The sequence below is a fragment of the Sminthopsis crassicaudata genome, chromosome 2 (assembly GCF_048593235.1).
Source record: "Sminthopsis crassicaudata isolate SCR6 chromosome 2, ASM4859323v1, whole genome shotgun sequence".
NCBI lineage: Eukaryota > Metazoa > Chordata > Mammalia > Dasyuromorphia > Dasyuridae > Sminthopsis > Sminthopsis crassicaudata.
Window position 1 is genome coordinate 356,782,763 of NC_133618.1, and position 72,089 is coordinate 356,854,851.

General features: G+C 34.7%; 1 protein-coding gene across 1 annotated transcript; it reads left to right on the forward strand.

Moving 5' to 3' along the window:
• Positions 1 to 21,403: 21,403 nt before the first annotated feature.
• LECT2 (leukocyte cell derived chemotaxin 2) lies at positions 21,404 to 49,716 on the forward strand. Its single transcript, XM_074290871.1, is given in 6 exon segments — positions 21,404 to 21,577; positions 43,499 to 43,709; positions 45,003 to 45,099; positions 46,848 to 46,903; positions 46,906 to 46,992; positions 49,406 to 49,716. Coding segments are annotated over 5 exon segments (453 nt in total). The 5' UTR covers positions 21,404 to 21,577; positions 43,499 to 43,663; the 3' UTR covers positions 49,573 to 49,716.
• Positions 49,717 to 72,089: the final 22,373 nt, after the last annotated feature.

The window sequence follows — 72,089 nt, forward strand, 5'->3', positions numbered from 1 at the left end:
TTAGATAATTTTACTATTATATTAAATTTCTGTAAGAAACGACCAGCAGGATGATTTCAGAGAGTCTTGGGAGAGACTTACATGAATTGATGCTAAGTAAAATGAGCAGAACTAGGAGATCATTATATACTTCAACAACAATATTGTATGAGGATGTATTCTGATGGAAGTGGATATCTTCAACAAAGAGAAGATCTAATTCAGTTATAACTGATCAATGATGGACAGAATCAGCTACACCCAGAGAAGGAACACTGGGAAATGAGTATAAACTGTTTGCATTTTTGTTTTTCTTCCCAGGTTATTTTTACCTTCTAAATCCAGTTCTTTCTTGTGCAACAAAAAATTCAGTTCTGCACACATATATTGTATCTAGGATATACTATAACACATTTAATATGTATGGGAATGCCTGCCATCTAGGGGAGGGGGTGGAGGGAAGGAGGGGAAAATTCAGAACAGAAGGGAGTGCAAAGGATAATGTAAAAACCCATGCATATGTACTATCAAAAAAATGTTATAATTACAAAATTAATTTTAAAAAATTAAGAATAACCAAAAAAAAGATATAGGGTTTTGAGACATGGCAATCACATTGTAAGTTGGAGCTCCCTCTTCTGGTCATTTTTAAGAATTTCAGGGTCTGGGTGATCAATCTGTTCATTCCAGCAGGCTCTTGGATTTTTGTGTTTTGTGTCTTATAAAATATAATCCTGACAGCAGCTCTGAGGGTTTAACCAGGTCAATCTGATTCTCTCTCTTTTGTGGATTTGGAAACAGACTCATGATTAGTTGTTAGAAACAGTAATGGACCAACTAATGAAAATAATTAATAGTAATAATAGAATTGTACGAAAGCATTTTACAATTATTATCTCATTTGATTTTCACAATTAACCTGGGAGGTAGGTGCTGTTATTATCACTATTTTACAGATGAGAAAACTGAGGCAAATAGAGGTTAATTAGTAGAGGTTACTTAGGTCAAAAATCATCTGAGGATGGATTTAATTCAATTCTTCTTAATGTCTAGATTCCAGTTATTTGTTATTGCTTTTTTTCAATATATATTTTGTCAATCTATTGCTATCACAGAAATCTGAAGACATTATTGCAAAGAATATTTCATGGGATTGCTTAACCTTTTTCTGCCTCAGTTTACTCATTTGAAAATGAAGGATGGACTGGATTATTATGGATTAGATTATGAGGTCCCACCTACTTTTAAATCTGGAATTATTTTACAATATGATAGGGCAGGATTTTCACGGAATTATTAAAGTAGGATGTCTAACTTTTCCCAGATACTTGCTTTCTTTTTTCTTTGCTTTTCTTTTTTTTTTCCATTTTTTTCTTTTTTTTGTTTAAATCTTATTTAATATTTCATTATTCCTAATTACATGTTAAAACAATTTTAACTTTTTTCCCCAAATGTTGAATTCCAAATTTTCCCCTTCTCCCTTACCCCCTCATGGAAAAGGCAAGTATATAACATAGGTTTTATGTTTTGTATATAACATACTATATAACATAGGTTTCTCGTCTTGTATTCCACCTCTGCATGGAAAGGTTAATTTCACTGATTGGGAATAAGAGACAGTTAAACCCTTGTGATGCCATTCACACTAGTCCCTATTTAAAAGACATATATATATATATATATATATATATATGTAGTCATATAAAACACATTTCCATGTATGTTATTCTGTGAAAGAAAACACAGAAAAAAAAAACAACACAAGAAAAATAAACAGAGTAAAGAAAAAATATCCTTAATCTGCATTGAAGCTCTATCATTTCTTTCTCTGAAGATGGACAGAACGTTCTTGGATTATTGTATTACTGAATTACTAAATTATTCATAGTAGATCATCCTAAAATATCACTGTTACCATTTACAATGTTCTTTTACTCTAGCTCATTTCACTTTGTCTCAGTTCATGTAAGTCTTCCCAGGATTTTCTGAGAGCATCCTGCTCATAATTTCTTAAAGCGCAATAATATTCTATCACAAACATATACAATTTATTCAGTTGTTCCCCAATGAATGGACATACCCTCACTTTCCAATTCTTTGCCACCACTAAAAGAGCTGTTTTAAGTATTTTTGCATGCAGAGATTCTTTTCTTTTCTTTTTTAATCTCTTTGAGATTAGTAGTAGTAGTAGATCTTTTGATCTAGTAGTAGTACTGGCTGGTCAAAGGGTATAAATAGTTTTATAGCTCTTTGGACATAGTTCCAAATGCTCTCCAAAATAGTTATACAATTTCACCAATAGAGCATTACTATTTCAGTTTTTCCATAATCCCTCAAACATTTGCCATTTTCCTTTTCTGTCACATTAGTAAATGTGACAGATATGAGGTAGTAACTTAAAGTTGTTTTACTTTGCATTTCCCTCATCAATAGTGATTTAGGGAATTTTTTTTTTTTCATGTAACTATTCTTGATTCCTTTTTCTGTAAACTGCCTATTCATATTCTTTGACCATTTATCAATTGAGAACTAGTTCTCATTTCTAGAAATATGTCTCCTATATTTTTGGCTTCTATATATTTAAGAAATGAAGTCAATCAGAGAAACTCACTGTAGATTTTTTTTTTTTACAATAATGATTACCACTACATATTTTTCTCCATCCTATTTTCCCTTGTTTATTCTACTCTGTCTCTTTTTTTACCCTGTTCACTCTCAAAAGTGTTTTGTTTTGGACTTTTGCTTCTTCCTCTCTTATCTCCTTCCCTTCCTACTTTTTTTTTTTTCCCCCTGAGGCTGGGGTTAAGTGACTTGTCCAGGCTCCCACAGCTAGGAAGTGTTAAGTGTCTGAGATCACATTTGAAATCAGGATCTCCTGACTTCAGGGCTGGGGCTCTATCCACTGCTCCACCTAGCTGCCCCTCCTTCCTACTTTCTTATATGGTAACATAGATTGCTACATACAACTGAGTATATGTATTATTCTCTCTTTGATGAAAGTCAAATTTTCATTTCAATTCTGAGCTTTTCATCAGAAATGGTTGAAAGTTCGCTATTAGATTAAATATCTATCTTTTTCCCTGAAAGATTATACTCAGCTTTGCTGAGTAGATGATTCTTGGTTCTAATGCTAGCTATTTTGTCCTTCAGAATATCATATTCAAAACTCTCTGAACCTTTAATGTAGAAACTAATAAATCTTGTGTTTTTCTAACTGTGGCTCCACAATATTGGAATTTTTTTCTTTTTTACTGCTTGCAGTATTTCTCCTTAATCTGGGAGGTCTGAAATTTAGCTAAATATTTCCAGGAGTTTTCATTTGGGAATTTCTTTTAAGAGGTTGGTAGATTATTTCAATTTCTATTTTATCCTCTGATTCTAGAATACCAGAGCAGTTTTTCTTGAAAGATGATGTGTAGGCTCTTTTTTTTTTTTTTTTTTTTTTTTTTCTCCTTTTCATTTTGTTATTTCAAGAGAATCTTCTTTTCAGTGAATTTTTTTCAGTGAATTTTTGTATATAATATACAGATCCCTACACAGTACCACCAAAACTATTGATACTATTTTATAAAGGAAACTTCCTCTTTAAGGAATATTGAATGAACAGTTTCTATCCTATGAGATTTGCACTGTCTGAGTAATCAGCAGGCTTTGCTCACCAAGTAGGACAGTGTGAAGGACTAGGCTTCAACTTTTTCAACTGTACAATGAGTTTAGACTGATTAGACTAAATGACCTCTAAAGTATCTCATGGTTCTAAATCTATGATTCTGTCATCCTATGTAGATTATTCCATTCTTTCTCAAAGGAGCATGCAATATCTAGAAGTCTCCTTCCCTTTCTCTACAGTTAAATTCCTAAGCTGTACCATCACCAATCATTTTGATTTGTTTTACCACTGGACTCAGATGAGTCTGGGGGACAAGTAATGGCAGATGACTTACTACAGCTCCTCCCCCCAACTTAAGTCTAGTCCACTCACAAATCAAGACAATACTCTCATGATGTCATTGGTCCTCTTCAAGAAGGAAGGACAAACAACAACCACAAATCCCTGAGTTTGGAATTACAAATGAGGCAACCTCCAACCAGAAAATCTTCTTTCTTTGACTGAAATGTTATATTATAGATTATGCTGCCTTAAAGAATTCAAAACTTACCTCCTTATCTATAGAAGAGAACATTGTATGTGATCTGCTCTCTCACCTGGGTGTAAGCACCTACTGGATTCTGTTAAAAATCAATTTTTATGGGGAGGAAGAAAATTTACATGGACAAATTTTAATGCCAGAAAGCAATGCTTCTCTGAGGCATGCTTCCTTCTATTTTTACAAAGAAAAAGGAATAAGAAACCTAGTGGTTTCTAATATGTTAGATAACTTGCTTTTATAATAGTAGTAATGGGGGCAGCTAGGAGGTGCAGTGGATAGAGCACCAGCCTTGAATTCAGGAGGATCCCAGTTCAAATGTGATCTCAGACACTTAACACTTCCTAGCTGTGTGACCCTGGGCAAGTCACTTAACCCCAGCCTCGGGGGTGGGGGGGAATATATATATAATAGAAGTAATGGTTACCATATTTTTAGTGTTTTAAGATTTCCAAGATGCTTTTATAAAGAATATTTGATTTGATTTTCCTTACAACACTGGAAGTTGGTACTGTTATTATCCCCTTTTAAACAGATAAGGAAACTGAAGCAGAATGAGGTTACAGAGTTACACAGATAGGAAGTGTCTGAAGTAAGATTTGAACTAGTCTTCCTCCTTCCAGATCAGTACTTTATCCACTAGACTATCCAACTGTCTACCTTTTATAGATCACTTAAAGGAACCACTCTTTTGGTAAGATCCCTTTCCCTGAATCTAAGTCAATGATCAAGAGTTTTTTATGTCCAGTACACCAATGGGTATGTCTATGTTCCATGAATTCGATATCATAGAACTTGGGTTCAAATACTGGCTCTGCCACTTAACTAACTTTGTTTTGGTCATTGGTCCTTCATTCTGGAAGAGAAATAACAATATCATGAGGGTAATGTCTTAATTTGTGGATGAATTGGATTTAAATGAGGCAGGGTTGTGGTCCCTTTGAGACTAAGGTCATTTATCTGATTTTGAATATCATTGGGATCAGTCTCCCAACTTACTTGCACTGGCATGTTGGGCTCTCAGAGTACTAATTGTTACTTTGGGTTTTAGGATAATAATATGGGTAACTACTTTTAATATTGTATCTTATGAGCTCCTGGTATGCTTCTCATTGACAAGCAGTTATCTCTTAGAAAAGATGTTTATTTGAATTGAATGGCAAGAACATTTGAAAAATATTTCATCTAAAAACCTCATTCACAAAGACATACACAATCTGTTAGTGGGTCCAAATGTAAAGTACAATGGTAGCAAGGGAATATATATGGCTAAGGGAACTCACAAATCCAGTATTGCAGGGCCTGGATTTCTTTTGCCTCTAGAGAGTCTTCATCCACTGAGGGGAGGTAGATGGAGATTACTACTACTAGCTGAGTTGGCTCCCTATGGAATACATTATCTTAGCTAAATCAATGCTTTAACTAGGCTTCTTTCTCAAAATGCATGACATTTCTGATTGATGTTTTGATCCAATTCTTGGCTAGATCATTCAGGTCACTCAGCTCTTTACTTGCTGGATAAACTGAACAGATTGCTTGGCCACTATCTTAAGTTTCCATAGGATGCAATGTCCAGGAATGGATGGGACATTTCATTAAAAAAATAGCCTGGGTTTGCTCTTTTTAGACAACTGTAGAGTTTATGACTTCTAGCCTTAGGATCAGTTAGGTAACATTGTACTTCCTTAGCAGGGATTACAGTGATCCTTTCATCTCTTTCAGAAAAGGCAGAGACATGATTGACAGAAACCTCTACAATTCTGTTTCCCCAAGGTCTGTCACCAGTTTAGGGTTAAGTTCCCTTATTAAAGAACCCCACTTTAACTAATCTCCTGGTTACATGTCCCATATTTCCATTAGGTTTTGAATGCAAAACAAATGGCAAGAACTGAAGTTATCTAGGCCTTTTATGTTCTGGGGCTAGTGCATTACTTCTGATGATCTTTTCATATGTAAGAACTTCATCTTTATATTTCATTAGCTCTGACATTTTCCTAATAATATTCAATATTACATAGTTCTAAATAGACATTAAATTTTTGGTCCTAAATAAATGGCTAAAATAAGCTTCTCCCTATATTTCCCTATTCCTAATTCTGGGTTATTTCCTAAATAAATCCATCTTTACCAAATAAAGTTTTCTACTTTGGTAGCCTATTCAGCCAGCATTTTCCCTTCATTGGACTGGGGCTGGGAGAAGGTGGGGCAGGGTAGAGTGAGAAGGAGCACATGGGAAATGTGAATGTCAGGAAAATCAGTAGTTTTATTTGGGTCATCAATTTTTCTTCTCAACATTTCACTGCTCACAAAACTAGAATCAGAATTTTACAGATGGAAGGGATTTGTCAAATCAGTCCATTTCAAAACTGACAGGATTCCCCACTATAATAGAACTGCCTAAATAACCTATGATCTTTTGAGGCAGCATGTTCCAGTTGTAGACAACTCTAGCTGTTAGGAAATTTTTTTTTTTTCCCTGAAATCAGCCCAAAGTTGTTTCTCAGCAAACAGGGCCAAAAAACAAAAATAATTCCTCTTCCATTTGATAGTCCTTCAGATAATAGCAGACATCTACTGTGATCTCCCTGAGTCTTCCCTTCTCCAGGCTAAATAAATCCTATTACTTCAATTGATCTTCATGTAATATATCTCAAAGTCTTTCACTATTTTAGTTGCTATTCTCTGAATTTTTTTTTTTCAGTTTTTTGATATCTTTCCTCAACTATGATGCCTACAAATGAACACAATACTCCAGGTAGAGTGTGAAAAAGGCAATGGGAAGCTCTACACACATACACACACACACACATACACAGTATATTTTTCTTAATGTAACCCAAAATTTAATTGACCTTTTTGTCAACAAACAGGCCAGGCAGAGTGGGCTAGGTGGTGGGAATAAAAATACAAAAATTAAATATTTCTTGTTTTCAAAGAGGGGTAGAGAAGCATTTACAATTTAAAAGTACAATAGATGCAAGGTAATTTTTTTTTAAATTTTTAATAGTTTTTATTTACCAGATATTTGCATGGATAATTTTACAACATTGACTATTGCCAAACCATTTGTTCCAATTTTTCCCCTCCTCCCCCCCCTCCCTAGATGGCAGGTAAACCAATACATGTTAAATATGTTAGAGTATAAATTAAATACAATATATGTATTCATGACCAAACAGTTGTTTTGCTGAACAAAAAGAATCAGATTTTGAAATAGTGTACATTTAACCTGTGAAGGAAATCCAAAATTAGAGGGATTGGAAATTCTATGTAGTGGTTCATAGTTATCTCCCAGAGTTCTTTCGCTGGGTGTAGTTGGTTCAGTTCATTACTGCTCTATTGGAACTGATTTGGTTCATCTCATTGTCCATCAGAATTGATCATCATACATTATTGTTGTTGAAGTATATAATGATCTCCTGGTCCTGCTCATTTCACTCAGCATCAGTTCATGTAAGTCTCTCCAGGCCTTTCTGAAATCATCCTGTTGGTCATTTCTTACAGAACAATAATATCCCATAATATTCATATACCACAATTTATTCAGCCAATTTCCAATTGATGGGCATCCATGTAGTTTCCAGTTTCTGGCCACCACAAAGAGGGCTGCCACAAACATTCTTGCACATAGAGGTCCCTTTACCTTCTTTAAGATCTCTTTGGGATACAAACCCAGTAGCAATGTAGCAATCAAAGGCTATGCACAGTTTGATAACTTTTTGAGCATAGTTCCAAATTGCTATCCAGAATGGCTGGATGTATTCGCAGTACAACCAACAATGTATCAGTGTCCCTGTTTTCCCACATCCTCTCCAACATTCTGCATTACCTTTCCCTGTCATTCTAGCCAATCTGACAGGTGTGTAGTGGTATCTCAGAGTTGTCTTAATTGATGCAAGGTAATTTTGGAAGAGAAGACACTATCACCAGGTGGATCAGGAAAAATTTCATAAATAAAAAAGCATGTCAGCAGAATTTTGTTTTTGCTTTTGTTTGTTTTCTTTAATTAATTAATTAAATTATACAAAAATTTTATGCATAGGTAATTTTCCAGCATTGACAATTGCAAAACTTTTTGTTTCAATTTTTCCCCTCCTTCCCCCACTCCTTCCCCCAGATGGCAGGTTGACCAAAACATGTTAAATATGTTACAGTATAAGTTAAATATAATGTATGTATACATGTCCAAACAGTTATTTGTCAGCAGAATTTTGAAGGAAAGACAGGAATCTAAGAGGTCAAGATGAGGAGGAAGGAATGCTGAACAGCCATACATACAAAAACATGGGAATGAGATATGGCATGTTATATATGAAGACCAATTTGTCTGGAATCTTGAATAATACCTCATAATGCTTCAAAGGTAGATTGGACTAGTTGATGAGAGCTTCTATAAGCCAAACATAGGAGTTTGTATTTGATCCTGAGGACAATAGAGAGCCAATATGAATAAATAGGGGGAGGATAGAAGGCAATAAGATAGTGAATGGTAATGAATGGCCTTGATTTCATTGGCAAAGTATATAAAGTGAGGTACTAAAGTGAGAGAAGAGAAGAGAAAGATGAGAAGATAAGGCTTGGAACAGCTACTGAAAAAAATAAGTAATAAATCTTCTAGAAAAGAGTTGCCTTCATGTACTAAGGACTCACCTAATATTAGCTATCAAGTGTGAGAATTAAATGTTGATCCTATATCTTATATTTCATTTTGTCATTGATTTTATTGTAACCACATTCTTTTTTCTGTATAACAAACCTAAACCTCTCTTCTATTTCTGAATGAAGAAGCTCAGGATTTCAAAAGTTCAGTCTCCCTCTCTCAAGTCAGATTTAAGCTTTCCCCAAATCACTTCTAGTTAAAGAAAAACTCAGAGCCAAATTTAGAAGTCTCATGAAACATTCACATTCTAAAGGAATCATTATTAGAGCTCCATCTGCAAATCACTTTGTGCCAAGGAAACTTGCTCCTTATAACTTCAGCTCCTGAGAAACTCCATGGCATCTGTGTGCTATGTATGTGCTAATCTTGTCCTATTTTAGCCTTATCCTTACAAATTAAAAAAAAAAAAAAAAGTAATCTTATCTCATTCCTAGGCAAACGTAAGTCTGCTGCTCCTGTAATGTAGAGATCTAATGGGGTCTCATACATTCAAAAAAAAATTAGCATTCCTCTAAAGTAGTTAGAATTAATAATCTAAGTTCTCTCCATCCCTCTCTCCCTTTCTCCTTCCCTTCACACTCTCTCTGTTTTTGTGTGTGTGTGTGTAAACCCCTACAAATTCTGATACTTCACTTCCATGATACTGCCAATCCCATAATCAATGAGATGATTTCTGTTCTGTTCTTTGTTCCTTGCTTATAAAAGTGATCTAGATCTTCAATTCTGAGTCTTTTAACATAAATAGAGACAATTCGCTGACTATTCTATTGACAGATAACATCCCTGTTAATAAAATATCTTCTTGTGAAAAAATATGCCTGTTACTTTTGTTGAATTTTATTAGCAACAATAATATAAAATTTAGTTTTGAGTACAGTTGCATGACTTCTTCCAACTCCATTCAGCAGCATATGAATAAAAGAAGATTGTATAATGGCAGGGGCTTAGCAAGTCTTAAAGAATGATAGGCCAAGGAAGTAAAAGAATAGGTAAAGCAAATGTAAAGTTGAACTGTTTAATTAAAGGATTTCAATTGAGAATTGAGGAGGATTAAGTAGCTGGAGTAGGGTTGATGGTTTGGGAATATAATAAAAGATGGAGAGATTGAAGACCACAGTGAAGATTTAAAAAAAAAAAGAATTAACCCAAGTGTATTATGGAGCAAAATGAAATTATTAGGGATTATGGTTAGATAAAGGAATTTCAGAAGTGGGTGATGTCAAGGTCAAAGATGAGTCTTCTTCCTCTTTGAAGCTGAGGTGGAGTGCAGGAGTAAATGATGGGAGTAGATTATATTGAGAAACTTGGAGGATAAAAGTCTTTTATGTAAATTGAAGTTATAAGAGAAAAGGTTGAGACTAGAAGAAAAGGCTATTAGCCTTTTCTGGAATCATTGAAAAAAGAAAAAATGAATTCCATTCTGAAGATTCATGGTCTCTACGGTATCTGCAGTATTATTCCCTTCATCAAATAATTTTGGCTTATTCCTTCATAGTCTAACATTAAAGTACTTTAATTTTTTTCTTGAGGTTTTATTGCTTTGTATTTTTATGATGTTGACTTAATCACTAAGTTTTATTCAAAATTTTTCTCTTGAACTTTTGGTCTCTTGCATTTATGTGTATTCAACTCAGTTCCTTCCTCACTCTTTGATTCCTTAACTTTTTTAGTCTATAAAGACTCTACCCAAGTTGAGTTACTGAGCATCTGTAGTTATTATACTGTGCAAAAAAAAACAGATAAAAGGGGGGGGAAGTGAAAGAAAAAAAGCAAATAAACAACAACAAAAAGGTAAAAATACTATGCTTTGAATTATATTCAGTGTCCATGGTTCTCTCTCTGGATGTGGATGTGGCTCTTTCCCTCATAAATCTATTGAAATTTTTAATGTTGTGCCACTGTTCTCTTTTAATGTCCTGACCCAGTTTCCCTAATTGTCCTATTCAGTTACTCTGCCTCAGGTTATTCCCTTTTAATGCTAGGATAAAGGTTTTACATTTTAGATCTTAGGCTATACTTATTACCTCTTAATGTTAGATGGGATAAAGTTCTTTATCCATTTGAGACATCATTAGAATATCAGGAGCCTCTCCAGTACTTCCCTCTATCTAGTTATCCTAGGTGCCTCTCCCATTAAGTCATTCCCCCTCCAGGTACCTCCCCCATTATGCCATTGTTCTTGTTAGCCTATAAAAAATCCTGTATTTGATATTTAGTGCTGTATTCTCATTCAATGACAGTCTCATTCAGCCCTGGGACCAACCATTGGTCCCAGTAAATCTCTCCAGTTAATAAATTCTGTATTGAATATTCTCTAATCTCTATCTTGCTCAGTTTCTCCAGCATTACACTTTGAGTCACCTCATAGTTGAAAAGAGCCAAATCCATCACAGTTAATCATCACATAATTTTTCTTTTGCTATGTACAATATTCTTTTGGTTCTATTCCACTTAGTATCACTTTATGTAAGTCTTTCCAGGCTTTTCTGAAATCAGCCAACTTGTCATTTCTTACAGAACAATGTTCCATTACTTTCATATATCATAATTTATTCAGCCATTTCCCATATGATGGGCATTCAATTAATTCTAATCCCTTGCCACTATAAAAAAAGCTATTACAAACATTTGCACATGTAGGTCCTTTTTCCTCTTTTATCATCTAGAGCTCATCATCCTTTCAAAAAGGACTCCTAAGACAAGAACCATGCTCAATCTTAGTAGGTAGCATTTTCAGAAGAAAGATCTTTGTCCCTCACCCCAAAAAATTTTGGGTCCCATTTGTTCTAGAGGAGAAAGCCTGAATCTTTGTATGCAATCTGAAAATACCTACTTTCTGAGACAAACAGGGAGGAATATTGACAGGATTATAAAAATGAATTATTTTGATTGTTTAGGCCTTTTGTTCTAAAGTAGACCTTTTCTTCAAGTGAACTTTTGATAACAGTTCTGCTCCAGGTAGAGTTCTCTGGTATAATTCTTCTTTGAGTTCTTTGCATTGATTGACAATACATCATAACTCCACAATTACTACATCTAATCAAAAAACCAAATTATGATATCAACCCCCAAAGTTATATTTCTTCTATAAAGGATCTGCCTCATACTAAAGATCCTTGCTAACTTTTTAGGTGCTAAATCCTTTTTAGTGTTAGTCCACTAATCAATGGTTCACTTCCCCACCCTCAACCCCCATTAATCCCATTTTGGGATTAGTCTGCTAAATTTTGGAAATTTGGCTCACCAGTCAATAGTATAATCCTGCCTCATAGTGTCTTCCCCTTAATGATGTCTTCCTCCTGGTTCCTTCTAAGAAACTTGTGTTCCCTCTTGTTAATTGCTAAAATCCCTTTACCTGCTAAAAACACTTGTGGATTTAAGCCACCTTTAGCAGCATAAGAAAATCTTTGTCCCTTGATTTGAAGGCTGTCTAACCCTACAAATTCTTTTGAGAGAACTCATGACAACAGACTGTAACTCTAATATACTTTTGGGTAGCACACCATACCTTATCATTTAGTGGCTAACCCCAATCTTTTTGGAAGTAATATGGGGTGTCTGACTGCATTCCATTACTTCCACAAAACCTATGCACTCTTAATCTTCAAATTCTTGCCCAAAGCTTTGCAGTTTTTGGCAATACTGTCTAAGCTTCATATTTATGCCCATATGATCACCAGAAGTAGTTGGTATTCATCCATTTATAAATCTTTGGAAGTCCCCTGTTATGTCTTATGCCAAAGAAAGACAACACTCCACTGTTGTCAGTAAATAGTCATCTCAGTATCTATCCCTCAATAGGAGGTCATCAACTACTATGAGTCTTTTCGTGTTCCTAACTCTTACTGGATGATCTGTAACCTGATATAGAAGTTTCTGTGACTTTGATTATTCCTTGAAGGATCAGCAACTGCTTCCCCTCTCAAAGAATCTAGCTCCAAAAAGAAGAGTTTTAAATTTATAATTATGAATATGTAACTTTCTTTTTCCTTTCCTTCCTCTTGTATGACCTTCTTCCACTCTCCTACTTTAAAGTAACTTTATCAGGCACCTCCTTTATTTTCCCCTAACTCTTCATTGGAGCCACATTTCTGCCTTCTCTTCTGGAAGAATGATTTGTCTACATTTGGGATAAAGATAATTTAAAAAAACTTTATATCATGAAATTTCTGCTTTCCTTATTGAGCTCTTCAGCCTTGTTTTATTTCTTAATTAGTTGCTACTTTTTATAACTCATCTCTTAAAAACCTCCAATAAAACCTTTACAAGTCTTTTATTCTCTCTCAATTTGCCAGCCACACCCAGTTTCATTTCCTTTAGTTGTCACAACAACTTTGCAGCTCACTTCTATTTCCTTTCTATTTCCTGTTTTTTTTCTCTCACCGATTTTTTTCCTCACCAATTTGTTTTCAATAATTTTTTTAAAGTAAGAGAATGGTCACACAATGCAATCTAAATTAAAGAAAATAATATACCATATAAAATTATACCTTCGACAAGTGACATCACTTATTTAACATGACTTAGTTAAAGAGGCATTCTCACCTGACAAAGGTAGCAAGGAGTACAATATCTTGTTGGGAGACAATATAAGAGAAACATGAGATTGATGTCATATATCTCTTTTATATTCTCCCTTTCCCTTAAGAATAAGATGCTCTTTGCCCCATAATTTTCTCAGATGAAGAGGAGGAGGAGGAAAAAAACAAGAAGGAGAAAGAGGAAGAGGAGGAGAAAAAAAAAATTAGAAATATAAGAAGAAATAGAGATCCTTGGTAACTAAAAAGATGAGGAATGCCTCCAGTAGAAATTGACACCTGAGTTGGGTTCTAAGGTGTTAATTTAGAAGGAAGTTCCTTATAGACATAGGAGACAACTGGTAGGAAAGCATATAGAAGGTACACTGCTATGTATAAGTGATAGCTAACTTGAATAGGACAGAGCTCTTTAAAAAGGCAACAATATGAAATAAGTTTGGAGAGGCAAGTGGGATCCAAAATGGAGAGGGCTTTAAGTGCTAGGATAATTATTTTTTCTCTTAGAAAAAAATAAGGAAGCTTCTATAACTTCTTTAACTAAGATGATTTTAGGGATGTGAGAACTGATGTAATAAGACATCTGCTTTAAGATGATCACTTTAGCAACTGTAAGAAGGCTTTGCAGAAGTCCAAGTAAAGAGATACTGAAAATCTGGATAATCAAAACTAAAACACTTAGGATTTTATGAAAGATATGCTAGTGGTTAGTGGTGATTCATGATGAGTTGTGATGCTTTTTTAAACAGAGAAGGATCAGCCATCATTCTGATAAAAAGTTTAGCTGGAGCTGAGTCAATTAATGGGATGATGGTACCAAGAGTATGTGTGTTCAGGGAATTTCTTTTTTCTGTAGGGTTGGTTGTACTTTCAGGCACTTGCTCTGATCTTCTCTCTCAGTGTGTTAAACTTACTCTTTCTGTTTACCATGGACAAACAGCAAGCATTCTTTGGTTTTTGTTTTCTAGGTAACTCTGAATTGGCTTTTAAAAAATTGGCCCAAATACCAATGAACTGTGAGAATAAATGTGAAAAAATGCTTACTGAACATCTATCTATATTTACTGAAAGTAAATGAATAGCCTGTTTTTTAACTAGGGCTACATGTATTCTCACATTGCTAGCAGGCACTTTGGTCCCTAGACAGATTTTACCTACACTAGTTTCAGTAGATAAAAACCTCTATTTTGATTTTTAAAAGGTCATTCCTTCCTTTCACTCTTGTATCTAATAATTCTGAGCTGTGGGAGCTAAAATAGACTAGGATTATCTCAACACACATGCTACAATTTAATTGGTTTTCCCTTTGTTCCATCCATCAGACACAATCTGATATTTGTAAGCCATCTGACACTCACACATCTCAAAGAATGTGTTTGAGAGAGGGAGAGACAGACAGTCAACATTACTTCAATGTAAACATATCCCAAAGTCTACAGAAGAATTGCTCCACTATTATCAGTCTCACTCAAAAAAACAAAAACAAACAAACAAAAAAAAAAAAAACCCAACAACTCTCCCCTTTTGATTTGGCCCCAGGAAGAATTCTGAACCAAGTATTGGGTAAGTTCCTATGATCCCAAGGTTATTGCTACTAAGACTGAAAAAGCTAATTTGTTAGTAGCTTCATGACAAACTTGATATCGTAAACCATATACTGGCAATGGGATTGTGAGGAAATCAGTTAACCTCTTAGTGCCCTAGGTACCTTTCTAAGATTTTAACTTGCAGCTCAGGTTTTAACTCATATGGATAAAGATAGTTTTCTTATCAGAAGTTTCCTATTCCAATAAGTTCACCAGACTAATCTAAGATAATTTTTGACCATTGGGATTAAGTGACTTGCCCAGAACCACGCAGTTTGTAAATGTATGAGTCCTGATTTGAACTCTGATTTGAACTCTGGTCCTCTTGACTTGAGAACTAGTGCTCTATCCATGGTACCTTTTAGAATTCCTTTAATCAAACAACAACAACAACAACAACAAACACCAAAAAATCTTATCATAACTTTTTAAAGGAGTCACTAGAAATATCATGATTCATATTTCATAGAAAAGCTGATGAAGTTCCCAATAGATAAGTACACTTAGCCAGTTAAAATCACCAAGAAAGTATAACTTCCTGTGTAAGTCTATCATGCTTTCCATGATACAATACACCTTGAGAACTCAAGCCTCTTTTAGCTTTGAATTCTATGATCCTATAATCATCAGTCCATTATTTTTTCTATTGTGTTATTCTATTGTTCTATTCTGCTACACTGCCTTAATACCCTCTCTGTCATCTCCTTTTTTGATAGTTTACAGTTTCTTATAGATGACCTAATTCAATTGATTAGAATAGAGTTTGTCACATGAGGACATGAAACAGTCCTAGTTTTCCCTCAAGTTTAAGATGGCACTTTGTATTCTTTATTCCTTCCAGGACTCTCAGTTCTCTAGATTCCATTATCAACTTTATGCTACAGATTCTAACATATCCTTCTCAGACCCAACTTTTCTACTAACTTCTAGACTTGTACTCCTATGATCTTCTGACACCTTGAATTGACTGTCCTGTAGATATCTGAAACTCATCATATCCAAAATTAAATTCACTATCTTTCAAGGAAACTCCCACCACCCAGGCTAATGTCACACTTGACTACTTTACCACCCTTCCCCCATTCAATCTATTTACAAGGCCTACTTGTCTGTCACTTTTGTCATAATATCTCTCTTATCTAATCTTTTCTCTCTTTTAACACTGCCAACACATGGTGTAAGTTTTTAAGCTGGACAATTACAATAGCCTGACTAGTTGTCTCCCTAATCTAAGAATTTCCTGATTTCCTTCCATTCTCCACTCAGTTGTTAAAGGGATCTTCCTAAAGAATCAATCTGATCATGTCACACATACCCCCATCCCACTCAATAAACTCTATGTGTATCCTATCATCACCAGAAATATAAAATACTCTGTTTTGCTTTTAAAGCATAATTTGCCATTCCATCTGTCTTTCTAGAATTCTTTCACTGTAAACCCCACCCTATCTGACTCCCACGTTCCTATATATATATATATATATATATATATATATATATATATATATATATACATATTTTATCTCATGACTTTGCCATTTTCATTGACTTTCCCCTATATCTGGAATGCTCTCCTTCTTAAATCTCTGCCTTCTGCCTTCTCTGAATTTTTTCAAATCACAGCTAGAATCCCACCTTGTATAGGAAACCTTTCCTTATTCCCCTTAATTCTGCTGTCTATTTTATGTTGATTATTTCCAAGTTATCTTAGATATATTTTGTATGTACAAAGCTGTTTGCATATTGTCTTTTCTTATTCCTTGAAAACAGAGACTCTTTTGCCTTTCTTTGTATCCCCAAGGGCTTAACACAGTTCCTGACACATAGTCGTACCGAAATAGTCGTATGAAATTATTAAATATTTATTTACTGACTCCTAGCATGGTTATGATCTTTCTTAGTTCTCCTGGTAAATTCTAATATTTTTGTGGTGTAATATTTCACAACCTGTTTTCATCCTGTTGTGCCACACTTCCTTTTTAAGGTCCTGACCCAGTTTCCCTAATTGTCCTATTCTGCACAGGTTATAACGATTCCCTCTTAATGTTTGATGGGATAAAGGTCTTTATCCATTTTAGATATCATTAGAATATCAGGAGCCTCTCCAGTACCTTCTTCCATTATGCCTGAGGATTATATCATCTTCATCCTAGGTTTTCCCCCCCCCCATTAGGTCATCCCCATCCAGGTACCTCCCTCATTATGTCATTGTTCTTGTTACCCTATAAACAAATCTTATTATCGGACATTCAGGGCTGGATTCTTTGAGACAATAGTCTCAATAGAAAATGAATAAGATTAGAGATAAGAGACTTTCTGGACTCTGCCTTGGGCCTCAAAGTAGCTGTGGATCTGAATTCTTGGCCTACAGAGGCTGGGACCCCCTGTATTTTTTTTCCAACATCCTGGTAGATATCCCCGTTTTGGCCACAGGAGAATAAGTCTGTCTGGGGACATTTTGGAGTGCCATCTGGTTAAGTCTTAAGACCTGTTCTGTCTGTATAAGAACTGTTCTGTCCTGTATGCTAGCATCTGGATTCCCAGAATTATGAAATGCTGATGGGGATAAATTCTGGGAGTAGGGTCTTCTGGAAGCAGGGACCCTACCTGGGTGTCTAAGACACATCTATGTGCCAGTTGGCACAACTCTGGGCATTCCAGAGTATAAATCTGGGTGTCTTTTTTTAACCATCTGGCTAAAAAAAAGGCTCCGTTTTGATTATGGAAGGGAAGACTGGAGCTGACAGCTTCCCTCAGGGTTATTCTTTCCAGAATAGCTACTGATCAGTGTTAAATGTTTTGACTGCAAAGTCTGTGTGTTCTGTGTTATAGTCTGTTTTGTTAATTTAAGAGCTCTGTTAAGTTTAAGAACAATGATCAATATTGCAACTGTACTTAGTATAATTCTGAACTCCAGTTGGAGAAAACGCTTGATTAGGAATTTTAGGATGATTATAAATTTGGGAAATACTTTTATTTTGCCTTTTTATTTTAAAAAAATACTTTTTATTTGCTAGATTTAGTTATATTTTAAGTATAAGATCTTAAAAAGAACAATAACTTGCCTGAAAGGAGTCATGTGCCTCTAATTAGGTACAGTAGGTAGCAAGAAAGGCTTCTGAAGGCTTCAACTCTGGCTAAGTTGGAGCTTCGGAGAAGTCCATTGGAAATAATGGCCACGTGGAGCCAGAGGGAGAGAAAGAAAAACTATGCTGTTTCATTATTTGAAATATGACAAGAAAAGCTGTTTTATAATTGGGAATTTGAAGCTGTATTTTCGTTCAGAGTTTGTTACCTATATTATAACATTGTAAGTTATGCTTTAAATCCAGCTCTGCTGGACATGTGGGTTTTATGGAATCTTCCCCCAACTCTTTCTCCTCCCCTTCCCCCTCCCCCCCCCCCCCACTGCTTTCTGCTATTTTAAAGGTTGGGTGGAGTAGGGATCTTTTTGTCTTGCAAGTCTTTCCTGGGATGTTGCATGTGCCCAAGTAGAAAAAAAAACAATTCATATTAAACACTTGAAATCTTTCAGCACAGACTCTCTCTGACAGGAAGATGTATAAAAACTACCAAACAGAACTGTTTAATAATTGAATTTAATTAATCATTTATAGATCTTTATAGATTTATAGATACTAATAGAAATGTAATGCCTGAGAAACTGAGCAAGATAGAGATTAGAGAACAATTCAATAATTTATTAGATGGAGAGACATACTGGGGACAAATGGATCCATGGTTTGGTCCCAGGGCTGCATAGGCTTTTTCCTATTTATTAGGCAGGCACTCTTTGAGTAGACAATGGAAGAGAGGCAGCACCTCCTATGGGCAGGACAGCACCTTTAATCCCTAACGCAAAACACCCCCTCCCACCACTGACCCTCATCCTCATTGGCTGAGAGTCTTACATTCTAAACTCTAGATCTACCCACGAAATTGAACTTGACCAATAAGTACATAGTTGTCCATATTTGGCTGAAATAGGGAGGAGATATCATGAGAGTGGAACTCAATTATGCCCTTGACTCAATATTCAGAATCCTTCAGGCCTACTCAAACTCTGAAGTAGATGAAACCTTACTGGATTTTCACAACTGTCTTGAAAGATCTCACCTCATCTCATTCAGGGAGTATGTGAATTGGAATGCAAAACCCTCTTAACTTGCCATTTTTCTTCACCACCTCTAAAAAGGGTGGTTGCCACAAACCATTCTTTTCACACAATTCATTTTTTTTTTTTTTTTTTTTTTTGCTGAGGCAATTGGGGTTAAGTGACTTGCCCAGGGTCACACAGCTAGGAAGTGTTAAGTGTCTGAGGTCAGATTTGAACTCAGGTCCTCCTGACTTCAGGGCTGGTGCTCTATCCACTGCACCAACTAGTTGTCCCTCACACAATTCATATGTAAGAGTAGCAAAGCCAATGGATGAATTGCTTGCAAATTTCAGCATTTTGTATGCCAAGTCACTCAACTTGCTTCTCAGATACTGGGGCCACTAATAAATCCTGATTCTAATTGCTGAACTTCTGATGATTCTTTATACCTTGGGAAGTTTACAAGGTTATAATAAAAAATATTTATATTCACTCACTTAATTTCATTTCAGAAAAGAAGAGATATAATCTAAAAGAAGCAATAGCCCTACAGGTTTATGGCTACATGGGAACTGAATGGATGAGGGCAAATGCCTTCACAGCATTTGTTGTCTAGTTTATCACCCAAAAAGAGAGAGAAATTTTGTTCAATCCTTTCATATTTAGACCAAATATCAAACATTGAAAAGGCTTTTCATTATTATGTGGTAAATATCAGGAAATAGTTACAGGGATATCTGTGCAGATTCTGAAGCTAAAAAACCCTCCATCACTTATTTCCAGAAGGAGAATCAGATGGATTGGCAACAGATAAGAGTGATGGGTATGTTATGGGTGGTAAACACTCATTGGTTAGTTTCCCTGTTTCCTAATGAAGAATACAAAAAATTCATGATATTTACTAAAGAACTTTTTTGGATAGCATTTTTTTTTCAATTCATGTCAAAAGCAATTTTTTTTTTTAGCATTCATTTTTATAAGATTTTGCGTTTCAAATTTTTCTTTCTCACATTCATTCCCCTCTTCCAAAAATGGTAGACAAATTGATACATGTGGTTATACATGTGTTATTATATAATACATTTCCATATTTGTCACAATTGTGAAAGAAGCAGAACAAAAGGAAAAAATGAGTAAAAATAAAGTAAGTGAAAAAATTCTGTTTCTATCTGCATCCAGAATCCATGTTCTTTATTGTGAATGTGGATAGTACTTTCCTTCCTGATTCCTTTTGACTTCTCTTGGATCATTGTGTTGCCAAAAACTGAGTTATTCATAGTTTATCATCACATAATGTTGTTGATAATGTGTACAATGCTTTCCTTGTTCTGTGATTTATCTTTACATAAGTTCATACAAGTCTTTCCAGGTTTTTCTGAAATCTGATTATTTGTCATTTCTTACTGAACAATAAATAGCATTCCTTTATATTCATATGCCACAACTTGATCAGCTATTACCTAATTGATTGGCATCTCCTCAATTTCCAATATTTTGCACTATGAAAAGGGTGGCTACAAATATTTTTGCACATGTAGGTCTTTTTCTCCTTTTAAAAAATTATGTCTTTGGAATATATATTTAGTAGTGTTATTGCTAAATCAAAGAGTATGCACAGTTCCAAATTGCTCTACAGAATGGTTGGACCAGTTCACAACTCACCAACAATGCATTATTTTCTCAAATTTCCAACATCTTCTCCAACATTTATCACCTTTTTTTCTGTCATATTAGACAATCTGCTAGGTTTGAGGTGATACCTCAGAGCCGTTTTAATGTGCATCTCTCTAATCAAAAATGATTTCTTCATATGCCTACATGTAGGTTTGATTTCTTCTTCTGAAAACTGACTGTCCATATCCTTTTGACAATTTATCAGTTGGGGAATGACTTGTATTCTTACAAATCTGACACAGTTTCCTATATATTTGAGAAATGAGGTTTTTATCAGAGGCACATACTATAAAAATTGTTTCCCAGCTGTAGAGAGCCAGGAGGTAAGAATCCATTCCAAGTCTTGAATCTTACATGGCTCACCAACCTCCTTTTTCTTATGAAATAGCTGAAACAAACTTGTTAATATAATGATTAGAAATCTAATGACTGACGCAAAATGTGAAACTATTATACAATGGATCAAAGGCTTACCTTTGATCTTAGAACAGAAAAAACAGCCCACAATGGAGACTAAAAAGCATTTGAGGACATTGGTATGAAAAGTTCACTCTGATGTGTATCTCAACTATTTACATCTCTGTCTAACCAAGGTTAGAGCTTAATCATTTACATCTCACTAGATCCTGCTTCTTAGAAAAGGTAGTGGAACATCAAAGTGTATTTTGTATCAAGCCTATGAGGATTGGAAGTATATTTATTTGTCTCTTTGATCAATAAAGTTGAAGAGTTCATATTGAATTCTCTCCACCTGGTGCCTGCATTTCATGCTCTTAATTCACTACTGGATCTGGACTCCAACAGTGGGGCCTAAATAAAGGCAGAACTTCATGATCAGAACTTTACAATGGACAAAGCTTCTGTGGAAGGGTGCCCTCTTTAGAAGCACACATATTCAGGTAAAGAGGAGAATTAAATAGTAAAAAGTAAGGATAAAGTGGGGAAAAAAGGTGATCACCAACAGGTACTTTATCACTAGAAATAATTTAGCATTAGAAATAGTTCGTCACTAGGTTGACATGGGGAGATATAAAATATCAAATAAATATAAAATATAAGACATCAGATATCATGTAGGAATATATATATATAAAATTTATGAGATTGATTATTGTCCAGCTGATATCAATATAATATACATGTTGAATTTGGAATAAAGCAAATCAATCAGATATCAGGGATTGAAAATAGTATCTGAAAGTATTAATTAGCTAAAGGAAAAGAACTGGGAGATCTTCCAATTTCTGTATTCTCTATTTTGGAATGTTTCTCCAACCTTCAGACAATTCCCTTAAATCCTTAAAGTAAATTCTTTCTCTGGAGAAAGACTGGAGGGCAGAGACTGCAAAGTTTGAATGCTGGAAGAGGGAAAGAATTAGCACCTCTTCTCCTCCCCCAGGTTTCCTGTTTGGATCTCTCACACAGACCAGAAGAGAAGTCAAATCCTTTTACCTAAACCGATAATTCACCTGAAACACGTTAGAGAACTAAAGAAAGAGAAATACAATTCTTTTGAAATACAATTAGTCTTTCCGGCACCTGATCTAAATAATCCAATTCAAATTATTAAACCGCAAGTCAGTTTTCTATCAGGGAGGCAAATTAAAACTCCATTGAAACAACTGTCTTTTAAAATGCTAATGTCAATTATCTGGGGGGAAAATAAAAATATCTTACGTCTACATTAACTGCTTAAAAATTAAGAAAAGTTACTATTTAATTTTTTTTTCAAATTCTTATAGATGCTTTAATTATGAACATGAATATATTTTCTCCTCACCAGAGACCCACTCAAATCTACTTCCTTCTGATTTGCTAGATCTTATTTTAGGATGCAATTTACAAGCATTGCCAAGGTTTAATTTTTTTTAAGAATTTTTAAGAAGATATGTATTCTTTGCTATGCCACTTTTCACCATGGTATTTTTGCTTAAATAAATAGGGAGGGGGATAGCACAGTATTAATAACACCTTTCATAAAAATAGGAAAAGCATAAAAATAAAATTTTAAAATGTGTATATAAAAATAAAAAATTTGAGGTGGTGAAGATTTTTGGGAGCACAGGGAAGGAAGTATTCTAGATGCAGTCTATCACTGATTTTAGGCCAATTCTAAAATGGAAATTGGAGGAGATAATTTGGTTACTCTAAATGATTATCAGGAATTAGTGAGGGATATTAATTGAATAAGACTGTATTTGAAAATGGGAACCCAACAAGTGACAAACTTATTTCAAATGTTATGAGGAGATCCTAATCCAAATTCTAAAAGAAATCTTATCAAGGAAGCTGGGATCAGTTGCAAGCAGTAGGAGGAGCAATAAATTCTTGTTACTTTGACAGAATGGATGTATTTGGCTAACCAGTCTCAGAAGAGCCTTTCTGCTTGCCCTCAAATGGTTGGTGATATTGATTCAAAAAGCTTTAAAAAGACTTCTTCAATTAACCTGAGACCTCCCACATAAGTTCATCAGCCATTCATCAGCCATACTCTAAAGATTTTTATTAGTTTCTGATAATGATTGGCAAGTTTTATTGACTAGGCATCAATGGATATTTCTATAACAAAAGTTAGCTTCTTTGTATATGTATTTTATCTACTTGGATTGTAGATCATGCCTCAAATCTCTTGGAAAGCACCCTTGAGAGGTGATGTAAATTGTGTCCCCCTTTAACCTTTGGGAGGGGTCCCTGATATACCCCTTGGTGGGGAAGGTGTTTCTGAATCTCACACTCTTCAAAGCTCTGGGAGGGGCCCCACCTTTCCCAGACAACAGCGTTCCCAAGATAAGTAATCTCATTCAATTGGAATTCTTGTTCAGGGCCATAATAACCACCCTCTGTTAAATTGGATATTAGTCCCTTAAACTGCTGCCAGTTAGTGGGGTGGGGGGGAAGCCTGGGAAAACCCAGATAAAACCTCCGAGCCTAACAAAAGACAATTCTGAACCCAAAATCTTTGCCAAATTCCTAATTAGGAGTTTGCTTGCTAAGAAAGCTGTCTTTTTAGCATACTATTTTCTTAACCCACCTTTGCTAATTCCCAATCAGGAGCTATTTGCATTTCTGGTCTTAGCCCACTGATGAAAATATTTTCTTCTCAATGTCAACCTGATGAGAACTAGATAAGGGGTACCTAAATGAAATTAGGTTTAATTGAGGTCTGGTAGCAGGTTCGGGGTACAGTAAGTCAAATAGAGCACCCCTGCAACTCCTTTGGATTAGGCACAAGGATACAGAGTTAAATGAGATCTAGTAATGACACAAGAGTCCTCTGTAAAGGAATTTACAGACCCGAAAACCTAGATTGATAAAAGAAGTTTATCATGGGGTTTGGAAGTAGAGTCTAGTATGTAAAGTTGAAGGTAGAGATAAGGGGCACTGGAACCACAGCTCCAGTGGGCAGAAATATTTGACATGGCTGGCGTAAAGATGCTATGTTTGGGACCTCTGCAAAGAGAAGACTCCAGTTTGGCTCTTTTATAATAGGGGGCTTTGGACAAGCTGAAGGGGCTCGTGGGTGAAGTCCCAGATTGGCTCTGGCTGGGTTTCAGCCAGGGTTAAAATGTGAATAGAATTCAATGGGTTTCTGGACTGAGCCAGATAACAAAGATGAAACTGTTTGTGTGTGTGTGGAGTCCCCTCCCTGAGGCAGAGTCTAAGGAGCTTTTAAGAGTTTTGGGGTTTCCTCATCAAACCCATCTCTGCAAAATCATTCTCACAGGGTTCTTTGTTCACTAAGAAAGTTGTCTTCTTAGCAAGCTGTCTTCTTAGTGCAAATAAGTCCCCTTTTGCCACAAACTTTGGGTTTGTGAATTCTTTCACAAAGGATCTACAACATTGAACAGAGGGGATGGATCTTTTACCCTCAATTCACATCAGAGGCAAGGTTTGAAAAAAGCCCTAAACTTAAAATGAACCAACAATACCAAACCCTTTTTGCTTGCCTAAAAAAAAGACCCTGTCTCTTTTTCTGTCATAATCCTCCTTAGCATAAAAATAGCAACAAAAACCTTATTCAAGATCTTTGTTTCTCTATATTTGTCTTTGAATACTATTACTAAATGTGTTTTTTAATACCTCCTTTGAATATACACAGTAGAAGGAACTATATGCAATTATTACTACACTATACTACTCAAGATCTTAATATTTTTCAGATAGCAAATTTGCTGATTTTTGGAAACAGCCCCAGTTCTGAATATCCTGCTGGTTAAAAGGAGATTTCTTTAATAATAATTTTGTGTGTATGTGTGTGTGAAAGAATGGTTGATGCTTGCACAAGTGATAATAACTAGATAAAATAATTTTTTATTTTTCAAGTTTATGGTATTCTATAAAGCTAGGACAATTTTCTTCCACGACATTTTTGTCTGTGTCTATGTTTGTTTCTGCATAGAATGTGCATGTTGTCATGTTTGTTATGTAAGCTAGATTTTGTTGCCTGGAAAGAGTCATAGGCAACCAGTCAGAAAAAATCTCTATGTTATAGTTTGTATACTAGAAATATTTAAAAAAAAAAAAAAAAGGTCTAACCTTTTTTCTGTGAATTTAAAACCTCTGGACAAAGATTGAAAAAAATGCACAGAAAAAGGGGTTAGAAATAAAATTAAAATAAGATCTTAACAGATTCTCAAAAGTTTTGTGAGCAAAAAACGCCTTAGCAAAGTCTCAAAATTTTGAGAAAATTGATTATGAAATTTGGAAATTAGTCAAAAACAACAATTAGGAAAGTAGTTTTTACTAACATTTCTTTGAATTCTATCTTGTCTGGAGTAATTTCCCTCCCACTCTAGGTGGGAGTAAGAGTCAACTCTCAAAGGATTACTGATGAGATTGTTATCATCCTTATCATGATTTCCTAACTTCTCTCTTATGCTTAAGTATTGTAGGAAAAGTCTTAAAAGCACTCAAAGCCTTGCATAAAATTCCTGCCCAACCCAGCTTGAAAGAATGCAACAGGTGGGAGTCAAACTCCACCATTCTCAGCTTTCATCACCCAGCTTTCATCAGTTTCTGTCCAACAATTGCTTGAGAAGAATTGGGTGCCCCTGGCAGCATCCAGCATGGCAGCATGGAGTGTGTAAGACACTCAACCTCTGTTTTTTGTAAACTTAACATTCTTTATTTCAATTACAAAAATGTATTAGCTATGTAATTTATGACAAATTAATTTATATCTGCCCAGTTTTCTGATTTGTAAAGGTAACTATTATTGATTGTTACTTAACAAAATACAAATACTAAATAAATGCTAAGGACTTTATTGGATAAAAATTGTTTCATATTTTGGTAACTCTATGGGTTTTTAGATATAACCAACCAACCAAAAAAAAAAAAAAAAAGATATAACCAATATACAATGTTAATGTTGAGATAAATAATTTTTTGGGTGTGTAAATTACATTAAGCAAATTCAATGAGGCCTCTCACTAGGCCTAGGAAGATAGTGTATAGAATTTCTTTCTCTTTCCTCCTCCTTCTCTGATCTAAAGAAGGGATAAGAGCTAGAGAAAGAAAATATGCATAATGCAGTGTGATTTACAGATTTATATGCAGATATTGATGTTATTTGAGATATTGATGGTAAAAGTAGTTTTAAAAAAAACTTTAATCAAAGCCCATTAAAAGAATATATAAATGATAATCTTTTTGCACTAAATTTAGGAAAACAGAAAAGCAGTTCACAGCTACTTAGACTGTCAAAAAATCAGCCTACTTTTGAGTTATCTAGAATCAGAAGGCCAGACACAAAAAATTACATCTCAACTCTTTCCTGACTCACCAGGGAAACATGATTTGTGTAAAATCGGAAAATATTCAAAGGGAAATTCAGTTTGTTCAGAACATTTGATTGATATTTAGGAAATTTCATGAATTAAAGTCAAATAAATCTCAAAAATCTGTTTTAGTTCAACCAAAAAATATGTATATGTGTGTATGTGTGTATAGGTGTGTATTTACATATTTATGCACACACACCATACACAATGCTCTGCCACAGGTTGAACACAAATAGTCCCTATAAACATTGGGATGGAATCTCTAACTTAGAGAATCTCACATTTCTTCTGAGTGAATGAGATGAGGTGAGATCTTTCAAGACAGTTGTGAAAATCGAGTAAGGCTTCATCTACTTCAGAGTTCGAGTAGGCCTGAAGTTCGAGCAAAGGGCATTGCCTTCCCCTCCTATGACATCTCCCTATTTCATCCAAATATGGGCAACTATGTACTTATTGGTCAAGTTCAATTTCGCGGGTAGATCTCGTGTTTAGAATGTAAGACTCTCAGCCAATGAGGATGAGAGTCAGTGGTGGGAGAGGGCGTTTTGCGTTAGGGATTAAAGGTGCTGTCCTGCCCACAGGAGGCGCTTCCTCTCTTCGATAGTCTACTCGAAGAGTGGGACGCCCTTCTTGCGAGAATGTACAATAAACTTTGCTTTTCTCTAGAGCTCTCTCCAGCTTTTTTTATTAAATGGTGACCCCTCACCATTTCCGTACCACACATGAGCCAATTCAATCCTGCTTTGTTCATAGAATACATCACTTTCTCTGATAAGGGCATACTATGCTGGACAGTCTTGTGCCAGTGTCTCCCATGTCATACAATCAATTCAAAAATTCTTAAAATAGATCTTAAGAATATCCTTATCCTAATATCATGTCACTCTTTATGTCTCAATCACTTATTTTGACCTTATTTTGATATAGTGTGAGGTATTGTACTCACCTAGATTGTTTTCTATTTGCCCCAGAAGTTTGTGTCAAATAGTGATTGTTTTCCTTCAAAAATTAAGGCCTTTGGTGTTTTCAAACACTAGGTTACTATGGTCATTGAATACTATTACTTGTGTACCTAATCTATTACACTTATCCATCATTCTCTTTCTTAGTCATTACTAGATAGTTTTGAAAATAATTGCTTTACAGTAATTTTGAGGCTTGATATTACTTGGCTACCTTCCTCTGTATTTTTAAAATTGATTTCATTTATATTCTTGATCTTTTGATTTTTCAGTGAATTATGGTTTTATCTTTTGATTGGTATAGTACTGAATAAGTAAATTATTTTATGCAAAATTGTCATTTTTACCTTGGCCTATCCATGAGCAATTTATATTTTTCCAATTGTTTAGAAATGGCTTTATGTGTATGAAAAGTGTTTTGTAATTGCATTCATATAGTTATCAGGTTTATCTTGGCAGATGGACTCCCAAGGATTTTATATTGTTTACAGTTATTTTAAGTAGAATTTCCCTTTCTATCTCTTGCTGCTGGGCATTGTTGGTCATATAAAAGAAATGCTTATAATTTATGTGAGGTTTTTCTTATTTTCCACAATTTTGCTAAAGTTGTTAATTGTTTCACATAGGTTTTTGGCTGATTGTCTATCTAATATATCATCATATTATTTGCAAAGAGTGATAGTTTTGTTTCCTTGTTGCCTATCACATTCCTTCACTTTCCTTTTCTTCTATTATTGGTGTAACAAAGGTTTCTAATAGGATACCAAATAATAGTGATGGATGATGGACACCCTTACTTCACTTCTAATCTGAAAAAAGCTTCTAGCTAGATTTCCCCCATTACAGATAAGGCTTGCTGATAGTTTTAGATAGATCCTGATTATCATTTTGAGGAATATTCTCTTAATTCCTATGTTCTCTTAGTGTTAATAGGAATGGATGCTCTATTTTGTCAAAAGTCTTTTTGGCATCTATTGAGATAATCATATGATTTTGTTTGCTTTTATTGACATGGTCAATTATATAGATAGTTAATATTGAACCAATCCTACACTATTGGTATAAATCCCATCTTATCATAGTGTGTAATCCTTTTGATACATTGCTAATTATAATCATATTTCTAGTATTGTGCTCAAAATTTTTTCAATAATTTTCTTTAGGGAAATTGGTCTATAATTTTCTTTATTTTAGTTCTTCCAATATAAAAGGAGTTTGATAGAAATCTTTCTTAGCCTATTTTTCTAAATAATTTATATAATATTGAAATTGATTGTTCTCTTAATGTTTGGTAGACTTCGTTTGTGAACTCATCTGGCCCTGAGGATTTTTCCCCAGGGTATTCATTAATGGGTTGTTCAATTTTTTTTTTTTCCTAAGATGAGGTTATTTCAGCATTCTATTTCTTGATCTATTAATCCAGATGATTTGTATTTTTGTAAATATTTATTGATTTTGCTTAGATTGTCAGATTTATTGGTATATAAATGTGCAAAATATTTGCTAATGATTGTTTTAATTTCTTCTTTGTTGGTGGTGATTCAACCAACCTTTTCATTTTTGATACTGGATGTTTGATTATCTTCTTTTAAAATCGAATTAACCAGTGGCTTATCAATCTTGCTGTTTTTACTTTTTATTTCAATTTTATTAATTTCAACTTTGATTTCCAGGATTTCCAATCTGTTGCTTTGGGGAGAATTTTTAATTTGTCTTTTCCTATTTGCAAGTCCAATTTATTGATATGTTCTTTTTCCATTTTGTTAATGTAAGAATTAAAAAAAAAAAATCTAAGTACTGCTTTGGCTGCATCTCATAAATTTTGGTATGTTATCTCATTGTTATTCTCTTTAATGAAATTGTTTTTGTGATTTTATCTTTGATCTTTGATACTGGATATTTGGCTTTCTTCTTTTAAAAAAATCATATTAATCTATAGCTTATCAATCTTGTTGTTGGGGTTTTTTCTTTCAATCTTATTAATCTTTTGATTTCTGGAACTTCCAATCTATTGCTTTGGGGAGGAGTTTTAATTTGATCTTTTGCTAGTTGCATGCCCAATTCATCAATATACTTTCCTCCATTTTGTTGATAGAAGAATTAAAAAATAATCAATATCCCCTAAGTATTACTTTTGCTGCATCTCATAAATTTTGGCATTATTTATTACCTACTCCTATTATCTAGTCTATTTTTTGCATAGCTATTAAACCATTTTGCATAGCTATTAAACTATTGCTGCTGAGAAAAAGGTATATTCATTTCTATTTCCATTCAGTTTTCTTCAAAAGTTTGTAATATTTATCTTTTCTAATATTCTATTTACCTCCTTAGTTTCTTTTTTTGTTTATTTTTTGCTCAAATTTATCAAGTTCTGAAAGACAATAAAGTGCCCACTAGTATTGTTTTGATATCTACTTCTTTCTATAATTCCCTTCCTTAACTGGTTTATGAATTTGGATGTTATACCACTTGGTGCATATATATTTAGTATTGCTATTGCTTCATTGTTTATGGTAGTCTTTAATGAGATGTAGTTTCTTTCTTTATTTCTTATTATGGGCCAGGACTTGAAACAAGGTGCTAAGTCAGTGGAATTGATAGAGACAATAGTTATCTAATTTCAGTATGATTCATCTGTATGAATTCAGTATGTTCAGTATGATTCATCTGATCCTATTTTACATTAAAGATGTTATGAGCCAGAACTTGGAACAAGGTACTAAGTGGAATTGAGGAGACAATGGTTAAATCTCCTTTAGCTTTGATTTAATCCTACAACAAATAATGGTTTCCTACTGATATAATGATTGGTGTATACTCAATGTCGGGCATATAAGGAAGAAGCTCTCAGGGCCAGAAAGACAAGCCCACTAGAAGCTCTCAGAGCCTCAGCCAGGATTCAATAGGGGAGATTCAGAAGCCAGAGAAGGCAGGGGGTAGCTCAAATTCTCAGAACTAAGACTACAGAAGGCCTCTAAGAAAACTAACCGGGATGCAGGAAAGGAAACAAGACTTGGAAAGAGATAATAAAGGATTTGGACTTTAACACCTGGCTGCATTTGGGGTGATTACTGAACTGAAACTAAGGTTGCCTCCAGAGACCCAAAGGAAACCCCAACAAGAGAAGATTACACTAAAGAATATTACAATTTCTACACTGTGCTTTATTTAAAATTTACTGAAAATTTTTGGTGAGCCATCAAAAAATTTTAGTTTTTAAATTCTTGGAGAAAATAAGTTTTGTTTTTTTTTTTTTTTTTTTTTTAATTTTTTATTTTATTTTATAATTATAACATTTTTTGACAGTACATATGCATGGGTAATTTTTTACAACATTATCCCTTGCACTTACTTCTATTCAGATTTTTTCCCTTCCTCCCCCAACCCCCTCCCCCAGATGGCAAGCAGTCTTATATATGTTAAATATATTACAGTATAATTTAGATACAATATATGTGTGTAGAACCGAATTTTTTGTTGCACAGGAAGAATTGGATTCAGAAGGTAAAAATAACAGTTTACATTCATTTCCCAGTGTTCCTTTTCTGGATGTAGCTGGTTCTGTCCATCATTAATCAATTGGAATTGGATTAGTTCTTCTCTATGTTGAAGAAATCCACTTCCATCAGCATACATCCTCGTACAGTATCATTGTTGAAGTGTATAATGATCTTCTGGTTCTGCTCGTTTCACTCAGCATCAGTTGATGTAAGTCTCTCCAAGCCTCTCTGTATTTCTCCTGTTGGTCATTTCTTATAGAACAATAATATTCCATAACATTCATATACCATAGTTTACCCAACCATTCTCCAATTGATGGACATCCATTCATCTTCCAGCTTCTAGCCACTATGAAAAGGGCTGCCACAAACATTTTGGCACATACAGGACCCTTTCCCTTCTCTAGTAGTTCCTTGGGGTATAAGCCTAGTAGTAGTATGGCTGGGTCAAAGGGTATGCACATTTTGATAACTTTTTGGGCATAATTCCAGATTGCTCTCCAGAATGGTTGGATTCTTTCACAACTCCACCAACAATGCATCAGTGTCCCAGTTTTCCCACAGCCCCTCCAACATTCATCGTTATTTGTTCCTGTCATCTTAGCCAATCTGACAGGTTTGTAATGATACCTCAGAGTTGTCTTAATTTGCATTTCTCTGATCAATAGTGATTTGAGTTTTGCTTTTTATGTTCAAAATTTGATATGTTTTACTTGGCTGAAGTAGGAGATTTATGGAATGTACATTAAAAAAAAACCTTATATTAGTGATAAAATGGGCATTCTGAGAGATGTTATGCTTTACAGGTTCTATTTAGTATAAGTATATATATTACATATATATATAATATAAAATATAATATTAGTATAATATAAGATTGAAATTTGGTGTTTTCACCTGTCAGATTGGCTAAGATGACAGGAACAAATAATGATGAATGTTGGAGAGAATGTGGGAAAACTGGGACACTAATACATTGTTGGTGGAGTTGTGAAAGAATCCGGCCATTTTGGAGGGCAATCTGGAACTATGCCCAAAAAGTTATCAAACTGTGCATACCCTTTGATCCAGTAGTGTTACTACTGGGCTTATATCCCAAAGAGGGGAAAGGGACCTGTGTGTGCCAAAATGTTTGTAGCAGCTCTCTTCGTAATGCACAGTAACAATTGGATTCCAAAGGTATAAGTAACCTGGGTAGATAGACAGTATTCAACCAATCTCCAATTGATGGGCATCCATTCATCTTCCAGTTTCTAGCCACTATGAAAAGAGCTGCTACAAACATTTTGGCACACACAGGTCCCTAAGAATTCACCAATTCTCAGGAAAGAGATCCCAAAATACAAACTTCAAGGAACATTATAGCCAAATTTCTGAACTATCAGATCAAAGAAAAAAATACTACTAGTGTCCAGAAAGAAGAAAGTCAAATATTGGGGAGGAGCAATCAGTATTACAAAGGATTTAGCAGCTGTTACATTAAAAGATGAGTCATGGAACATGATTTTCCAGAAGTTAAAGGAATTAGGATTAACTACCTACCTACCTAAAAAAAAAAAAAAGAAGAATTGGGAGTTAATTTTGAATGGGACATGATTATGAAGTAGTGCATTGGTTTTATTTATAAAGTTTTTAATGCATACAAATCAGTGACCAAAGAATCACTTACCAAGCACAACAAAGCACAGTACATTAAAGGGAAAAATAGTCTTTCAGTGAAATAGAGGAAAAGGGTGAAAGGAGAAAGAGAGCAAACAGGAGCGAATATAAAACAGAGGGAAATATATAGATGGTAATCATAAACTGTGAATGAGAATGGGATGAACTCTCCAATAAAATGGAAACTGATAGCAGATGGATTTAAAAAAAAAATCCTACAATATGTGCAAATTAAGACAACTCTGAAATACCACTACACACCTGTCAGATTGGCTAAGATGACAGGAACAAATAATGATGAATGTTGGAGAGAATGTGGGAAAATTGGGACATTAATACATTGTTGGTGGAGTTGTGAAAGAATCCAGAATCTCCATTCTGGAGAGCAATTTGGAACTATGCCCCAAAAATTATCAAACTGTGCATACCCTTTGATGCAGCATTGCTGCTATTGGGCTTATATCCCAAAGAAATACTAAAGAGGGGAAAGGGATCTGTATGTGCCAAAATGTTTGTGGCAGCTCTTTTCGTAGTGGCCAGAAACTGGAAGATGAATGGATGTCCATCAATTTTAGAATGGTTGGGTAAATTATGAAATATGAAGGTTATGGAATATTATTGCTCTGTAAGAAATGACCAGCAGGATAAATTCAGAAAGGTTTGGAGAGACTTGCATGAACTGATGCTGAGTGAAATGAGCAGAACCAGAAGATCACTGTACACTTCAACAACAATACTGTATGAGGACGTATTCTGATGGAAGTGGATATCTTCAACATAAAGAAGATCCAACTCACTTCCAGCTGATCAATGATGGACAGAAACACTTACACCCAGAGAAGGAACACTGGGAATTGAATGTAAAATATTAACACTACTGTCTATCTACCTAGGTTACTTATATCTTCGGAATCCAATAGTTAACGTGCAACAAGAAAGTTGGATTTACACAAATATATTGTATCTAAGTTATACTGTAACACATGTAAAATGTATGGGATTGCCTGTCATCTAGGGGAGGGAGTAGAAGGAGGGAGGGGAAAATTTGGAAAAATGAATAAAAGGGATAATGTTATAAAAAAATTACTCATGCATGTATATTGTCAAAAAAATGTATAATTATAAAATTAATTAAAAAAAAAAAAACCCAGATGGGATCACAAAGAGTCAGACACAATGGAAAGACTGAATAATAGCAGTACTTTACACAGAGCTAGGCACAGAATTGGCACTCAGCAAATGTGTATCAATGACTGTAAATAAAATTGAGTCTTGCTAGATCAAAAAAAAAAAAAAAAAAAAGAAAAAAAAGAGAATTGGTGAATTCTTTCAATACCTTCTGGTTCCAGGACATCAAGATACTTTCCTTGACAATTTCTTGAAATATCCTGTCTAGGTTATAGCTTATAAGTAGTCCAGTGATTCTGATATCATCTGATATTTATGTTCTAAGGAAGTTGTTTTTCCCATGAGACATTTTACTTTTTCTTCCATTTTTTTCATTCATTTCATTTGAATTTGTTTAATCAATTCTGGCCAATTGTACTTTTTAAGTGGTTATTTTCTTCAGTGGATTTTTATATCTCTTTTTTATTTTGGTCAATTCTACTTTTTTAAACAGCTTTTGTCCTCTTTTCCCAAAGGGACAGTCCAGAACAGGAAGTATCCCAGCAAGCTAGCAGCAAATCCCACCTCAGCAAACCAGCAGTGGATCCTGAGTACCAGCACTATAGAGCAAATGTCAACATCAGTACCTCCCATGTGCCTCAGCATAGCCAGGAAAATGAACAGACTACACCTCTGAGAAGCACCACATGTTTCAACATAGCTCCAGACTCTATGTGCCTTAGTGTAGCTTTGATAAAAACAAGTAGAAAGTAACTTTATCAGGTGTTGAGGCAAACAGGCAGCTGGTAGCTTTGGCACTGACAACTGCTGGTAACTTTCAATGGCCAGACTACCACTTGCTTCACTATAGCCCTGGGGAAATAAGAAAATATCTCACCAGCCTCAGCACATGCCAGATAACACCAGGATCCCAGATCAGCACCAAATAAACTGCCAGAAATATGTTTAAAAGAACTGAAATGTTTAACCTATATTGCTTGCTGTTCAAGAGATGGGGAAGAGGAATAACAGAGGGAGAAATAATTCAAGCACAAGATTTGGCAAAGGTAAATGTTGAAAACTAATTTTTGAGGAAAAAAAAGAAATGTTAGGTAAAATTGACAGAATTGTAAATGATTGGATATGGGAGATGAAAGTTATTGAGAAAGAAGAGTTGAGAATGACTTTCAACTCCAATTGCAGAAAATATGATGGTGCCCTTGACAGCAACAGAGAAGTTAAAAGAAAGGTTGTATGTGAGAGAAAGACCATGAATTCTGATTTCAATATGTTGATACTTTAAGATATTTTAGGAATTAAAATTTATTATTTTTTAATTAATTTTATAATTATAACATTTTTTTGATAGTATATATGCATGGGTAATTTTTTTACAACATTATCCCTTCCACTCCCTTCTGTTCTGAATTTTCCCCTCCTTCCTTCCACCCCCTTCCCTAGATGTCAGGCATTCCCATACATGCTAAATATGTTATAGTATATCCTAGATACAATATATGTGTGCAGAACCACATTTTTTTTGTTGCACAGGAAGAATTGGATTCAGAAGGTTAAAAATAACCTGGTAAGAAAAAAAAATGCAAACAATTTACACTCATTTCCCAGTGTTCCTTCTCTGGGTGTAGCTGATTCTGTCCATCATTGATCAATTGGATCTGAATTAGATCTTCTCTTGGTTGAAGATATTCACTTCCATCAGAATACATCCTCATACAGTATTGTTGTTGAAGTGTATAATGATTTCCTGGTTCTGCTCATTTCACTCAGCATCAGTTCACCCAAGTTGTCTCTTCAAGCCTCTCTGTATTCATTCTTCTGGTCATTTCTTACAGAACAATAATATTCCATAACATTCATATACCATAATTTACCCAACCATTCTCCAATTGATGGACATCCATTCATCTTCCAGTTTCTAGCCACTACAAAAAGAGGTGCCACAAACATTTTGGCACATACAGGTCCCTTTCCCTTCTTTAGTATTTCTTTGGTATATAAGCCCAGTAGTAGCACTGCTGGATAAAAGGGTATGCACTGTTTCATAGCTTTTTGGACATAATTCCAGATTGCTCTCCAGAATGGCTGGATTCTTTCACAACTCTACCAACAATGCATCAGTGTCCCAGTTTTCCCACATCATCTCCAACATTCATCATTTTTTTCCTTTCATCTTAGCCATACTGAAAGGTATGTAGTGGTGTCTCAGAGATGTCTTAATTTGCATTTCTCTGATCAATAGTGATTTGGAACACTCTTTCATATGAGTGGAAATAGTTTCCATTTCATCATCTGAAAATTGTCTGTTCATATCCTTTGACCATTTATCAATTGGAGAATGGTTTGATTTCTTATAAATTAGAGTCAGTTCTCTATATCTTTTGGAGATGAGGCCTTTATCAGAACCTTTAACTATAAAAATGTTTTCCCAGTTTTTTACTTCCCTTCTAATCTTGTTTGCATTAGTTCTGTTTGTACAAAAGCTTTTTAATTTGATGTAATAAAAATTTTCTATTTTGTGATCAATAATGATCTCTAGTTCTTCTTTGTTCACAAATTCCTTCCTCCTCCACAAGTTTGAGAGGTAAACTATCCTATGTTCCTCTAATTTATTTATGATCTATTTTTTTATGCCTAAATCATGGACCCATTTTAATCTTATCTTGGTATGTGGTGTTAAGTGTGGGTCCATGCTTAGTTTCTGCCATACTAATTTCCAGTTTTCCCAGCAGTTTTTGTCAAATAATGAATTCTTGTCCTGAAAGTTGATATCTTTGGGTTTGTAAAACACTAGGTTGCTATAGTTATTCACTATTTTGTCCTTTGGACCTAACCTATTCCACTGATCAACTAGTCTATTTCTTAGCCAATACCAAATGGTTTTGGTGACATTGGTGCTTTATAATATAGTTTTAGATCAGGTACAGCTAGGACACCTTCATTTGATTTTTTTTTTCATTAATTCCCTTGAAATTCTCTACCTTTTGTTCTTCCATATGAATTTTGTTGTTATTTTTTGTAGGTCATTAAAATAGTTTCTTGGGAGTCTGATTGGTATAGCACTAAATAAATAGATTAGTTTAGGGAGTATTGTCATCTTTATTATATTTGCTCAACCTATCCAAGAGCACTTACTATTTTTCCAATTATTTAAATCTGACTTCATTTTTGAGGCAAGTGTTTTGTAATTTTGCTCATATAATTCCTGACTTTCCTTTGGTAGATAGATTCCCAAATATTTTATACTATCGACTGTTATTTTGAATGGAATTTCTCTTTGTCTCTGTTTCTGTTGGATTTTATTGGTAATGTATAAAAATGCTGATGATTTATGTGGATTTATTTTGTTTGTATCCTGCAACTTTGCTAAAGTTATAAATTATTTCTAATAGCTTTTTAGCATAATCTTTGGGATTCTCTAAGTATGCCATCAAATCATCTGCAAAGAGTGATAGTTTGGTTTCCTCATTATCTACTCTAATTCCTTTAATCTCTTTCTCTACTCTTATTGCCAAGGTTAGCATTTCTAATACAATATTGAATAGTAATGGAGATAGTGGGCAACCTTGTTTCACTCCTGATCTTACTGGGAAAGGTTCCAGTTTATCACCATTAGATATGGTGTTTACTGACAGTTTTAAATATATGCTCCTAATTATTTTAAGTAATAATCCATTTATTCCTATATTCTCAAGTGTTTTTAGTAGGAATGGATGTTGGATTTTGTCAAATGCTTCTTTTGCATCTATTGAGATGATCATATGGTTTTTGTTAATTTGGTTATTGCTATAGTTGATTATGCTAATAGTTTTCCTAATATTGAACCAGCCCTGCATTCCTGGTATAATTCCCACTTGGTCATAGTGTATTATCCTGGGGATGATTTTCTGTAGTCTTTTTGCTAATATTTTATTTAAGATTTTAGCATCAATATTCATTAGGGAGATTGGTCTATAATTTTCATTCTCTGTTTTCAGCCTACCTGGTTTAGGTATCAGTACCATGTCTGTGTCATAAAAGGAATTTGGTAGGACTCCTTCAATCCCTATCTTTTCAAATAGTTTATGTAGCATTGGAGTTAATTGTTCTTTAAATGTTTGGTAGAATTCACATATAAATCCATCTGGTCCTGGGGATTTTTTCTTAGAAAGTTGGTTAATAGCTTGTTCTATTTCTTTTTCTGAAATGGGACTATTTAGACTATTTACTTCTTCCTCTGTTAATCTGGGCAAGGTATATTTTTGAAGGTATTCTTCCATTTCATTTAAGTTATCAAATTTATTGGCATAAAGCTGGGCAAAGTAACTCCTAATTATTGTTCTAATTTCCTCTTCATTAGTGGCTAGTTCTCCCTTTTCATTTTTAAGACTAACAATTTGATTTTCCTCTTTCCTTTTTTAAATCAGATTTACTAAGAGCTTGTCTATTTTGCTGGTTTTTTCATAGAACCAACTCTTAGTTTTATTAATTAATTCAATAGTTTTTTACTTTCATTTTTATTAATCTCTCCTTTTATTTTTAGAATTTCAAGTTTCGTGTTTGTCTGGGGGTTTTTAATTTGTTTTCTTTTCTAGCCTTTTTAATTGTAAGCTGTAAGACCTTCTCTTTCTCTATTCTATGCAAGTAGGCCTCTAGAGATATAAAATTTTCCCTTATTACTGCTTTGGCTGTATCCCACACATTTTGGTATGATGTCTCATTATTGTCATTTTCTTGGGTGAAGTTATTATGTCTATGATTTTTGTTTTACTCAAATCATTCTTTAGTATAAGATTATTTAGTTTCCAATTATTTTTTGGTCTATTTTCCCCTGCCTTTTTATTGAATATAATTTTCATTGCATCATGGTCTGAAAAGGATGCATTTACTATTTCTGCTTTACTATATTTGATTTTGAGGCTTTTATGTCCTAATGTATGGTCATTTTTTGTATGGTTTCTGTGAACTGCTGAGAAGAAAGTGTACTTCTTTATGTTTCCATTTAATTTTCTCCAAAGATCTATCATATCAAACTTTTCTAGTATTCTATTTACCTCTTTGATTTCTTTCTTATTTATTTTGTGGTTTGATTTATATAATTCTGAGAGTGCAAGGTTGAGATCTCCCACTATTATAGTTTTGCTGTCTGTTTCTTCTTGCAGCTCTATTGATTTGTCTTTTAAGAATTTAGAAGCTACACCACTTAGTGCATATATGTTTAATATTGATATTGCTTCATTATCTATGCTACCGTTTAGCAAAAATATAGTGCCTTTCCTTATCTCCTTTAATTAGATCAGTTTTTGCTTTTGCTTGATCTGAGATGAGAATGGCTACCCCTTCTTTTTTGAGTTCACCAGAAGCATAGTAGATTATGCTCCAACCTTTTACCTTTATTCTGTATGTATCATCCTGTTTCAGGTGTGTTTCCTGTAAACAACATATTGTAGGATTCTGGTTTTTAATCCAGTCTGCTAACCACTTCCTCTTTATCGGGGAGTTTACTCCATTCACATTTACGATTAAAATGACTAATTCTGTATTGCTTGCCATCATGTTAACCCCTGCTTATGCTTTTCTCATTTCCTTCCCCCTTACCCCTCTCCCAAGTATGAAACTTGTGAGCACCACTTGCTTCTCACCGCCCTCCCTTTTTAGTATCCTTCCCCCACCTTCGAGTTCCTCCCTCTATTTTATCCCTTTTCCTCACAATTTCTGTATTCCCTTCCACTTAGCTTACACCTTCCCTTTTCACTTTTGCCCTCACACTTTTCAATGAAGTGGAAGGAGTCTATATTTTTCTCTTTAAGCCAATTCTAATGAGAATATGATACACACTATTTTCATCCCCCACCATTCTTTCTCTCAGATATAATAGATTACCTTTGCCTCTTCATGAGATGCAGTACCACCACTTTACTCCTTTTTTTCTGGTACAATTTCCATTCCACCTCTAGTTTCTAGAACAAATTGTACATAGGTTCTTTATATATCTTTATGGCAGAAATATAGTTCTCAAGATTTCTTTTTACTTTTTTAAAAATCTCTTGAGTTCTGTATTTGGAGATCAAACTTTTGTTTAAATCTGATTTTTTCATCAAGAATAGATGGGATTCCTTCATTTTGTTGAATGCCCATCTTCTTCCCTGGAAAAAGATGCTCATTTTTGCTGGGTAAGTTATTCTTGGCTGTATATCAAGTTACTTAGCCTTTCAGAATTGTGAAGGTCCGGGCTAGCTCCTCTGAAGGGCTCAGAATAAGTCCTTGTCAGGATAAGCAAAAGTCCTTGCCCCACGTTGGGCGCCAAAATGTAAAGTCCTGTCGTCTCTTCTATTAGAATCCTTCTCTGGGAGGAGATTTCTTTTCTCTGTGAATCCTTTTCTCTTGATGCAGGTTTCTTGGGAGCTCTGAATCTCCTCCAGCTCTTTTCCTTCCAGACTACTCTCCTTCCAGCCTGCTGTCCCAACTCTGTCCCAGACTAGACTACTCTCCAGACCCAATGCTGGCCTCTTTTATCTTCACAGAGATTGTAGTGAGAACTCAATGGGGATTGGGGAAATTCTTCAACCAATGAACTTGCTCCTCTTAAAGGTTGTGTAAGCTCCTTTCCAGAACTCCTTTTAAAGTTGTAAACTCCTTTAAATATGTAAATTCCTCCTCAGAAGTTCAAAGGTGTAAACTCCCCCTAAAGCCTGGAACTAAAGGTGTGAATTCTGAGTTATAGAATTGCCCAGATAACCTGAGTTTTCACCTTGTAATCCGAACACAGAATATCATATTCCAGGCCCTTCGATACTTTAATGTGGACGCTGCTAGATCCTGGGTAATCCTTATGGTGGCTCCTCCACATTTGAATTGTTTTTTTTTTGTAGTAGCTTGCAATATTTTTTCCTTCATTTGATGGTTCTTGAACTTGGCCATTATATTTCTTGGTGTTTTGATTTTAGGGTCCCTTTCAGTAGGTGTTGATGAATTTTTTCAATGTCTATTTTACCTTCTGTTTCTAAAACATCTGGGCAATTCTCTTTGATAATTTCCTGGAAAATAGTGTTCAGGCTCTTTTTTTCATCATATTTTTCAGGGAGTCCAATTATTTTCAGATTGTCTCTTCTGGATCTATTTTCCAGGTCTATCGTCTTCCCAAGAAGGTACTTGACATTTTTTTCCATTGTTTCATTTTTTTTTTCATTTTGCTTGACTGATTCTTGGTGTCTCCTTGAGTCATTCAATTCCATTTGTTCTATTCTGATTTTCAATGATGTATTTTCTTCACTTAGTTTTTTTATATCTTTTTGTAATTGTCCAATTGAGTTTTTAAGGTGTTGCTTTGTTCTATGGATTTTTTTTCCATTTTGCCAATTTTATTTTTTAGAGAGCTATTTTCTTTTCCCAACTCACTAATTCTGTTTTCCTTAGAGTTGTTTACCTTTTCCAATTCACTATTTTTGTTTTTCAAGTATTTGATTTCTTTATCCACTCTGTCTTTAAATGAGTGGGATGACTTCTCTAGACTCTCTTGCCAAGCTTCCCTTTCCTTTTCTCATTTCTCTTCCAGTTCTCTTGTGAGAGCCTTTTTGATTTCTTCTATGACTGTTTTGTGTATTGAGGAACAGATCATATTCCGCTTTGGGGATTCATCTGGACATGGTTTGTTTTTAGTTTCCTCAGGATTTAAAGTCTGTTCCTTATACATATAGAAGGTATCAATAGTTAGAGTCCTTCTAAATTTTTTGTTCATTTTGTCAGAGAAGAAAACAAATGGTCTGCTTTGGGGGGGGATGGGGTTGGATTGTGTTACTGGGCTTTCTCTACAGACTGTGGGAGACAGCAGTGAGGCACGACTAGCAGGACAGCATTGTCTGCACTGCATCTGTACTCTGAGACTCTGAGGCTCTAATAGCATGCTGAGACACTCCAAGTAGGGGTGGCCAGATCCTGAGAGACTCTAGCTTTTCAGGGTTTTATTCTTTACCTCCTGTGATTACAGCTTCTCTGCTGATCCTGGCTTGCTGCCAAGACAGAATATCCATACTGTGGTAAAGGACCTTCTGCAGAAATGGCAGAGATCGCACCCCTCCCCACTCCAGTTTTTCCAATGTGAGCTGCCTGCCTTGCTCTCGCTGCTTGTCCTCAGCCTGTGCCCAATATGTTCGTCCCCACCCCTGAGCAAAAACAGACTTTTTCTGGTGAATTTCAAAGATGTCTTCTGTTGGTAATTATTTGTGCGTTTTTTTCTGGTCAAGCATTAATTCCGAGGCTTGTCATGAAATAAATTCTGAAAGAAAATGAGGAGCTTAAGCAGATGTGTGCATCCTCTCTACCATCTTGGCTGGAAGTAAAAATGTATTAATGTTTAGAGTTAATATTTTAATAAAGCATTTTTTAAAATAATAAAGGAAAGTGTAGTCAGTAGTGTTAAATACTGTCTAGGAATTAAATGCATCAAGATCAAGAAAAATTAATTATATGGTACAGGTAAGATAGTCATTGAATACTTTAGAATACTTTAGAAAGAGCAGGTTTAATGGATCGATGGAGAGACAAAATATCAAAGAATTAAAGAAGGAGCAAGTTGAGAGAAAAAGACCAGGTAGAGATTCCCATTTCTAGAACTTTAGTGAAGGAGAGGAGAAGGAACAAGATAGGGTAATCCCCTGGTACCTTGAGGATAAGATATTAACTCATCAGTTTGGCATCTATAGCCTCTCACAATCTGATTCCAAGCTCTCTTTTTAGAATTATTTCACATTATCAGAGGGATGTATCACACAATATTCTGGCCCACTTGATGTCTACCAGATTTAGTCTTCCATCTTCTTTATACAGATTTTTCTCCCAGGCTTGGAATATAACTCTATGTCTTGATATCCTTAGTTTTCTAAATGATCATTAAAATTTGCTCAAATTCAGTCAAAGTACAAATCAAAACAATTCTAATATTGCACATTGGCAGAACTGGGCAAAAAGAAGGTCAATATTAGAAAAGCCAAAGTAATATACTATTGTTGGAGATATGAACTGTTCCTGAATTCTTAGATATTTTTGAATCATGGAAGAAAAGTGACAGATGATAGAACCTAGAACCTTCATCTGTGAAGCATGGGTGATGAGGCAGCTCAAAATAATATTTCAATGTATCAAAATAGGTTGATTCACACCCTATCTCCTTTTATAATAGGTAAAAATAAGTACAATTTTCCTATTCTAAATTTAATTTTATATAACTCTGCTTACCCTCAGAATTATAGCTCATTGTTTATTTTATTTACTTTTCCAGATTTCTTTCAAATATCACTGATTTTCTTTTCTGCTTTTGTTCTTAATAAAGGCAAAGTTCAATATTCTTTTGGTTGGTTTCTTTTTCTAGGATAATTAACTCAGCTACTAATTGTATTTCATCTATAATTGTTCTTTATTTTCAAATACAATGCATGGTAGAATATGACTTTGGAAGATAACAACGATTAAAACTTTAAGACATATGAGATTATCATAGGTTATTAAGAAAATGCTATGACAAGCAAGGGGGAAAATTCCTATAGTCGTAAGTAAAACATACATGTTCCATGAATATATTTCCTTATTCCTTATTCCTTATTCAAGTTCGTCTAACTTATTTTTTTCAGTTCCTTCTTTTTAGTCAGTATTCTTTTGTTTAATTTCATACATCATTAAATTTTCCTCATGCTCTTTTTGAGCCCAACAAAAAAAATAACATAGCCACTTTTGTCCGGAAAGATTTCACTTTCTCTCCATAACTCTGCCAATTCTCTTTAATACATTCTTTGTTCCTCTTAATTCTTTTTCAGACACTTCCTACATCTTTCTCATTAAATTAGTCCTTAAAACAAAAGACAACTGTATTTCTGAGACTAACGTGGCTCATACTTAAACTTCATCAGATATAACTGAGAGACTGACCAAGAAATTCTAACAACTCTAAACATCTGTACCTTTGGAGAAAACGTGACCAAATGTTTCTCATCAGAGTACTCATTTTAGTTGCCTTGATTTCAGTGGGTAAGTCAAAATGAAAACTTCAATAGCTTCATTAATGTTTTCAAACTAATTTTAAGGGAAAATTTAAAAGTCAAAAAGACAACCAAAATAGTGCTGTGTAAGTGCTAGTAAGTTAGTGTAGTGCTAAATGAATTTTATTTGCAGCCTAATTTGATAAGGAAAGAAATATAAGGTAGTATGGAAAATTAGAAAATCACTTTAATTTTAATCTTGAATTTACTAAACCAAGAATTTTTTTTATTTTCTTTCAGGAAACACTGTGTTCCCTAGCATTTTCTATTTGCTTTGGAAAAATGCTTAATCAGACTAATGTGTTTTGAGATCAAAGATTAAAGTTAACTTAACAGATGAAAAGAAAAAAATCAGTAAATGTAAAATATCCTTTTATCTACACTTTGTCCTACAATTAAAAGCTAGCTTTTACAAGTTACATTTTGGTCAAAGATATATCTCACTTATTAATTTAGTTTGTTCTATGATTTGTATTGTGAAATTTGATTTTTTATGAAATTCAACATATGAGTACATGCATATATATATAACTGCACATATATGTGTGTATATACATATGCATATGTATATATATGTATGTATAGCCACTAAGAACAATTATCATTTTAAGGGAAAATAGAATTTAATGATCTTTTTTTTTTTTTTTTGTAGAAGTTAACTAGGACATTTCAAATATACTGTATGCTAATAAGATCCAGATTCCAGGGATCAACTTTTGTAAAACTTATCAATAGATATGTGCTCCCCATATTGCAATATTTTATAATTTTTATATCGCTTTTGTTAACAGAATATTACTACATCCTGAGGTAGCTTGATTTCCACCCTTTGTTTGCTTTGCTGTTGAAATTTTTTTGCTTATCCAGGACATTCCCTTTATCTCAATTCAAACTTTGCATATTCACATCCATTTATCTTAAGATATAATAGCAAAGTAATGTTTTAAAGCTAGCCTAATATTTTAGAATTATTATTCTCATTATGGATATTTTTATTGAATAGCATTTTTTGAAAGATACTTGTATATTGCAATTAAAATTAAATTGATTATAATGTCACAGTACTGTTAAAAATTCTTAACAAAAATACTAACAAATCAACAATCTGCCATTAAATAGTAGAAAATTTTGTGTCATAGAAAATTTTAAATTTTAATCATAATCAGGGCATAACTAGGTAAATAAATAACTAATCAGGGTTACAATTTTAAGAATTTTGTATCCTAGGTAAAGAAAAATAACATTAATTTTGCCTTTTTTTTTTTTTTTTTTTTTTTTTTAGTATTGTCAGGACCATGGGCTACGATATGCGCTGGAAAAAATAAAAATACTATCAGAGACCATGATGATTTTGGCTCTGGAAAGTATGGTGCTTCTAGGTATGGTCAGTTTAACTTATGCTAAGAGTTTCAAGTCCAAGCTTGCTCCTCATGTTGTCCTCCATCTTCCTCCAGACTGTCTTATTTATCCTGTTGTGGCAAAGTAATGGGATAATAAGAGAGTTAGCATAGTGTAGTGGGGAGTTGTCCTTACAGTCAGAAAAACCTCTCACATACACAGTCTGACCTAAATTTCTAATACTGTACAATGCAAAAGTTTCCCAGTACTTATGAAGTTACAGACTGTGAATAAACAAAACTCTAAGACTTAAATATAATCAGTTAAATTATTTTTCCTGAGATATATTGCAAGAAACAATTCACAGATGGATTCCAAAATATCCAACTGGCCAGGTAAAAGGGGGAAGAAAGATGGAGAAGATAGTGCAGAGAAATGTTTGAGTTGAAACTTGTTTATCATGCATTTGTCTTTTTTAGTGCATAGTAGAATATTGTAGGCTATAGCACCAGTGATAAATGATGCCCCTATATCAGAATTGTTTACTCCTGGGGATAAATAATTTGTGGGTTTTTTCCAGGGTAAAATATTTGGTATGATAATTTTCTCTACTGAGGCAGATGAACATTTCTCTGACTCAGAGGCCAAGTTACCGAGAAGCTGCCTAGGACACACACAGGTTAATTAGTTTATTCAGAGTCACAATGATAGTAAAATTAAGTTTTAATAACTTCATAACTTTCTATTATGGGCATGAAAAATGTAAGATGAACAGCTTGGAAACCTTAGTTCTGCTTCATGAAGCTTTTCAAGAAATTCCTCATGGTTAGTGTTTTCCATCTAATCACTTGATGGTTATTTGATAATGATACTAAATTTATTATGGATCTGTTTTATAACTATCTTATATTTACTTATGGATGTTATATCCCTCCTATTCCCTACTAGAATGTAAGCTTTAGAAAATAAGAACTCCCTCATATTTATCTACAATACAATAAAATTTCATTTACATGGTGACCTCACATTATGAATCAAATTTAAAAATCAGAAAGTAAGCAAAAAAAAAAAAAACAAAGCCTTCAAATAATCAAAATAAAAGAAACAAAATGTTATCACTGAGATTCATCTGCTTTATTCTTAATCTAGTTCTTTAGCTCTTTCTTTGAATTTTATTTATTCCTTACACAAAATTTTAATGGTTTCTGAATTGGTTTTCCAATTATTGGTATTCCAGTTAATTAAAAACATTATAATTTTTCCACAGTTGCTCCACAAAAGAAATTTCAGTTCACACTTTGAATTCCTCTGCTTGTGGTCAACACACTTAACTATATCCCCTAGAGATATGTCATTTTCCCTCCCTCCTTTTCCATCTCAATAGTGTGTAAAAATCTCAAGGGAAAACTCTAACAGAAAAGGAAAATAGAACTCCCAATTTCCAGAAAATATATGTCCACACACATTTCCCATTAAACTGAAGTCTCAATGATCCACTGTCACCAAAACCTTTATAATCCCTGAGAGATCTTAGGAGATAATATTTCTAGATAGACACCCACACACCCACACATATTCACATTAGTCTTTACCCTTCTTCTATATAGTAGCTATCACCAATTACAAAGTAGTCTCAGATTATTAGGAAAGAGGAAGAAGATCCAGGATGTAAAGTCAGAAGAACAGTATCTTCTCTTGAGATAAGCTGGTCAATTGGCTAAATAATGATAGTCTGAGTTTTCATTGGTGTCATTGAACCATTAACCATGTCTTCTTTTCTCTATTCTAGAGGTGCAAGGAAACACAAAGGGGTGGATGTGGAGTGCACAGATGGATCAGATGTGTATGCCCTTTTGATGGAGTAATTGTGAGGCAGGCAAAACCTTATAAAAAAGATAAGGCTATTAATGATGGTGTTGAGATAAGAGGAGGAGGTAAGTAAACTATAGGTATTGTGCCAAAATATAGAGATGAGTTGAGAAATATTAATTTTTAATCTGAGAATTTATTAAGTCAACTTGACCATACAAGGATTAGCATCTTTGATCCTGAACAAAAAGACATAGGGATTTTTATAGGGGTTGACAGAGATCAGAAAACAAATTAGTCTGCTTCCTTATCTGACATTTTTGCAACTGATATATTTATCAAAGAAAAGGGCTGGGAGATGGCAGTCTTGTATAAGATTTCCATTGCTTTTCTTATGCAGGAGGATTCTGACCGAGAAGGAGACTAGCGTCTTTTTAGGAGTGCAAAAAGGTTTAGGGCTTTTTCAAAGCCAGTTTCCCAAATCCAGTTTTTTTTTTTTTTTTTTTTTTTTTTTTTTTTTGAGGGGGGAAGTTGGGGCTATGGTTCTAACATAGCAAAGACCTTGAATATTATTTTCCTTTAGGTATTTATGAATATTCCTGGAAGAAAATATAAATTTGCTTTGTTTTCCTCTAATAGACAAAACTAGCATCAAAGAGCATAAATTAAAGAATGGCAGGTTTTAATTCCATAAAAAGAAATTCACTAATATTGACCCAAAATAGAGTTCCTCTTCACCAGAAGTCTTTTAATAGAGGCTGCCTGGTATTAGAATCTATGATTATATTTATTTCATGCAGGTTGTTAAGTTTAGAAAATTGTACCAAGCAGTCAATTAATTACTTGCAAAGATAGAATACTGATAGCTGTGCTACCCTACACCTCTCATCATCCTCTCTAATTACTATTAATAATATTTAACAAATTTCCTTTTATGTTGGACCTTTTTCTTTCCTTTAATGATGTTGTGCTCACTGAAACTGAACTTCCTTCTGCAGACACCACACCTCTCATCATCCTCTCTAATCAGTACTGTTTATTACACTCTAGTCTATGTTGCCCCTTCTCCACTTCTCATCCCACAATAATTACAATATTGTGGAAGAAAATAACCATGACTGAAGATTTGTGAAAAATGCAATGAGCAATCACTTTTACAAAATATTAAAAATGAATCATTAACTAGGTACCAGAAGGTGACATACTTCTTGTTCCTTACTACTACTTTCAAACCTTCCTTTTGCACCATCACTTAATAACCACCTTTTTCCTTCAAAATTCCCTCCATTGTATCTAGAGCTTTGATTTCATGTCTTCTATGAATTTACCTCTTCAATTATCTCCCTTTCATCTTTTGAAGATTTTTAATTATGAATTTACAATTATAAATAAATAGAAACTATTTTTTCTTATTGCCTTTTGGAGTTCCATTTGCCCCATTTTCCCAGTATTTTCAGGGAATCTATTACTTAGAGGACAGTTTTCCACCTTGTGTTCTAAGTTATTTAGAACTTTTTTCTAAAAAAAGTTCTACTTTCCCCCACTTTTTTCTCTACTAATCTTGTTTCACTTTAATCTTTTGCTTAATAACCCTTCTTGGAGCTCCTGTTTATTCAGGCATTTCCCCTGAGACATTCCTTATACTTTTTGCACAATTGTTTTCTTGTGTGTTTATATCTTAGTTTTCTCTTGATGTATAATATTTCTTCATAATATTCAATGTATTCTTTTGTTTATTACTATTTCTAAACTTAGTAACTGATCCATGACTTTGTGCTTTGGCCAGACTTTGATCCCTCTCATACTCTTGGATATATTGATAAGGCCATGTTTGGTCCTATTTCCCCTGAAATATAGATACTATTAGAGTTCTGGTTCTATTAATGAGAATTAGATTCCACTCTAGGAATCCCTGACTTCTGAATTCATATTCCAATAGCTTACTAGATGTTCACTAACCAATCTTGTAAAAAAATAGTCCTAAAAATATTTTTAGGAGCCTAAAGCAAGCTCATTTGCTTATAATTTGTATTATTAGACTTTTTTCTTTTTTGAAAGTCATAGCAACATTTGCCCTTATTTAATCTTATGGCACTTCTCCCATTTTCCATTAGCTTTCAGAAATTCCCCTCCATAAGGTCATGGGACAGTCATAGTGTAATTATAATCAGCCCAGTCTCCTCTACTATTCTCTGAATATGTACAACTACCATAAGCACAATAAAAAATAACATTCAGAACGATGATACTGATGCATTCCAATTTCAGTGTATTATTTTCCTTGGTAGCCAAATACACACTAATTCATTTTAAAAAGTCTTAAGAACAAAGTTTCAAACTAACAGAGTTTTTTGGTTTAACCTCAAATAATCAGATAAAGTAATTCTTTAATTAAACAGATATCTTCTTCCTAAACATTCCATTGAAAGGAGATTCAGATAAATCCAAAAGACTCCTTAATTTCAATTTAGGAACAGAACTCAGATGAGCGATAATAGAAAGAATGAATAATTTTATATTTGTCCCTTTTTTTTTTAGCTAATTGTGTAAAAATATTCTACGTTCACCCCAAGAAATATAAGGGTTCTATCAAGAAAGGAGAGAAACTTGGAATTCTGTTGCCCATGCAACAAGTTTATCGTGGAATAAAATCTCATGTACATATCCAGAATTGTGACCTCAGTGATCCTACTTCATATCTGTGAATGAAAAGATGACTTGCACTTTCAGTTTTTAAAAATGACCTTAAAATTGTAATCTGACCATGATTTTAGTGTTTTTAAATCTACAAATTATATTTCTGATGTTTACTTTTTCAATGGATTTCTGAAATAAAGACAATGCAATTATTTGGGTGTGAATATTTATTGACTTCACCAGAGTTTTCATCAGGACATTCTTTTTTAAAAGTACTAGATATTTCTCAATCCCATCCCATTCCTCACAAACAATGACCACATATATTGTTATACCTTTCCCCTTCCCAATGTACTTATTAAAAGGAGAAAAGATTAAAAATCCTTTAGATAAAATTCTCAGATTGTAATAATTTTTTATTAATAGAAAGAAACAAAAGAAAAACTGTTAAGTCCGGGTTAGCTCCCTGGAGACCTCAGGATCAGCCAGAGTCAGGGTAAGTAAAAGTCTTTGGTCTTTAGGGGGAGAAATGAAAGAAGCAGGCAAACTGTCAGGAGTTTTGCCAAAGTTTTCTTCTTGATTCTGGAGTCCAGAATCTCCACCTTTCTCTTCTTTGTCCTGCCAGCAAGTGAGTCTGGCTTTTCTCTCCCCACCCTCTAATCCTTCTGTATACACCAAACATTGAGCCAGCAGCAGACAGTGGTAAGGGCCATTTTCCCAAATATATGCTAATAAAGTCATTTTCAAATAGGTAATTAGCCTTAAGTGCTTGGTTGTCTGATTCAAGCACACCTTTTAGTTTAAGCCCTTTACATCTCCCATTTCTTTTGTTTTAGAACACAGGTGGTCACGCCATCCCCGACTTCTCAGGAAGAGAGATGAAAAACACAAAGGGAAATGGGGAGTCAAGCCAGATATTGTTAGCAGATTTCTGGGCTGAAGGGTCTTACTAGAAACAGGCATGCACAAAACCATCAGCATGGGAGGTATTACACAAACACCTAGAAATAAAGCACAGGCTATTAGTGATTACTCTCCCCACAGCCAGTGTAGGCTCAATGTGGTGTAACCAACATGAATTGTACATGCAAGTAGTGATATAACAAACAATATAAATCAACAGGGTCTTGTAAAAGATTTCCAGAAGTCCTAGAAGGAGGGCATGTAAATAACAATCACACATACACTTTCTTCAGCAGCCAAGAGATAGTCCAAAACCAATCTATTGTCCATTACTTCATGTGTCAGGGAATCCAATGATCTCCACAAGTTTTTGAAGTCCTGCAACAGTTTTTTTTTTTTTTTTTGTTTTGTTTTGTTTTGTTTTTAATTTATGTGTAGGGAATCCAATGATTCCTGCAGATTTTGAAATAGTACAACAGTCTCCTCATGTCTCAGAGAACCCCATGATTCCTGAGGATTTTGAAGTCCAACAATTTTTGATGCCCATGATTCAATGCTCTTTCAATGGTGGGCACAGTCAATGATGGAATCACCCGATGCTTCTTGGGTTTTCTCCTTTGTTTCAAGGGTCTGCTCTGTCTCACTCCAATGGACAAGGCAAATACAGCTCATTGGTACCCATCTGATTCCTTCTCCATCTGTAGAAATACAAGCAAACCCTCTCCCCCAAGCAGTTAACCTATCTGGTCCCTTCCATTCATCACTTTCTGGATCTCTCCATGTCACCTGGCTAAAGAGAGTGGAGCTGCTCGCACTGGACACTGCCCTTCCAGTGGGTTATAAAACCTGTCTGCCAGAGCCAGTGCATCTTTGTCAAAAATCAAGAAGTTAATAGTATAAAGAGTTAGATTTAAAAGTTCTCTAGGGTTATCCGTGGTTCCCCCTTTCTTTTGTTATTGGAGGAGTGTTATGATGTCTGTTTCTCCTCTCTACTATTGCCTGTCCTTGAGGATTAAAAAGTATGCCAGTGGTGTGTAAAATCTTATACTGTGCACAAAGGTGTGCAAAATGTTTAGAAGTATATGCAGTTCCATTATCTGGTTTTATTACTTGTGGCACACCCATAATTGCAAATGCTTGTATAAGGAATTCAGTGTCTCTTTTGCTGCTGGCATTGCAAAAGTGAATCCTGAAAATGTGTCTACTACAACATGGATAAAAGACAGATGAACAAAAGATTTATATTGGGTTCCATCCATTTGCCAAATTTCATTGGGTCTCAAACCACGAGGACTCTTTCCTGGAGGGAACGTAGGAGCATGGAAAGGAAGGCAAGCTCTACAGGCTTTTACTATGCTCCTAGCTTCTTCTCTTGTTATTACAAATTGTAAACATAATGTTCAAGCTGCCTGATGGTATTTAGAATGAGATTCATGGGTTTCTTGAAATAAAGGAGTATTGGCCAACATGGTTAGAAGGCTATCTGCTTTTGAATTACCATCACAAATAGAACCTGAAAATCCACTATGAGAGTGGACATGCAAGATATAAATCTTACCTGGATGCTTTCTCACTTGCTCTTGGAAGTTCCTTAAAGAGTTGATATATATTGGAAGCTACAAATTTTATTTGGGCTGTGTCAGTTCTTTGTACCACACCTAATTGGATAGGCCAAATCAGATATTATATTTATATCTCCTGGATAATAAGCAAGAGCTAGAATGATTGAATACAATTCATTGTGATGACTGGATTGAAAAGGAGTTCTGACTACTCTCTTTATAGTTAAGTCATGAGAGTATATAGCACAAATATTGTTTGGATGCATCTATAAAGATAGTTGGCCCTTAAGAGGAACATTAGAAACCTTTTCTTCAAAAAATCGATTGCCAATAGTCAGGTTATCTTTAATGGAGACCCGTGTATAAAATTTGGAGCTGTGGTCAATAAAATTTCCCACTCTGGGATATTTTCACAGCATACATTAATTTGTGCATTAGTATAAAAATTGTATATCTTGTCAGCTCTTATCACAGATAATTGTACTGCTCACTTAATGGCCTTTAATAATAAAATTCTAGCCACAAGATAAGGAGTAAGGCTTTGGTCTGGTTGTGCTGGGAGGTTCATCCACTCTATCACACTGTCTCCTTGATGAAGGACTGCTGTGGGTGCCTCTCTTGTAGCAAAAACTGATATTTCCAAGGGTGTTTGAGTGACGCTTTCAACCACATTGGACAAAGCCAGTTCAACTTCTCTCAAAGCCTCTTGAGCTTCTTTTGTAAGCTGGTGTGGTGAGTTTAAAGCACTGTGTCCCCTTGCTTGCAATTGATAGGTGTTCAAGCCTAACACTGGACGCATCCATTGGATATCTCCTATCAATTTCTGAAAGTCATTTAAGGTATTTAGCATCTCTGTTCTTAAGGAACATTTTTGTACTGTAAGCACCTTAGATTATACTTCATATCCTAAATATTGAAAAGGAGCATGTCTTTGAATTTTTTCTGGATCAATATGCAGTTTGTAGTTCCTTAGTGTTTCTATGGTCTTTTTATAGACATGCTTCTAACATTTGCTCCTCAGATGCACATCCCAATATATCATCCATGTAATGTAATAACATTACTTTTGGAAATGCTTTTCTTAGAAGTAAGAGTAGCAGCAACATACATTTGACACATAGTAGGGCTATTTTTCATTCCTTGTGGGAAAACACTTTTATAAGGCTCAGCTAAGTTAACGCTGGTCACTGAAAAGGCAAATCTTTTCATATGCTCCTTATCTAGAGGGATAGAATAGAAACAATCCTTAATGTCTATAATCCAAAGAGGCCATTCCCTGCGTAGGAGATGGAAGTTCAGGCTGAAGAGTTTCCATAGTTTCCATCTGTTTATTTACTTTTCTTAAATCAATGTCATCCATTTTCCAGATTTCTTTCTTACGACAAATTCCAAGGACTTAGAGAAGGTTGTAAATATCCTTGGTCAAGTTGCTCCTGTACTATATCTAATAAGGCCTGAATTTTATCACTAGTTAAGGGACACTCTTCTATCCACACTGGTGTATCAGTTGTCCACTGAATAGAAATAAGTGAAAGTGCAGGTAGACCTTCAACAGCAGCCCTGCCTAAAAAATTGAAGTACACATTTGTAGTCCTAATTGTAAAATGTCTCTTCCCCACAGACTGATGGGGATTTTTTCAACTATAAAAGGAGTCAAAAACTCCTGTCTTGCCTTCAAAAGTCCATCTCAAAGTGGTAGCACTAACTTCAGCTGCTATTGATGCTCCTACACCAGACATGTAGGTGTCTGCCTTAATCTTTGGCCGGTGACTGGGCCAGTTGATACAGATTGTATGATCTGAACCTGTGTCTACCAATCCTTCTAATGGTATGCCATTTAGATAGTGAGCATAGGATGGTCAGCTGTCACGGCTGCTATCCTAGAATATTCCTGGATTCTGTTGCTGGGAATTAGAATCTGGGCAACTATCACCAGATTGCTTATTAGGAGTCTGTATCAGTAAAACTGACTACTTCTCCCGGTTGATAAAGTCACACATTGTCTACCTGTATTAGTGACTGGGATATTATTTACACATTTCCCAGTTTCTCACATTAGTGTATGGATGGACACTGTTTTGTGTCACTTTTAGAAGGTGAAATGGTCAAGCCTACTGTGCCTGGAGGCAAGGGATCCATAGGTTGGAGAGGAACAGTTTTCACCTCTCCAGGGGGTATCTCAGTAGTCCCAGCTACATATAACTCTATTCTTTCCAGGTATAATCCCTTTCTCCCCATTAGGTTGCTTCCTGGATGATTGATTGTGTAATCCCTTTCTCCCATCAGATTGCTTCTTGGCTGTTTAGTCATGTCTGAGTACTGTATTTCTAAATGCTCTCTGGTTGTAGCATCAGCTGCCATCATGCCCCAAGTATTTTTTTGTTTTGGGCCCTGGGGCTGAGCCCCCCATCCTGTTTCCCTGAATCAGTCTACATTCTGATGGGGTTTTGGGTCTTGTTCCTGTATTTTCACTCTGTCTCTGTGCCAACATTGAACTTTCAGATGTCCTACTTTACCACATTGAAAGCATTGAGGAGTCTCTCTGAAAGTCCCTTGCCAAAAGGGATCCTGTCTTTCCATATTTGGATCTTGGGAAGTCTGCATCATAGCCTGGCTATAAAAGGTATTTGTTCCCCCTGTGGCATAGTGCTTTATGATCTCCTCTAAAGGAGCATCATTGTATAGTCCTAGTATAATTCTTTTACAAACCTCATTAGCATTTTCTTTAGCAAGTTTCTTTATCATAATTTCTGTTGCTATATTTTCACCAATAGTTTGTATAATAACTCTCTGTAGATGTCCCACAAAATCAGCAAAAGGTTCATTTGAATCTTGTGCTATTTTTGTGAAGGCCTCTCCTCTGTCCTTTTTACCTGGGATAAAATCCCATGCTTTGATAGCAGCAGAAGCAATTTGCTCATATGCTGTTATGGGGTAATTAATCTGTGCTGAAATGTCTACATAAGAACCTACATCTGTTAGTTGGTCACAGGTGATTGGAGTATTATCTCTAGTTTGCCTATTTTGTTAGGCTTGATATCCTACAGAGTTTACTATATTCAGAAAGCCACAATAAGTTTTGACCAGGTTCTAAGCATGTCCTTGTTATAGATTTCTAGTCCCTAGGGGTTAAAATTTCATAAGTCAAATTCTCTAATAATATCTTAACATAAGATGTAGTCCCATATTTGAGGATTTCCAGATCAAATGGAGTGTGTCTTCTACTTTCTTGACCTGAAGAGTCAAGCTGTTCAATCTCAGGATACATTTCTATTCTCAAATCAGCTGTATTCTGTTCTTGCTCTTTGGCTTTAAGTAGTGCCTTTTGTAACCCAGTCATAGGAGGGGATGATTGCTGGGGGGGAGGTGCTGGTGATATCACTGCCCCTCCCACTCCTCCTCTTCTTCCTGCACCCAGAAAGGTGAAGTAGATGGGGGAGGGGGAAGTTAATGAAGCATGCTCAGGTATAGGTGGAGCTATGAGAGTGAGAATCACATTCTTTAAGTTCCCCACACCCTCTGGTAATATTTCCATTATCCTCTCCAGTGTCTTCCTCTTTTTCCTCGAACTTCCTCATCTGGCTGTCCTTAAAAACTTTTCTTTTTTCTATAATTCTTTAAGTCCAATTGTATTAAGTTGTACATATAGAATGTTTCCTTAGAAATTGAATCAAGACCATTAGCATTGTAATATTAACATAGTTGATCTCCTACTAGTTTCCAATTATCTGCCTCTATTTCTTCTTCCTTGAAGAACCAAGGGGATGTACATCAAACACTGAGCAAGCACGGAACAGTAAGAAGGCCCATTTTTCCAAACATATGCTAATAGAGTCATTTTTGAATAGGTAATTAGCCTTAAATACAAACAATTGAACAACAAACAATTAAGCAATAGAGAAAGAAGTAACAAATAAACTGTTGTTAATTAAAGCATTTCTATAAGAAAAATAAATGCCTCACTTTAGGATCAGATCATTGGTTTTCTGCTTATTTGATAGCACTTAGTTCCCTATTTCTAGTTATTTGTGAATCAAGATATTGTAAAAAATTTTCTTTGCATCTTTGAGCGTTTACTTTGAACATGAATAGTAAGCTTCAGTATAGATTTATTATTTGTTATATACATGTGTAGAAAATATTTGCACCATTAGATTGTCAGTTCAAGAATAGATACTCCCTCACTTGTGCAGTTCAATGAAACTATGAACTATGCTGTGCAGGGTTACTCAAGACAGACAGATCATAGTGGAAAATTCTGAAAAAAAAAAATGATCTATTGGAGAAGGAAAGTTTTTCTTTACTAAGAAAAACCTATGGACTACACCAAAATATTAAAAAAAATTTGAGATTAGAAAATGAGCCAGGTTTGAAAGGGTCCAATACTCTACTGAGGAAGAGCAAAAGACAGTTACAAGTAGCTCAAATACTAATAATGCTGGAATGAATCTCAGCTGGAGATGCACCTGATGCTCCTTTCCTACCTTCCCCCAAATGCATAGGAACCTGGAATATAAAATCTATGACCCAAGATAAGCTGGATGTAATCAAATAGAAGATGGAAAGTTTAAACATTACATATTGAGTATCAGTGACCTTAGATGAATGGAAATAGATGATTTTAATCCATATGATCATTATTTATACTACTGTGGGCAAAAATTCCTTTGAAGAAATGGATCTGATAGTAAATAAATGGATGAGAAAAGCACTGGGATATAATCTCAAAAATGACAGAATGATATTTGTTTGATTCCAAGGAAAACTATTCAACATCACAGTAATACAAATCCATGTTCCAACCACTCTAACCAAAGAGGCTACATCTTCAAGAAATCTCTCACTCTCTCTCCTTTTCTCTCTCTCACACACACAGATATACACATAAAAGATATCATATTCATCACAGGAGTTTGAAATGCAAATTTCAAAAAATTAATTGGAATAATGCAAGTTTGTTCACGGAATGCAAAATAATGTAGAGCAGAGACTAACAGAATTTTGTTAAAATAATTCAATTGTCATAGCAACTCTTTTTCAATAGCTCAAAAAGTTGACTTTACATGTGCCTATGCCAAAATTGTCAATATCAAAAACAGACCCAGCCTAAGGGGAAAAAAAAAAAAAAGCATTGCTAATAATAAGGAAGTGATGGGATTCCAGTTCAGCTATAAAATTTTAAAAGATGATGCTGTTACAGTGCTGCACTCTATATGCTGGCAAGTTTGAAAAATTCAAGTGGCCAGTGGATCAGAAAAGATCTATTTATGTCACAATTTTAAAGAATAGCAATATAAATGAATGTTCAAATTACCAAAAGGTTGTGCTCATTTCATTCATCAGAAAAGTTAGATTTAAGATTCTGCAACCTAAATCTGGTTTTTGAAGAGGCAGAAAAACTAAAGACCAAATTGTTAACATTCTCTAGAATATGAAGAAAGCAAGAAAGTTCCACAGGGAAAAAAGGCAAACAAAAATCTACCTCTGCTTCATTGACTACACCTTTGACTATGTGGTTTACAACAAAATATGGAAAGTCCTAAAAAAAGATATGAGTAACAGATTATTTTTTTCTAACTCCTGAGAAACCTATAGGAGTCTAAAAGCAACAGAATCAAACATGGAATAACTAATTGGTTTAAGACAGGAAAGGGAGTACCACAAGATTTCATATGTCACCTTATTTAATTGATTTCTATGTGGAATACATCATGAAAAATGCCAGGCTAAGTATATCAAAACCCAGAATTAAAGTTGCTAAAAGAAATATCAAGATCTCAGATATGCAGATGATATTCTGAGGACACTAAGTGAAGAATATGATGAGAATAAAAAAGGAAAGTATAAAAGCTGGCTTGAAGTTTAACAACAACAACAACAACAAAATATCAACAACTAAGATTTTGGCAACCAATCCCACCACTTGCTGCAAATAAAAGGAGAAGAAATGGAAAGAGTATTGCCATTTTATGTTCTTGGGCCCAAAGATAACTGGAGATGGTGCTCCAGTCATGAAATTAAAATTCTTGTTATTTGGAAGGAAGTACCTTCCCAGAATCTCCCTGTATCACTGAAATGATAGATGATTAAAATATGTGCATATATGTGGGTATGTATGTATGCATATACATCTATACATACCTAATATAGAACTACTCCTTCATTCCTAACATGAATCCAACAAATCTCTTTGTTAATTTTTTTTAAATTTGGCATTAGTGTACATTAATAATATTGCTTTATAGTATTTCTTTCTGCTGTGTTTCTACTTATCTCAAAAGAATTCAGTGCTCTTTTTATGATTTTTTCTTGTTTATGAAGGATAAAGACTAATTTTTTAAGTGTATATTTGATAAAAATCACTTTTAGGGGCAGCTAGGTGGTGCAGTGGATAGAGCACCAGCCCTGAATTCAGAAGGACCAGAGCTCAAATCTGCTCTCAGACACTTAACACTTCCTAGCTGTGTGACCCTGGGCAAGTCACTTAACCCCAGCCTCAGGGGGGGAAAAAAATCACTTTTAATTTTATCTGGTCTCTGGTTTTTATTTTGAAAACTAATTTGTGGTTTTGTCAAAGTAACATCATCAAGTTGTTTTCATTCTTTATTTTCTGTTCATCTAGTTATTTAATTCATTTCTTTTGAATTTTATGTTTGTTGGCATGTAATTTGGTCTAATTTGTTTCTGTTAAGTATTTTATTTCTCCCTATTCTTTGTGAATTCCTCTTTATATTTTTTAAAATTTAAGATTGTAAAAAAGACTTGTTCATACAGATAATTTTGTATCTTAGTGATGCACAAATCAAAATGGCTTTTAATCAGAATAAATCCAAAATTTTGTAATAAAAATTATGTTCCTTACTATCATATTAAAATGACCACTAAATAACTATCTTTTTGTATGTATATATGTGAAAGCATCCTCATCTTTTTACAAATAAATTCAATTCAATAAAGGATTCTTCTATGCCCCCCACATCTGATAGGAAGTTAATCCCATATATGGTTAGATATGGTTTCTAGCTTTTGAATTTTTCTTATATTTTTTTATCTTGTATCTTATGTACAAAAGATATTTTATATCCTTTAGCTTGTAAAGGAATATTTTCACTCAAACAAAATTAATCATGACTTCTAGGTGTACATATATTTAAACTGTAGCTATATATATATATATATATATAGGTATATATGTATATATACATGTTTGGATATGCACAAATATATAGAGACTCACAAAAGTTTTCACAAGAATCATTTATCCAAGATAGAAAAGGATAAGCATTAACCTATTCATAAAAATATTCTGAGTACTTAGTTCTTCAATTGACTGTTTGAATTTATTTTCTCTAAGACCATAGGACGATTCTAGAATCTATGAACTTATATTATGTCTACATCTAGGGCTCATATATTTGGAGATGGAAGGGACATTAAAAATCATTAATTCTATTCTCCTCATTTTGTAGATAAGGAAATTAAGACCCAAAGAAGATAAGTGACCTGTCTTTGTCATTGTCCAATTTGTATATGACTTTTCAGAACCCTATGGATATCAATGCTTCCCTTGGGGTTTTCTCAGATACTACAAGTAGTTTGCCATTTCCTTCATTTCCTTTTCCAATGGATTAAGAAACAGAATTTGTGAGTTGCCCAGGATCACTGAGCAAATAAATGTCTGAAGCCATATTTGAACTCATATATAACTGACTCCAGGCCAACTCTCTTTCCCCTGAGCCAACTAGTTGACTCCAACTGATTTACCTAGACTCAACAATTAGTAAAACCCTTTCCCTTTCCCCCCTACTCTCTTTTACCTTCTCAATCAATTATAATGCTCAAAGATTTAGAGGCCTATTTTTAAATAAGGACCTTCTCAAGAAAATATAGTGCCCAAAGCTCCCAGGGTATAAATGCTAAAACCAAGAGTAAAAGATAATGTCTCCTTTTCCCGGCTTCTTCCCTCTGCCATCAGAGCAGTAACTCCAAAACATAGACTTAAAAGTTAGAGTTATAATGTATGCTTTTCCCATAAGAACTTAGTGACTTATGAACTAGATAATTCAGAACCAAGAAATCTGAAAGGAATATTGAAGATGCAAGAGTAAGGAGGAACAGAGTGACTCTGTGCTAAGCCATGAAGTCTTGATCAGTTGCTGAACTAAAGTAAATAAGGACATATAAGTGGACATGTGTTACTTTGATTTACTGGCTGCAAAATAGCACATCATTGTTTTTTTTTCTGAAGTAAATTCACCTCCAAATTATCACAATCTGGGCATAATGTTTCATTTAATATAGGCTTATTATCTTGTAATATAGCAAGGTTGGGATGTAGCAATAGATTGGGAATAACTGAGTATGCTCATAGGCCAAAAATAAAGATTAACCAGAGAGGAAAAATTGAGGAGAGAAAGAGAAAAATGAAGAATTTTAGGACCTTATTTAATTCTCATGGTTTCTTCCAGCAGTAATTTTCCTTTCCATTTTAGGTATCTACAGAGACAAAATTGAAAACCTCATTAGCTAGTTTCTTTTCCCATGATAATTAATTCTGCTATATGTTTATTATACAAATATACAAATTAGCTGTATGCCTGAAGAGTGCATCATAAAGAATGAACATTTCTCAATCAGGGATGATTACAGAGAGGCCTGGAGAGACTTACATGAACAGATGCTAAGTGAAATGAGCAGATCATTGTACATAGCAACAATAAAATTATACAACAATTAATTTTGATGGATGTGGCTTTTTGCAATAATGAGATGATTCAGGTCAGTTCCAATGATCTTGTAATGAAGAAAGCCATCTACACCCAGAGAGAAGACTGTGAGAACTGAGTAAGGATCACAACATAGTATTTTCACTCTTTTTGTTGTTGTTTGCTTGCATTTTACTTCCTTTCTCATTTTTTTCCCCTTTTTTAATATGATTTTTCTTGTGCAGCAAGATAATTGTATAAATGTATGCATATTATATTTAACATATATTTTTACTATGTTTAACATGTATTGGATTACTTGCCATCTAGGGGATGGGGAGAAGGGTAAAAATAGGAATAGGTTTGCAAAGGTCAATTTTGAAAAATTATCCATGTAGGTGTTTTGAAAATAAAAAGCTTTAATTAAAAAAAAAATAAGAAATAAAGTTTCAGAATTTAACCAATTAATCATTGAGTTAATCTATAGTAAACTGTAATAAATTATTCATTTCAGACAGAATGAACATTTCTATATTTAGCCTGGCTGCATATATAGAAAAAAGCATTCTTCCCCTCCCTCTAGAATCTATCAAATCATCTTTAATACTGAAGCAGATCTTTTAAAGCGACATCTCTAAAGAAAAATAAATTTATTTATTTAATTGCTTTAAAATTCCTTTCATTTAATTTAATTTCTGTTAATTTAAATCTCAACAACAAAACAAAACAAACAATGTTAAATCCAGAATAATGTAGGAAATAACCAATCTAGGTGAGATTTGAATTTAAGAAGAGTCTTATATATTACTCTGGATAGCTATATCTTGTCACTCACTGGACGCAGAAAACTTTGGAAGAGAAACTGAGGTTGGTGACTTTGCACAGTCCTCCCTTGCTCAATTCCAGTTCATTTGTATGACATGGGATAAACTCCCAGGCATCAGGGTTCTCTTTGAGGATAAAGGAAAAACAACAATTATATTTAATGACTTTATATATATATTTATATTCCCTCACTTTATATTTGTGTTGCATGCATTTTTTTGTATATTTGTTGCTTTTCTACCAGAATGTAAGTTTATTTCTAGTAAAGACATTTTATCCTCTATACTTTCATTTCCACTGCCTAACATAAATGTTTGACATGTAATAGACTGCCAATAGCTACTTACTGATTGTTTGATTGCTTGGTAGAAAAAAAGGCAGTGGATTTGAGATCAGAGTGCTTAAACTCAAATCCAAATCTGTAGAGTATGGGCTAGCTCCCTGGAGGGCTTCAGGGTCAGCCAGAGTCAGGATAAATTAAAGTCCTTGGTCTTTAGGGGGAGAAGTGGAGACAGGCAAATTGCCACGAGGCTTGGCAAAGATGTCTTCTAGATCCTGGAGTCCAGAGTCACCAGCCTCTCTCCTCTTTGTCCTGCCGACAAGTCACTCTGCCCTCTCTCCCTCCATCCTCTATTAGCAGAGTCATTGTCTCATATTGAACAGGTAATTAGTCTTAAGTGCTTATTTGTTTGATTCAAGCATACCTTTTTGGAGTTTCAGTCAGCCCTCTACACAAATCCTCCCACTTTTTACCTTTGTGAGCTTCAATAAGTCACTTACCTTTCCTCTTCAGATCTATTTCATCAACTGTAAAAAAGGTCATTAGATGAAATGATTTCTAAAGTCCCTTCTATCTAAAATTGAATTTATTATAATTTCCATGGTAATGACCCTAAATCATTAAGAAAAAAGTCAAATTACATCCTGTAAGCTATTTAAAAGACAAAAGAAATTGTAATCCATTTTAGGAAGTTTTCCACTAAAAACAGTAAAAGCAATAGACAAATTTTGGTCCTTAAAAAGATATATCTCAATTATTTGAAAATGAACTTATAGGGGATACTCTCAGCAATGTTATACAAATGAAATATTACTATATGCAAACACACACACACACACACACACACGGACACTAGCCACTTGTTTTCCTTTCAAAAATGGACATTATCAACAATAGGGTGGTCACAATTTAAGAGAAGGAAAATGGGAAGAAATGTCCAAAAATGCTTTCTTTGTGATGCAGTGGACCAATAAATATAAATTGTATTTATAATGGAGGGATTAGAACTCCAAACCATATAAATTTATCCTCCTTTTAGAGGTCAAAGGACCTCTAAAGGTCCAAAAGGGTGGATTTCCTTTTAAACTGGAGTGATTGGATCAGGCAAATCTCATAAAAATAACCAACTTATCAGCTACCTTGAAGTTCCACATAGGTTTTTTGCTACACACCTAGAAGATAATTTCCCTTAAATAGACTGAGGAGATTGGTTGAAGAGTGATTAAAATTCTTTTTCATTGCCCCCCACAAAAGTGAACTACTTCCAATGGGATGAAAGACAGAGAGTAGAGAAAGATAAGGGAAATAATCACAGTTAATTTCTCAGATCTAGAACTTCCCTAAAGAAAGATGTGTTGCTTCTGAAGATGAAAAGTTTTTTGTCCCTAAGATGCTCTATTAGAAGATGACTACCTGTCAGAGGTGTCAGAGGTATTCTGTGTGGCTAGAGAATTGGGGGGGGGGGGAAGGGGAAGGTGGTGTCATAATTATAGTATAGATTGATATGATTGGATGAATATAGATCCAATCATTGTTATAGATTGGATGAGATATCTTCTGAAATATTTTTCAACTTTGAATTTTAGTTTGTTTATTTTTATAAGGATTGTAATGATTGAAGAAGTCCATACTTCAACATTTCAAGGATCTGTGGTTTTGTTAGGGAAAACACTTTTTTACTAGGTATTAATCCATTTATAATTTCAGAAATGGTCTTTGGGACAGTTAGATGACTCAGTGATTAGAGGGCTAGGCCCTCTAGGAAAGAGCAATTCATTTAAGTTCAATTTTTCTTATTCTACTGGAGAAGAGAATGAAAAACTATTCTAGTACATTTCAAGAAGTATAGTCAATGGAATCAAGAATAGGATCATAACTGAACAAATGTCCAAAATACTCTTCACTTTATGACTAATTTTGTGACAAAATATTAAGTCAGGCCAGCCTGCAGGAAATATTTGTCTACTCCATCACTGAATTCTCTTTCTATACTTTCTAAGTTCTCTGATTCCAAGGTAAGGTGCTATATATGGATTTTATTTTTCCTCTTTAAAAATGGGGTTTTTCAACAATTCTTGAATGAAAATAACTTTAACCAGTTAATTAACTATTGTGATATATTTCAATGTATTTTATTAAAAGCTAACATTTTAAATTTTACCTTTTGTAAAATAGCTAGTAGGACTCCTAGGAGCACTAATATTCTACTACTGTAAACCTTCAAAGAATAAAGGAATAGCCAAATTTCTGGACAGCTTAAATTTTCTCCTCTCTCTGTCTTTATGATATGATTCTTTTCTGGTTCTCTTTGCACATCTGAAGAACTGAAAGGAGAGAAGAAGAAAGGAGAGGAAGGAGGCTTGATCCTTTCTTATCTCATCTTTTATAGCAAATTGTCTCCCTTATCAGCCTCACTTTTTTTCTCTTCAGGCTCTTCCTGTGTTTCTCTGCTAACTTCAAACATGCTCATCCTTAAAAATTAATTTAATTCCCTGATTTCCTAGAAGGGATAGAAGTGATTTCTAACTATAGTTAGAACATCTTATCTCCTCTTTTTGATTAAACTCCTTGAGAAAGCCATCTACACTTCTAGTGACTCCACTTTCTTTCCTTTTTCTAAAAATTCTAAACCCTCTAGAATCTGTTGCATCCTTTATGGGAAAAACTGAAAAGCAGTTTAATAGAAACTAAACATAAACCAACAGACCTAAAAGTTCTGTCAAAACAAAAGGTCAAAATGTGTTAATAATTTGAATATAAATGTTGATATCATAAATTAGGGGAGCATAAAAAAATTTTCTTGTTGGGATCAGTGAATAATGAAAGAGCTTATAATCACACAAGAGATAGAGAAAATGATGAAAAGGAAAATGTATTATTTTGATCACATGAAATTTAAAGTTTTTTTTTTCCTCACAAACAAAACTCACATGTAAAAATGTTCTTTATTTGATTTTTAAAATTTTTTTTCCAATTGATGAGCATCCACTCAGTTTCTAATTCCTTATCACTACAATAAGGGTTGCTACATACATTTTTGCACATGTAATGCTGGAGAAACTGAGCAAGATACAGATTAGAGAGAATTTAGTAATTTATTAAATAGGAGAGATTTACTGGGACCAAATGGATCCACGGTTTGGTCCCAAGGCTGAAGTAAGACTATCGTCTCAAAGAATTCAGCCCTGAATGTCTGATAACAAGATTTGTTTATAGAGTAACAAGAACAATGACGTAATGGGGGAGGTACTGGAGAGGCTCCTGATATTCTAATGATGTCTAAAATGGATAAAGCCCTTTATCCCATCAAACATTAAGAGGGAATAAGTATAGCCTAAGGTTTAAGATATAAGACATTTATCTTATCAAACATTGAGAGGGAATGGTTATAACCTGAGGCAGAGTAACTGAATAGGACAATTAGGGAAACTGGGTCAGGACATTAAAAGAGAACTGTGGAACAACAATGTGGGTCCTTTTCTATTTTTATGTGTTTCTTTGGGATATAAATCCAGTAGAAACACCAGGAACTCTATGATGCCAAAAAATTGGAAACTGAGGAACACCCATAAATTAGAAAATGGCTGAACAAGTCGTGGCATATGATTATATAGTACTATTGTACTATAAGAAATAATGACCAGAATGGTTTCAGAAAAACCTGGGAAGACTTTGGGAATTAACCTTTAGGAAAATTTTTGGGGCTACTTTCCCCTATACTATCTCAGTTTCTAATGGAGTATCAATTCCTATGTATCGATCATGACAGCACTCCTTAAGATCGTTTCTTGCTCTTCAAGTTGGTGCTGGCTGCAAATTCTTATTTTAGCTTTTAGCTTGCTCTGTTGGGTTTGGAGGCTTTGTTCTCTGCATCTAAAATAAAAAAGAATGAATGAAAAGGCCAATGATCCAGGTCCACTTTTTTGGAGGAATATATGGACTCAACACAGAAAGACAAAAACTTTTTCCCCTTGGTCTCTCATTGAATGTCATAAGAGAAAGATTTGTGAAACAGAGTGTTAAAAATGATTCAGGTCTTTTTGAAAATGCCAATAGTTCTAATGATCTGGTTGATTAAAAAAAGGCCACATGCTTGGTTAGCCAACTAGAATCAGTTATTATGTCCACCCATGCTCTCAACCTATCCACGTGGAGAAGTTTCATCAGCCAAGCAAGCTAATGGATCTGTTCATGCCCCAGGCACATCTAAATACCAAAACACGGGGGAATCCTAACATCAATATAACTTCATTTTTTGAGTTAAAATGTTCTCCATAAGCTTTAAATATTTTATAGTTGGTTTTTTGACCTGAGATCTATATACTTGTTTTTAAAAGAATAATTTGATAACTCTTTCAATATAATTGAAATTTATAAAATTCTAAGTATTTGATTTTACACATTTTAAAATATTATACTATTCATAGACTGCACCCAACTATTAAAAGGACCCATGACTTACATAAAAATAAGGCTCCTAAGAGATAATTCGCTTCTTTATAGAATAAAAAATATTACTACATGTACATACCAAGAATTGAAATATCAGGAACCTACAATAATTCCTTAAAAGAAGGTGATAATGGGGCAGCTAGATGGCACAATGAATACAGCACCAGCCCTGAAGTCAGGAGGACCTGAGTTCAAATCTGACCTCAGACACTTAACACTTCCTAGCTGTGTGACCCTGGGCAAGTCACTTAACCCCAATTGTCTCAGAAAAAAAAAAAAGAGAGAGAGAAAAAAAGAAAGGTAATTTAATTTACTTCTTTGAAAAAAAAATTAGATTTTTGCAAGAAATTAATGTAAAAGTGTATTGAATAGGCATTGGGAAACAGGAAGAAGAGCACACTGAACTGAGAATCAGAGAACCTGGGATTCACCCTGATTATTCATTTACTTCCTATGTGACTAAGATCCCTAAATTTGGCATCTACATCCTTGTGTCAACTTATTTCTATATATTCTATTTCCTTAAGGTAGTTATAATAGTAAAACACATTCTTCTTAAAAATATCTTCATCCTATAGTATATGGTGGCAATGGAATATTATTGGGCTATAAGAAATGATAAGCGGAATGATTTCAGAAAAAAAAAAAACTTGCATATGTACAGATACAAAATGAGGAGAATTAAGAGAATATTGTACATAGTAACAGCAATCTTATAAGAAGATGAAGAACTGTGAATAACTTGGCTTGCTAGACAATTTCAAAGGACTCATGATAAAACTATTCACATCCAAAGAAGGAATTAATTTTGTCTGAATACAAACTGAAGGATATATTACTTTCTCTTTTTTCTTTCTTTTTCTTCCTTTCTTCCCTGCTTTTCTCCTTCCTTTTCCCTTCCTTCCTACCTCTTTTCCCTCCCTCTCTCCTTCCTTCTTTTCCTTTCTCTCTTTCTTTCTTCCCTCCCTCCCTACTTCCCTCTTTCCCTTCCTCTTTTTCTTTCTTCCTTCCTTTCTTTCTTTTGTCTTCTTTCCTTTCTTCCTTCCTTCCTTCTTTTCTTCCCTCCTTCCTTCCATTCTTCCTTTCTTCTTTTCTTCCCTCCTTTCCTCCCCCTTCCTTCCTTCCTTCCCTCCTTCCTTCCTTCTTTTCTAAAATTTATTAGTTGTGTGACCTTGGGCAAATCACTTAAACTCTCTGTCTCAGTTTCTTCATCTTTAAAGTGAGTTAAACAGGAGTTTCTCCAGAGACTGTAAGTTCTTTGAAGTTTGTATAAAAAAGAGAATGTAAGGTTTTGTTGGTCATTTATATACTGGGCTATCTGCTTTCCCCTTATCACTTACAGTATTTCCAAGCACTTTGAAGGAGTTCCAAAAGATGGGCTGTATACAAAATGTCATGACACTTTTCAATTTCCAAGCATAAGTTTTCTGTCACTTAATTCCATTTCATATTCTCTTGGTTAATATTAATTGTAACATGCTCTCCTGGCAGTTACTATTACTAGTCTGTCCTAGGCCCAACAGAGTACCTTTCACCACTGACCTTTGTAGTGTCAACTCTACCCGGCTCGCCTCCTCTGAGGCCTTCAAAGATCTCTGGCCACGATCTCTTGAATCTATAGCTTAATAACCAGTAGCACGCTCAAGAACATCCAAGTGTAATTTTAAAAGCCTTTATCACATAACGCTCTGACTTGATGCCCTGACTTGTTGGTTCCCTAGTGAACACCTGGTCAGAAGAACCATGTGTTCACTACCAACTCCTTACCTCTCGGTTATCCATCTGCTTGGCTTGGCTAGGCTACCCAGGCTAGGGAGCCAGGGTAAAGAGCACCAGGTTAAAGAGAGTGACAGCTGTCTGCAGTGGACTTATAAAGGGCCTGTGAGGTCACACACACAGCCAATCAGGGAGAGAGTCACCCATTAGGAAGCTATCTCAATGTGGCCAAGATCCCACCCACTGGGAAGTCCTAATATCCACAGAGATTACTTCCTGGGGCACTCAATATCCCGTTTCGCTGTGGCACGGCCCATTTAAAGGGCCCTTACAATTAATTATATTCTAGTTCTGCTTTTAAAAATATCGCAGTATTTCAGAAAACTATTTCCTTATATACAAGAAGTTATCTGTTAGGATTCTTAAAGATGTTATGGGCCAGAACTTGAGACAAGGTAGTCTTCTTGGTTCAAACCTTTAAAGGCGTTCAAACCTTTGAGGGAATTTACACCTTTAAAGGAGCTTGCTCATTGGTTCTGTGAGGAGGACCCACAACTCCAGTCTCTGGGAGTATATAAGGAGCCAGGATTGAGAAAGGAGGGCAGTCTGGATTGGGTCAAGGAGAAGACTTCCCAGGAGAATTTCAGGGAAGCTTGAGGAGATTCAGAGCGAGGATTCAGTGTATTTGCAAGTCCAGCAGATTCACCAGAATCTCTCTAAAGGAGAAGCCTGCTCATGGACTTCCAGGAGATTCATATCTAGGATTGAATTCTGGGAAACCCACAATCCCACGCTCTGGGAGATTCAGAGTCAAGATTTCATTCCCACATCTACCTTCTTGCTGGCTGGAGGCTTTGGATTCAGAGGGAGCTAGAGACCGAAGCTGGCTGGAGACACTCGGACAGGAAAAGATTCAAGACTTTGAAGGACAATATAGGATCTGGACTTCAACTCCTGGCTGCATTTTGGGATTATTGAACTGAAACTAAAAATTAGGCTGACTCTAGAAGCTCCCCAAGAGATCTGCCCCCAGAGAAATGTCACAATCTAGAGACAACAGAACATTACAGTTAGCTATCTTAATTTGCCTTATACGATTCTACTTGCTCAATGACTTATGATTTCTATGTGCATTTGTCCCAAGCAGCCATCCCATGAGGAAGGAGATTTTGTACAAACCTAGGCTTCCACTGCTTCATGTCATCTCCTTTGTCTGAACACAGGGCCACTTTGTTACAGGTTGAACTTTCTACTGAACAAGAAAAAGGTTAGGAGGAAAAAAAATACTGGCTCACTCTTTGCAAAGGTGTGGCTTTTTAGGTTCAACTGTCCACCTAGGGATAACTGCAGTTAATGGAAAACTCAAGAAATTGCTACCTATTTTTCTCAATAGAGCATGTATGATGAAGATATATTTTTGAAGATGTGTATTTGATACATTAGTTTTGTTTTCATCAATGGAAGGGGGAGAAAAAAATAGATTATCGTTCATTTAAAAATTTTAGTTTAATTAAACAAGTCACTAAACAGGAATGCTCCTGAACCTTTTCTGGCCCCAGGAAAAGGCTCACAGACTTAAATTCATTGAATTATTTGAGGAGCTCATTAAAATTATGAGGGCATTTCCTTGTTCAATATCCCCAATATATGTATATTTCTAAGATAACAAGAGTGATTAGGGCTATCCCTCCATCTTCTGGATCAAAGTATATTTCATTGAGCTAGGACATACATGTTTTGGCTCCATTTGAAAGGATAGATATGCTGGCCCCTTACAGCTATCCATAGTTGGTGTTTTTTCTTTCTGGTTAGGATCAAGGAGACAATATAGGGTGTTCTGTTTTCTCTGATGGATTACTTACAGGACTTTTGGAAGCGTGTTGGTTGTTATCCTTTGTACTTGAAGAGAACCAAAATGATACCATTATGTGGGGTCAAAATATATTGTATTTGACTATGGCTGATCAGATCAATATCTTCTTAGAAAACACTACCACAGATTGGGTGCAAATAGCCCAGATGAACACTTGGAGTGGAGATGTTTCTGCATTTGCACATCTCATCTTTCTTTTGAGCTATTCAATGAGTAATTCTGCTTTGCCCACAGAGTACAGCATCTTCTTTTATGTGGGCATGCCATCCTGGGAAATCTTGTGCCCATGTCTCCTATATTGCTCCTATATTTCACAATTGATTCCAAAGTTCTTCAGAGATTTTGAGAGTGTTCTTGTGTTGCTTCTTTTGACTTCTCTGTGAGCATTTTCTCTCGTGTGAGTTCTCTGCAAAACAGTCTTTTAGGAAAATGTACATTTGACATTAGAACAATGTGGCCAAACTTTCGGAGTTTTCTCTTCAGAAGGGTTTGAATGTTTGGAAGTTCAGCTTAAGAAAGGACTTCAATATCTGGTACCTTATCTTGCCAGGTGATCTTCATAATCTTCCTTATATAATTCAAATGGAAGCATATCATTTTCCTGGCATGGTACTGCTACAGAGATATGCAACAATGAAGTCAGCACAATGGCAGTGGAGACCTTCAGTTTAATAGGTTGCCTAATACTTTTTCTCTCACACATTTTCCTTCAGAGCCTCCCAAATACTGAGCTAACTCTGCCAATACATGTGTTTTTTGTGTTTTTTTTGGATAATTTATTAAGTTTATAATTTTTTTGACAGTACATATGAATGGATAATTTTTTTTACACTATCCCTTGTATTCACTTTTCCAAATTTCCCACTCCCTCCCTCTACTCCCTCCCCTAGATGACAGGCAATCCCATATATGTTACATGTATTACAGTATATCCTAGATACAATATATGTGTGTAAATCCAATTTTCTTGTTGCTCAGTAAGAATTGGATTCCTAAGTTATAAGTAACCTTGTTAGAAAGACAATAATGCAAACATTTTATACTCCTTTCGCAATGTTCCTTTTCTGGGTGTAGCTGATTCTGTCCATCATTGATCAATTGGATCTGAATTAGATCTTCTCTTTGTTGAAGATATCCACTTCCATCAGAATACATCCTCATACAGTATTGTTGTTGAAGTGTATAATAATCTCCTAGTTCTGCTCATTTCACTCAGCATCAGATCATATAAGTCTCTCTAAGCATCTCTGTATTCATCCTGCTGGTCATTTCTTACAGAGCAATAATATTCCATAACATTTATATACCATAATTTACGCAACCATTCTCCAATTGATGGGCATCCATTCATTTTCCAGTTTCTAGCCACTACAAAAAGAGCTGCCACAAACATTTTGGCACATTCAGGTCTCTTTCCCTTCTTTACTATTTCCTTGGGATATAAGCTCAGTAGTAGCACTGCTAGATCAAAGGGCATGCACTTTTTGGGCATAGTTCCAAATTGCTCTCCAGAATGGCTGGATTCTTTCACAACTCCATTAACAATGCATCAGTGTCCCAGTTTTCCCACATCCTCTCCAACTTCATCATTATCTTTTCCTCTTATCTTAGCCAATCTGACAGGTGTGTAGTGGTATCTCAGAATTGTCTTAATTTGTATTTCTCTGATCAGTAGAGATTTGGAACACTCTTTCATATGAGTGGATATACTTTGAATTTCCAATACATGTGTTAACCTCATCTATGAATACATTCCTGGAAAGTATACTGTCAAGGTAAGTGAACTAATTCATACCTTTTAAAATTTCTCCATTTGCTTTTAATGGGTCTTTCCATATAGGGATGGTGTGCTGTTGGCTGGTGGAGAACTTCTGTTTTCTTGGTGTTGATTGTTAGGCCAAAATTAGCACAAGTGGTAGAGAAATAAATCATACTTTATTACATCTCAGCCTCAGAAGCTGCATTGAATGGATAATCATCTATGAACAAAATATTGCATATCAATACTTCTTCCATTTTAATCTTGACTTGTAGCCTTTTCAAAGTAAATAACTTAACATTAGTTGAATTAGCTGATTTTCATGTTATTTTAATCCTCATTGAAGGCATCTAACAACATCACTGAAAACACAATGCCAAAAAGCATGAGAGTAAGCACAGAGCTTTGCTTTAACTTCGGGAGTAGGACATCTTGGGCTGAGGAAAGCCAAAAAAACCAAAAGCTAAATACAGCAACCTTCCATTGCTTGAGTTCTATATGTTGATAATT